We start from the raw sequence: 72089 nt of genomic DNA on the forward strand, positions 1-72089 counted from the left end.
CACATTTTTTTAGTTGTGTACGCTCTTTCTATAAAACCATATAGTTTTTTTAGTTTATTGTCTGTCCTTGCCCGTCATTATTTCGAATCTTGAGTTATATTTTAATAGATTACAATCTCAAACAATATAACAATAAAATCATTATTTCTACCAAGAAAATGGATAGTACATTAGGATGTAGAATGTCTTAATGAAGGTTATTTGACCGTTTATGCGATTTTGGCTAGTTTACATGATTAAAGTTATTTATATAACAGTCTTTCTAAAATTCTCCTTTTAATTCATCGTTCACTTTGTGTAATACCACTTAAAAACACTACTCCATGACTACCGGTTACGGAATAACTATTCCACCATCAGGTCAAATAAAGACTAAATTGAAATGGTTGCGGTCTCCTATTTATGTAAAACATAAATTGTCACAAAGTGAACGATGAGTGATAAGGAGAGTATTATATTACCAAACCAAAAAGATTTTTTTCTTTCATTTATTATATTTATTTGACAGTCACCCAGAAGGAGGATTTTTCTGCCAGTGTCAAATCTTATTTTTATTTATAAACAAAATAATAATAATAACAATTAATAAATTTTTCATGGTTTAAATGCGTTTAGCTTTATCATTTTAGAAATAATGCAATTCTAGAATTAGGTTCAGAAAGAAGGGAGGATACTTGGGTGGGGAGTTTGATTCCTGCCTGTGTTAAGCTATTTATAAAATTCTCCTTCTCTGTTGTGAGCGGACATCGTAAGAACGCATGGTTTTGCATCTCCTATATCTTATTCACATTCGCAATATGGTGATGTAACGAACTTGGTTTTAATAGAAAAAATTATCTTTATCTTTTCAGGCAACGTTTTGGGCTGTACGAGACTGATTTCGAGGACCCCAATAGAACCAGAGTCCCCAAGATGTCTGCCTTGGTCTTCAAAGAAATCGTCAGGACCCACGTGCTAGATCCTCTGTACCTGCCTTTGGTGCCGGAGAAGCCCGCCGGTCCTTGGGTTGGCCTCATCCCAGTCATCGCCATTCTTGTCGTGGCCATCTTCCTCATCAGTTTCATCATCGTGTTGAAGAAGATCGGCAAAGAGCGCATCTTGAGCGCGGTGCGATCGATCAGGCCTTCCAAAGACGCTTGTTAGTGGACTGGGTTGGTAATTTTCTGACATATAAAATGTTGAAGAATAGAGATCTGAGAATATAAAATGTGAGTGGATACAGCCAGACTCTTGGATAATGGAACTTTGGAATTATGGAACAATTGTTATTCGAAATAAGTTTTTCTTCATCTTCAAATCCTGGTCTTCATGATTGAGGATGGTGGATTCTTTGACATTAGTGGTGTTCCATTCAAGAACTCGAACTATTCTATGCTATCTATCTCTGTCAACTCTCCTAAGATATTTTACCATGAAAATATCTCCCTGTCTTGTGTTTGACAGTCAAAAAGTAGTGTTCTTCTTCTGTGGTCTCAATCCTGTGGATTGGTCTGCATCTTGTCCTTACAAATGGCACTTCCTTCGCCACTCCAGTCTATTTTGCGAAACCGTCTTCAGGGAAGGAGCTCCTTCTGAAAGTAATATACCATATATAAGTGAAACCATCCTCATTGTTGACTTTTAACAAAGCTTCAGTTGACTCTAAATTTTCTCAGTTTTATCGAGTGATAGTTCTAGCCAAACCGATTCCAGTAAGACGAGAGTCTTTCGTATTTACTCGTATTTTCTGGCGTAAGAATACACATCTGTATGGATTTTTTGTGATATAAAAGAGGAAGTACATTTTAGTCATATTGTATTGTTAAGATCAAATCGATACTCTTAAGGTTTACTAGAATTTTTTAATAATTATTTTAACACTAAGTTAGTTGACCTCTCCCAAGAATAACAAGTTTCCCTTCTGAAAACGAATGAATAATAAAATGTATTATCAAAGGTTAACTGATAAACAATTTATCATGAATGGATAGATGTTGAAAGACCCTGAATTCACCCGGAAATCGACATTGAATATTTTATTTAGAGAGCAATGCATTGAATTAAATTATCATTATTATGACAAGAAATGTTTTCATATCTTATAAAAAATATTTCTGGTTTTGATTATCATTTTTTATACAAAATGTCAATAGGTCACAAAAAATCAATTATATTAAAATTCATCATTTATAGATCAAACATATATTACGAACTTGATTTACAGATAAGTTATAATAATTGTTCGACAGTCACTGTGTAGTTATATCTATCCGTTTTGTAGTTTAGTGAATTTCACTTGATTAAACTATTTCACTACCGTTTTTTTTAAATCTAACGTAACACGTGTTTTGATGCATTATGTTTCATCATCGAATGCATCGAAACATGTGTAAAGATAGATTTTAAAGAAAGAATGTCATTTATCAAGTAACATAATAAGTGACTACAAAAATGCTGAATTTCTACATTCATGTGATTTCTACAATAATATATATTTTTTTTTTATTTTGAACAAATAATATAGGATTTTAAGTTGACTCTTTACTTACAAATCCAAAAAAAATCCGCAGAAATCAGACACCTTTTCATAAAATTTAAAAACAAAAATTATAGGTTTAAAATTGTATTACGCTAAAAGAAATCTGATTGACAGTCTCTTTAAAAAAACATTTTTACGTTTAATTTTTTTTTAAATACATATCATTGGTAAGCAAGGAATTGATGAAAAATTAATTTAAATGATTTTATAACGTTGTGAAGACCCTGGATATTTCTAAGGATTTTTTAAACAGTGTTGAGTACGCCAGTCAACATTTTTATGCATTTTTAGTTACCTGACCGACACGTTCAAAATGCCATTAAATGTTATATTACTAAATAAGATAACAACTAGATAGATTTATGTACAGTGCTATTTTTGTGCTGTAGGTATTTAAATGGAAATCAAAATTATATATATATATATATATATATATATATATATATATATATATATATATATATATATATATATATATATATATATATATATATATATATATATATATATATATATATATATATATATATATATATATATATATATATATATATATATATATATATATATATATATATATATATACATATATATATATATATATATATATATATATATATATATATATATTTATATATATATATATATATATATATATATATATATATATATATATATATATATATATATATATATATATATATATATATATATATATATATATATATATGTTTGTGTGTGTGTGTGTGTGTATAAATATACATACGCACCTACATATCTTAAGCTTTATTTAAATATGTTTGATTTAATCTATCAATTTGTATTGTTTTTCTTTAACTGTAAATGTATTAATTCATACAAATGATACGCATGTACGTTAACAGTATTATGTTTTACACATTGAAATGATTTTTGAATTGGGATATTTCAAAATGAAAAATTCCGCAATTAACTTTTGATAAAAATTGTCAAAAATATCAAAATTAAGCAACAAAAAAAGGATAATTTTATAAAATAAAAAAAATTGTGTTACATGTCGCTTTTTGAAATTAAAAAAGAAATATTTTTTTTATATAGAGCATAAGAAGTGAATAAATGTTTCCATACTTTTTTATCATGGTATTCATAGGTACAGTATTATTTAAAAGTAATGTTTTTACTATGAAATAGGTACATCATAAATGTAACATTTTACAAATTTATGTACATATTGCTTCTCAAAGAAGTGTTTTATATTGAAATAATTAAAATTAAGTACACTTAGTATATTTTCTTTACATTACATTGTATATTACTATTCTGAATTCTATTTTAATTGCTTTAAACTAAAGTATTACTTTTATTATATACTGTTTTTAAACATAATTCTTATTTTTACATTTTGGAAAAAATCCCTTACATTCTCTGTCCTAAAAATTATTTATTAAATGTTTGTAAACGAGTGCTTACTGTAAGAATTTAGTATGTTGTTTTAAAATCAATTTATCTTACCTAAATTATAATTTAGAATAATCAAATTTAATTTTATACTTTTACATCGACGAAGAAATGAATAAATAAATGATTTTTTAATTAATCAATTCTGTTTTCATTTAATTTTACGTATATTTATGTAAATATTACTCTTAGGCAATGTATATAATGTATATACAAACATCTGCTACATCTCATTAAGAGTGAGCAGAGAGAAGAGAACACCACACCACTTGTTTGACTACATTTAAGTATTTGAAATACGTGATCATGCGATGATTTCCTTGGTATTCCTCCGCTTCTAATTCTAACTACATTCGCCTCATATATATTTTACCGTTCTTTCCTCAACATTTCGTTCCACGTGGTCAAACCATTTCAACATAATTTCTCAAGTGTATCGATAATGCTTATATAAGCCTTGAATTCTTTCTTTATTTTACCATCGGACATCTCGCTCACTCCTTTAAAGGACGCATAAATCAAAAATACTTGATTTTTCAGGAGAACGTTTTGAAAGTTTAAAAATATAATACAATGTATTAAAAATAAATATCAAGCCACTTATTGAACTTTTTACTGTGCAATGATCTCTTTAGGTAAAACCTGAAGGTTTTTTTCTCCATTCGAAAAATATTGAGTATATTTTAAAAAATTATTAAAACATACCTTTTCTTCAAAATGCAAAAACAAGTCTTTCTGTCATGTAGCGGGTAAATATTATGTTTAAAATATGCCGCTTTTTCTGGGATATAGTACATTTTCTGGGCATTCCAAAAACATTCACAACTGAAAATTGGCGATTTTTGATTTATGACGTTCTACATCTTTTTCTAAACGAATTTTTTCTCCACCTGTTTTGAACAAAAATATTCTTTAAAAAGGAATCAAACACCTACTTATCGTACGTAAGAGTTAAGAGAAACCTGTAGACAAACATTTTGAGTGTGTCCATATACGGATTATCTCCAATTATAGGAGTGTGTCCATATACTTACTATTCATACTATTTTTATGAGTTCTCAACAAAGATGAACAAGAGTAATGAAGTAAATGCCTAGACTTCCTTATTACTCTTCATCTAAGATGTCAAAAATAAAATGAAAAACCCGTGGACTGTTTAAAAAATAACTTTTTAATCTAACCGCAAGCACTATGGAGTTTTTATATAATTAAATACTCTATATATCAAAGAATCAAACCAAATCGTTATCTCCGTTGTATTAGAGGCTTTTCAACAAAATAGTCGGAAAATCGCTACAAAAGCAACGCATCACGAACGAGCTTACAATATTTGTCCAAAGATGTCACTGTAATAAACTTCCTATGTTGACAATGATTATTAACTGTTAGAACGTATTATATGATATCTGAAGATGTCACGAAATAAAGCTGATAACACGAATCTACTGAATACGACGAATGTACTTTATGGATATTATTAAAGAAAACACTTGTTTTTTTCACCACTTGAGTTTTTTTAAACTGAACAGTTTACATTTAGACCTGAAGATGGAAGTTTAGCTTCCGAAACTGGTGGTCATAAAAAAACTCTAGTGGTAAAAAAAAACAAACCTTTTCTTTAATAATATCATCATGTCGTACCGCAAAGTAAATGCCAAAACAATCAATAAAATACTTTATTTATTTATTTATTGCAAAACATATTACATGCATAAGTCATATATACATATAATATTTTCGATGAGTAATTTCTATTTCTCATTTTGGGACATGGGAATCAGGTTAACAAGACTGGAACACAAATAATAAAGTAACAAAATATATTTTTTTGAAATAACCAAAACTAATACTAACACATGGCAAAGTATAAAAACAATAAACAGGTATAATAAATAAGCAGAAGAAGCATATTTAAAATAAATAAATGAGAAAAACATAAGGTAAAAAGCATATTTAAAATAAACAAAGGAGAAAATATAAAAAACGAGAAAATATAACGAATGAGAAAATATAAAGAACATAAGGTAAAAACAAAATAAGAAAATATAACTAATCACTACATTTATATCTTTCCATAAAGTACCTTCTCAGATGATTTATTTTGGATCTCCGAATTGGTTTTATTTTATATATGTCAGGCAGCTGGTTAATTTGGGTATTGGTAATATATTATAGATACTGGAAGCAGCTTATACAACATTATAACATAAAATTCAATGTTCCTTTGACCAAAAGAGGTATGTTTTAGATTTTGTTATATATGTTTACGTACATAAAGGGCAATTTCCCAGTAGCAAAATTGCAACGAATGTGAGAGTAAACAATTAATATTTTCATTATTTTAAATGCAAACAAATCTGTTATAAAATCTTTTTGTATTTGCCGAAGAATACGAAAAATGGTTGAGCCAATAGATAAATTTAAAAGCGCTATTCGACCCTATTTGCATTTAAGAGCTTTTAATGACCCCCATACATGGATGATAAATCATTATTGTTGATTATTCCTCAATGTTCTGATGATTATTTATTCTTTTTTTTGGCACTTGATTTATCGGTCTCTTAAAATTTCCAATGCCAAAAGTTACCTAGTTGTGAATAGTAAAATCAGTTATAGCAAATAAAAGCTTAATAGCGAAGCTAAACTGGCAGTACACAATAGATTTGTAGGCTAGTCAAGTTATCGCTATACAAAGTGTTACATTAAACATTATATTGGTGTACCCATGATAATGACAACCACACTACTCTTTTTTCACACTAAATTTTTATCATAAGAGGATACTCACAAATATAGAGATCAGTACGCGGCCAGTGTTTTAGGCCAATAATTTAATTGCTTATAAATATTACCTGGGTTTAAAGAAAAATAACTTGTAGCCTATCTATTATCCTGCCATAAGCGCTGCAGACATCCATATTCTTCTCCGTCTACTTATATTGAGATGTAAAAATGTAAAAATAACTTCTTTGTGGAGAAACCCAGATTTGTGAAAAAGTATTTGGATACATTTAAAATGTTGTATAAGTAGTATTATTTTCATTATCCTGATGAAGAGATGGAGCATTGAAAAACCTTGAAAGGGTCCTACTATGTTAGTATATTTTGGGGGTGTTCACGAAAATGATAATAACGAGCATATCATTAGTTAAAAGCCATTACCCGAATTTCGGAATTCACTTATCGTATCATAAGAACTCTCATCAGTTTGAATTGACATCATTATATATATATATATATTTATATATATATATATATATATATATATATATATATATATATATATATATATATATATATATATATATATATATATATATATATATATATATATATATATATATATATATATGTATATATATATATATATATATATATAAATATATATATATATATATATATATATATATATATATATATATATATATATATATATATATATATATATATATATATATATATATATATATATATATATATATATATATATATTTATTATATATATATATATATATACATACATATATATATATATATATATATATATATATATATATATATATATATATATATATATATATATATATATATATATATATATATATATATATATATATATATATATATATATATATATATATATATATATATATATATATATATATAAACATATATTGATATTGAGAGTCATTGTCGTTGTCAAGCTAGCGGTTCACAACGGCGTACTGGTACCGACACTAATGTATGAAAGCGGAACATGGAACTAGCAAAGGAAGGACGAAAGCAGAGTGAACGCTGTTGACATGTGCTCCCTCAGACGAATATGAAGAAAATCATTGTAATTTAACACGAAGATATAAGAAAGGAATGTAAGGCTGAACAAGGGATAATTGGAAAGATTAGGAAGAGTTCTTCACGGTGGTATAAACATGTGGAGCGAATGGATAACGAGAGAATGGTTAGTAAAATACATGTGGCAAATGTGAGCGATAAAACAGAACGAGGACGACCGAAAAAGACTTGGCACGATCAGAGCAATCAGAACCTAAAATCTGGTGGTGTCAAAAGTCAGCGTAATCGAAGGGCATGTATGACTAGATGTATGGATGTGAAAGAGGCGAGGAGTGTGTGTCAGTACAGAAGGGTGTGGTGTTCCATCCTTTCTGCCTACCCCTGCGGGGAAACGGCGTGATGGTAGTAGTAGTAGTATAAATATACAGAATTTTAAAATGTTATTTGCATGATGTTTATTTTATTTTATCAGTGGAAATTCCATACTGATTAGGGTGTTATTAATTGCACTATAAAAACACAGTTAAAAAAGATCTACCTAGAACTTGATTGTGTCCGTTCACATAAAGAGTAGGTAAGGATACACGGTGCCGTGCAACTAGTGATATTTTCAGCATTTTATGACATTACCATATTCCACGTTAGCGAATGTTTTTAACAAAAATGTTCAGTGATGAAGCATGTGAAATTATTTCATGAAATAGGTCTCTTTATGCTTACGTAACTTTTATCATAAAGAGCAAATAAATAAATGATTTTCATGACATGGTAACATTAAACATAACGAGTAAACGAATAATTTCACTCGTGAATTACTTGAAATTAAAGTAATTTTCAACACAAAGAATAAATCCACTACAAGTAGAGTCATGATAATCAGTGTTGCATAAGCCACAGCTTGATTTGAGAGTCACTTGGACGTTAAATATATGTTTTTAAATGTCTTACACCGAAGCCAAGCCCCTTATGTCAGGAAATAGAGAGATACAAAAAAACCTTTTCGGGGACGCGACAATTACTCTTTGAAAAAACAGTGCCTTTAAAGTAAATATACGATTGCAAATGTCAGTTATAAGCAGTGGATAAGTTTTTTTTTTATTTTTTGTTAAAAAAATATGTACTTTGTTGGGGTTATTAATTAGATTTTTTAATCATTTTATTACAGATATTTTAATTAGAAAAAGATGGTTATTACAGTACGATTATAATTTTAAACAAAATGGAAAATAACTATATTATATTAAAAGCATTGATAACTTTGTGGTATGGTAATAAAACACTCTCCTTATCCATCGTTTACTTTGTGTAATAAAATTGGTATTACACAAAGTGAACAATGGATGATAAGGAGAGGAAAATTATTATTTTAATTAAATTACATAAATAACACATTTTTTTAATAAAATATTCATAAATCTCGAAAAATTTAAAACTGATTTTAAAATAGCGTCATGCACCGTATTAAACCACGAGTCTTGACACACCGCTTATAATAATAAAAGCAAAAAAAATCTCACAATTATAATTATAAATAGGTATGCTTATTTTTTTAAATAATACAAATGGACAATATTATGTGGTTAAAAGGATTGTGGTTTGTTATAGTTTGTAAAAAAAATATTGGTATGCCTATAATAAGGAAATACATTGCAGGTGTAGGTATATTTATGGTTTGAGATTTCTTGAGTCCATGTTGTAAATAAGCCTAAGGTGAGGTAGGGTGTCTCGGTGATTCAGGGAACTAAAATTGGCCTATAAATAATCGATCATTTAAACGGTGACGTTTTGACCGTTTTTTTACCGATTTTTTTAGTATTTAAAAATAATACTTTATTTTGGTATCAAAATCTATTATTTCTCTACAACATTTTGAGTGTATCAAAACACTTGTTCACAAAGTCGGGTTGCTAATGGAAGTAAAATCAGCCCGTGAATAATTGATTATTTCAATAATATTTTATGGTGGTTTTGACTATCTTTTTTAAAAACTCTCAAGTGATAGTCGACGTCAGAGGGACCTCATATGGCACATAAAGAAGAATTATGGATAATTGTCAAAGCACTACAATAGATAACATCCACATTTGAATGATTCCTTTATCACAAATATTCTGGCAAGCGCTGTGGTGTAGTTGGGTAGACTGGCGTCGCGGGTTCGATTCCCGCCAATTGCGAAAGGAATTCAAGAAAGATTTATTTTCAATTGGTCTGAGTGTTTTTTATGTATTTTTCACATTTACCTTCTCTATCCTTACTATCCTACCTGCAAACAAGCATCTAAAATAGACGTTTTGCGGGTTATTCCTTTGTAAAAAAAATATTTACAAAAAAAAACTATTCATAATTCTATTTTCAGACTCTAATGGATGTAAATTAGGGTTCAAGTTAGAGAAAAATTGAAGTCCATATCATTACAAAAAAACAACTGAATTTGTATTATTATCAAGTCACTTTGAAGGTTTTGAGTTCAGTTTCAGAAGTATCAAGCCCTGGAGAGTGGGTTTTTGAAAATTACAAGACAATGTGTATAAAATTTTCAGGATATCTTTTTCGAGTGACCAACTTTTTTCTGCCAACCCTGTTTTAGACACATGATGATAAATTATAGTGCCGATTTGGTTTTTATTGCTTAACGTCAAAAAGCTCTTAAAATACAGCTTCCAATTGAGTAGTCCACTTATAAACCACGTTATGTTTAAAAAATTAAGTTTTTTGCCAATGGCGGCAACCGGTAGAATATCAAATCTTCTACCGATTTGAGCTAGAATGTGAACTGTCATCAGCATACCGATATTTGTAAGAGTATTGATTTTTCTATTCCATTTTATTCTTAACTTAATGAGTTTTGGCAGATTATGTCAAATATGGACGTAAATTTTAAATTTTCTACCGATTGGCGCCATTGGCTAGGAAACCTTTTTTTTAACATAACGTGGTTTGCAAGTTGGCTACTCAATTGCTCTAATAAATTGGCTATTATTTTTAGTAAATTTAATGTGTGTAAAGTGATCACTATGCGGGTTATTCCTCAAAAAAAACTTATTTATAAGTTAAATGTATGGGTCTCGTTCGAAATAGTCCCCTCCCCAACGCACACACTTATCCCAATAGTGTATCTACTTTTGTTACAGTCCTGGAACGCTCCGTTTGTGATGTACTTCAGCTCCTTCGTCGCATTTGTCTTCATCTCGGAAATCGTCTCAAATTTTCTTCCTCTTTTGAGTTTGAGGAACAAAAATGAGTCAAAACTGACAAAACTTTACTTCCCAAACTCAAGTTTTTTGAGTTTGTGAAGTAAGAATAATAAGAAGGAGCGAGATTAGGTGAGTAGAGTGGGTTGGGAAGAACAGTGATCGCGTGTTTGGCCATAAACTCACTTGTTCCGAAACCTGTTAAAACAACTTGTCAAACAACCCAAAACTTTACGATTTTCTGATTTTACGACATCCGGTGGAAAAGTCATCCACAATTTATCATGCTGCGAAATCTACATTTATTTTTATATATTATATTATGTTAAGCTTATGTAAAGGAAAAAAATATATTATTGAATACTCTTTCATAGGGTTATTTACATATATGCGGAAGTATCAATAAATTCTATTAATGACTAATTCCATTCCATTATCTTTTTATTCCTTGATATATATAACACAGAGTCAATGTTATTCAATGAATTTGAATTAAACATAGGACATTAACTTTAATTAAGATAAAGAAAATAAATATTTGTTTTGCGTTTCCTGTAAATTAAGTACCAATTCAATGTCTGCAAATATTATATCGCAGGCTGTTTCTTTAAACAATAAAATAAAGGATTTTGAGATAAAGTGACAATTTTAAAGAAATGTCAAGGTCAAACACATGTAAGAAAAGAGTTAACGGGGTCAGAATCATCATCCTTGTTATAACTGTGGTTTATGCAAAACTTTATGCTTTAATTATGCGGCATTAAATTGATTTTTAGCTAATATATCCTTAAATAATTAAAAAATTAAAATTAAATATATTATGATTTTAAACGATATTTGCATTCGTGTCAGTGAACTTTTTTTAAATAAAAATTCTTATAGCTTCAATATGTGAAAATATGTCTAGTAAATATACTCAACCAAAAAAATATATAAATATTTATATATATATATATATATATATATATATATATATATATATATATATATATATATATATATATATATATATATATATATAAATATATATATATTTATATATATATATATATATGTATATATATATATATATATATATATATATATATATATATATATATATATATATATATATATATATATATATATATATATATATATATATATATATATATATATATATATATATATATATATATATATATATATATATATATATATATAAACATACATACGTGTATGTGTGTGTATGGGTGTTTTACTTTTATACCCGATCTTTGGAGAGAATATTTATAAGACAGGATGAATAAGAAAAATAAATAAAATAATGAACTAATAACAAACTCTCATATGGTAATACCAAACATCTCACCTTAAGGGCTTAACCTCTTAAATATGCAAAGTCAGAACGCAACAGGTTGGGCTAGAAGCCACACGTGTTGGCCGCGCACGATTTTTTTTTTAAATAAAATATTTTAATTTTTTTATCTGCCTACCTTTCGAAAACTCTTTTTTTCAAAACCATATATTCATTCGAAAGAAAAACTTATTTTTCAACACAAAATCGGTGTATTAAGCAAAAATGCAATTACTTAAAATGTTGCGTGGGTTATTGGGAAAATTAAGTTGCGGGCTATTGATTACCCCGCCAATGACCAATAAACCGACAACATACCCATACACACATAAGTGACCTTGAATGTTATACGTAGGTATGCTAAATGATCACTTAAACCAGCCTATGACGGTCGCTAGCCCCGTAAGCCCAGACTACCATATTCTTCTTTATCATTGTTGATATGTCAAAAAATAAAAATAAAATAACTCCTAATTGGAGACAATCCAGATTTGCGAACAAGTATTAAGACATATTCAAAATGTTGTAGACATAAAGCGCGATGTAAAATACTAGGCGAAATAACTATCTCCATAGGAAAAGTAATTAATAAAATCACTCAGATTACATTATTCCCAGATTTTTCGTTATAAAATATGTCATTTTAAGGAAACTTTATGTTTTAGCAAAAACTTGGTAATTTTTCTCACAAGGTACTTTCGTAATTATAGTTCCTACTTTCACTTTCTCTTCAGAACTCTCGATAGATCGCTAAAGAAATACATTTTACTGAGAACTAGCTGTTTCTGCCTGTAAAATTATTGATGCATTGTTTATCGACAAGTACTCATCTAAGATTGCTAATAACTAAGCAACAAGACAAACATTTATTTTCTTTTTGTTATTTTTATTTTTAAAGATTAATATTTTAAACATTTTCTAGAAATCTTTGAGTTAAAACCATGATAAACGATTTACCCACAACGAAGGTTTGATAGTCCCAAGAATTCACAGTAAATATGGGAGTAGAACACTTGAATATATCGTTCTATCTATCTATCATTTTATTTTCAAATCTTTAATTTTATGGCCTTTTTAAGTATTCTCAAATTGATATTTATTTATCCCTTCATAAAATTTGAGGTAGTATTTCACGAAAATAAATTTATAATTGAAATGTAACTTAGTTTAAAAATCACAATAAATAATTTATTACAACTGTATAATATCTACCGGTTTCGAAGCTAACCGCTTCTTTATTCAGACTGATTAATATTAAAACACTGTCTACTCAACATAATTATAAAATATTTTGGCCGTTAGGCAAAAGAGCTTGGATAGATCTCAAGTGGTTTCATTTTTTGTATTGATTAAAAGTCACAGTCAAAAGGGATCAGGGATGTTGAGTGATTGGAAACATATTTAATAATGGACTTTTAGAGAAATCGTTTACATCGTATAAGAATGGTAACATAAGGTTTAGACAAGCATTATCGATAAAACTAAGAAAGGTGTGTTAATATGGTTTGGGCACGTAATTATTATCACATATGAATAATGGGGGAAAAATATGTAAGATTTGTCCCGCATTACTTTAAATTCTAGACACATTGCACACATAATTTTCGATACTTACGAAACGTAAATTTTGACAAGTTATTTTTAGTATTTCTCAGTGAAGATTTGGTCACACTCGAAATTGTGAATACGTTGTTATGTTACATGAATTTAAATTATGCCTTGCATTACACATAACAATGTGTAATGTAGGTACATACATATATTGGCATCATCTTCTATCATGCATGTGTGTAAATTTAAATATATCGATATAATTTATCAAGGACATGGAGTTATAACCAAGATTAAACTAGTACAAAAAACGTACATAAATAAAATAAATCAAAATCTTTTTTGCGAGTACTGTAGGTACATGATATATCCATGATACGTACATACAATTAGGAGTATGATTAAAAAACTGTTACACTATTTTGCTGATGTCAATTTTATGACAGGGTTTGGCATATTGTGCGAAAATATATAAAATAAACTGTACAACAGTAAATAATACTATCAAAAATTTTAATGACACCAACACAGCTTTAATGGAACCTTAAATCAATAACTATGCCTTAGGCTTAGAACTTCGCCATTTAAAAAAAACCGTAAGACGCAAAATATATTCGTGTATGTAGACAACTTATCGAAAAGGTATGTGTATACATATATTAATACTGTATATACAGGGGTGTGCCTTCCATATAGGCAAAAAAGCAGTAACTATTCAAACTTACCCGCGTGATGTATAAAAACACAACCAATACCTATCCTACCTAATTAAGTAATACCAGCTTACCTTACTTCCTACCTCTACTTCCTACCATAGTAAGTAGTACCTAACTTATCTTACTACCTACCTATGTACTTACTGCCTACCTTTGTAAGTAGTACATAGCTTACCTTACTACCTACCTCTAATACCTACAAAAATTAATTATCTGTGCATGCCACTGTGTATATGTAGGTATACATCATATGTTACTTCCATGACTATAGTGTTCCTTGAGAAATTATTAAATACAATATTATTTTCTAGCTGTACCTTATTCAATTAAAAGCATTGCTGTGGCAAGTCTGATCAAAGTAAAAAGAAAAAGTTAACAGTTTTAATCAGTCCAAGTAACTAATAATTTTTGATCAATACATTATACATAAATCGTTTCAAATTTGAAAATAAAACACTCTTATAATTGACTCGCACTTAAGTTTATTAATGTTAATACGGCTAGTTTCGAAAACTATAGATGTTCTCATCAACGGATGAAAATACAAACTCTGTACTTTCCCGTGTTGATAAAAACATCTGTAGTTCTCGAAAGAAGTCATGTTTACATTAATAAACTCAAAGGTGGTCTTATGTATTTTATGTTTATATTCAAATCATAATGTTTTTTCACGAAATTAATTCTAATTTAATAAATAATACAATATAAATCTTGTGGTTTGGTCATCATTGGTGTAAGACAGCGGTCGGGGAACTTTTTTAAACATAGCCCCAAAATATTTTTGCGTAAGTCGATATTACCCCCTCGCCCAATTTTGAAAAATCAATGTACATTTAAAATGAAACTTATTTATTGAATGAATTTACATGAAAAATTTAAAAAAAAGTAACTTGAATATAGTTAGTATGTAATAGACAAACAAAATATAATTCTCAAATTGGATCAAACGTAAATTCAGGTTTTCAGGTTTCCTTTTCAGTTTTTGGAGAAATGATATTGCTTCATGTTTGATACAATTTGATTCATGTTGGACTTTTTGATGTAAGAGCGATTTAAATAGTCTTCAGCGTTTGATCGATTTCTGAATTGTTTAAATTTGTAAAAATACTAACACGTTTACGATATAGCAAACTAGAAGGATTTCCTTATCACCCCAAAAATTCATTTTTACCCCATTTGGGGTAATTTACCCCGTGACTGGTGTAAGTGGACCCCATTTTAAAAATGTTTTCCAATGTATCTACCAATTGATTGTACAATATATTATATAATTCCGTTATTTTTTGCTGTTAGAAGTTTGGGGAAAAAATATAGACAAAATACCTTTATGAGTTTTACGGTTGTGTAACATAAAATTAGATCAAATTTTATTATTGGATAATGATAGTGTATTAAATGGTGTTTGAATAAAATACGGAATGCGGTTGTCAATCTCATTAGAATTTAAATTGTTTATATCATACTTTAAAAGTGATTATTTATATATTAAGAGTAAATATTAGAATGTCGTAATGCGACATATTATTGCATATTTATTTATTTATTGGTTTGGCGTTTAATTTGTAGAACTCCATTTTAATTTATGTTTTAATTATAAATCAAACACAGATTTTTCGAGTCTACTAAGTTGTATTTTATTAACAACTTAAATTATTGCTACACGTTTTAAAACTGCCACTTAGAATTGTATAGCTACATAAGGACCGTAGTCCATTTGATCTTCACATTCGTTTGATAATGCCCTAACAAGGCGAAACAATTGTCACAATATAATTTTTGTGTGTTTTTGTTAATAAAACACAACTTAGTAGACTCAAAAAATCTGTGTTTGATTTATAATTAATGCATATTTATTTCTCTAAGACGCATTTTTGCACATTGCAACCTCTCCTGTGCCCTTGTAAACCTAAAAAAAACTTTTCAAACTGTTTTTTTTATGTATATTTATTTTCGATATGTTGCAGAACAAGGCGGACAAGATAGACTCCTAAAATTTTAAGATGGAGACATTAGGAGAATAAAAGAATCCCTGTGGGGGTAAAAACTAGCTGCAAGCAACAACCCACCGAAAAAAATGGAAGGATACAGAAGAGGCCTATATCCAGCAATGCAGGACAAAGGGCTTATGAAAAAGAAGATCTCTTGGGCTACTCTGTGTGAACTGGCATCACAATTCACTACTGCTACGTACATAAGACTTAATTTTTTTTTATAATTTACAAGGATAGTGTAGTATATTAATTAATCTAGTATTCATTTCTTTAATTTTACTATTTTTCGATATCCTTATCATTTTAAACGCAATATCTTAATGCGTGCTTTGTATAACCTTTATTTTTTTTTATAAATGATAAGTTTAGTTTGTAAGCCTAATTTAATTTTAAGGATAGCTTAAACTTCCTTTTTTATATCAACTGAATCCGATCAAATGGTTTCCAGAGGTCAGGAACGTATAAGGTATGTGTGTATTATCTGTATTTTAGGTATGTGCAAGCAATACAATTTCAACCATATGGCAAAATTTTATTGCAAAATAAAATATTTAATCGACATGCAAAGTCAATTTGAATAATTAATTGTCTACACAGCAGTTTTAATTACTCAAAATAAACTCCAAAACAAATATAAAATTTGGGCAATAAACGAAAAACAAGGAACAGTTGTTAGCAATCTAAAAAAGTAAAAATCATTTTGGCAAAACGTAAGTATACCGGTTTCCGGACGTACCCATCTCTTCGTCAGGATAACTAGTACACTAGCATGCAAAAAGTACTACTCGTCAGTTCCATAGCTCTATTCAAACACTTACGACTGCGCAATGTTTAATCACATGCGTTTTTGGTCGACCTAAAGAGCGAAATGCACTGGAGACCGAAGACTAAAATACACTGGTTGAGTGGCTTTATACTAATATAACTAAGATAACAAAATGTTAGTATTATTAGTATACAACCACTCACTATCAACTGCATCTCACCACCAACCGTTAGTTATATTAATACTAACAGGTTCATGGTGAGTTTAATTTCTTGGTGAATGGTTATATACTAATATTACTAACTGATCGGTTGTTTTTCGGAGTTATTGGTGAATGGTGACATTCTAATATTACTAACATATTGGTGGTGAGATGGAGTTGATAGTGAAAGGTTATATCGTTCACTCCTTTCAAGAACGTCAAAAATCAAAAAACTTGATTTTTTAGGAGAACCTTTAAAGTTTAAAAATATTATACAATGTATTACAAAAATATAGATAGATATAGATCTTTTAAGGTAAAACCTGAAGGTTTTTTCTCCATTTGAAAAATATTTACAATAGTATAAGTATTTCAAAAAATAATTACACAATATCTTTTCTTCAAAATGCAAATACAACACTTTCTGCCCTGTAGCGAGTAAATATTAAGTTAGACATATCGCTCACTCCTTTCAAGAACGACATAAATCAAAAATCGTAAATTTTCAGTTGTGCATGTTTTCGGAATGCCCAGAAAATGTACTATATCCCAGCAAAAGGGGCATATTTTTAACGTTATATTTACAGGGTAGAAAGTATTGTTTTTGCATTTTGATGAAAAGGTATTGATTTATTATTTTTTTGAATATACTAAATATTTTTCAAACGGAGAAAAAACCTTCAGGTTTTACCTAAAAAGATCTGTTGCGCAGTAAAAAGTTCAATTAGTGGCTTGATGTTTATTTTTATTACAATGTATTATATTTTTAAACTTTAAAAACGTTCTCCTGAAAAATCAAGTTTTTTGATTTATGACTTTCTTGAAAGGAGTGAGCGATATGCCTCTTTTGCTGGGATATAGTACATTTTCTGGCATTCCGAAAACATGCACAACTGAAAAATTACGATTTTTATTTATGACGTTCTTGAAAGGAGTGAGCGATATGTCCTATTATAAATCAAAGCTTGGTGGTGAATGAGAGTTGATGATGAATGGTTTTATACTAATATTATTAACATTTTACAAAAAGTAACGATCACGAAATTTATTCCTTAAATATTAAAAGTACCATTTTTTTCATCTAAATTATCTTTGTTTATTTGCCACTCAATCACTTCAAAGGGTTTTTAAATATTAATCGCAATACTTAAGTGTTTATATCTTAAGGTCACATAGAATAATTATGACGCAAAAAGTTTGTTAAAATTTATGTTCCCTAGAAGCGATTAAAAATTCGGTACATACTCAAAATTGGTTTATTGATAACACGTGTTTGCAAAATAGTTGTGTAATGTGCTATATACCTCGTGATACGTCATTATTGGCATTATAAAACGTGTATGAAATTAGTTTCATATTATTATTATTATTATTATCATTGTCCTTATTATAAGCCTTGAGAAGAAGAAAATGTAACTTAGTTTAAAAATCACAATAAATAATTTATTACAACTGTATAATATCTACCGGTTTCGAAGCTAACCGCTTCTTTATCAAGACTGATTAATATTAAAACACTGTCTACTCAACATAATTATAAAATATTTTGGCCGTTAGGCAAAAGAGCTTGGGTAGATCTCAAGTGGCTTTATTTTTTGTATTGATTAGCAGTCACAGTCAAAAGGGATCAGGGATGTTGAGTGATTGGAAACGTATTTGATAATGGACTTTTAGAGAAATCGTTTATCTGTGTATAAGAATGGTAACGTAAGGTTTAGACAAGCATTATCGATAAAACTAAGAAAGGGGAGATAAAATGGTTTGGGCATGTAATTATTATACACATATGAATAATGCGGGAAATAATGTGTTATATACCTCGTGATACGTCATTATTGGCATTATAAAACATGTGTAAAATTAGTTTCATATTATTATTATTATCATTATCATTGTCTTTATTATAAACCTTGAGAAGTGTGCAAGCCTTTAGGTTCATATGAAGTATTCATTTTATGAAATACACAGGAAAAAATTAGACACATGAAAATTATTTGACAGTATGCGAGAACATGGAAACGTTCATACCTACATATACATATATATAAATTTATATGTTCAAAAATATTTCCGCCTTCGTAGTTTAATGGTCAGCACGCTCGGCTACTGTTCTGGAGGTCCCGGGTTCGATTCCCAGGGTGGGTCAAATAAATAAAAGTCATTTTTTCACTGTAATATTTATTCAGTATTACTCTGGACTGGTACCTGAAGCGAAGGGCTGATCACCTTTCCTTCATGTGTAAACGATCAAGATAATACTGCGTTTATATGAGGCAGTGCCCTATGCACCATAAGGGTTTTATTATAATTTATTATTAAAATGTGTACACATACGTATGTACACATATACGAGTACACAAAAAATCAAGAGAACCGTATTTAAAAATGCCACTTGTGAACTTAAAATAAAAAAACTAGCTGCACCATATCACGCGTCTGGTTAGATGCCAAAGAAAGAAAAGAGATTAAATTTATAATATGCATAATATAAATCATATTTAGTTTTGCGTGTGTTGCTGTTATGTCCAACAGACGGAGCTGCCATAGCGGTTTTATTTATTTTTACCTGCCACTGCTTAAAATTACTGTCGCAGGTATGAAATAAGAACACGACCGCATTCGAATGCATTTAATATTTCCAAGAAACCAAAACTTACTTATTTACAGGAAACTTACATTTTTGTTTACACAGTTGGTGCTAGGGAAATTTTGTTTTTAAAACGTTCCATTTATGTTACAAAACTTTATTTTATTATTTTTTATTATTTGGGTTAACAACAGCAACATATGTAAAACAAAACCTTTAAAAGATATACATTAAACAAGCCAATTATATTATTTTTGACATCTCATCAAAGATGAAGAAGAATATGGAAGTCTGGGTATTTACGGGGCTGACAACCGTCATAAGCTGGTTTAAGTGATCACTTTACACACGTGTAACATTCACCAATTCTACCCATTATTGACAACCACACTACTCAAATTCTTGGAAGTTCTATATATATGAACTAATTTAGAAACCTTGTTCTTGAATCAATAGAACTTCACTAGAGACATCTATTGGTGAGATGTAAAGAAGCTTTTTACTAAGCAGAAACTCTTATATTAGTATGTGAGGTCCGAATCCTGGATTATAATCACACACATGAGAAACGCCTGAAAAAACCATTTTCATTTTTATTATTTAAGCTTATAATTTGACCAGATAATTTATGTACAACATTTTGAGTGTGTCCAAATATTATTACTATAAGTAGTATTTGGACACACTCAAAATGTTATAAGTCAATTATAGTTAATCACAGAAACATAAAGATTAATACAAAATATTTAGTTTAGATCTAGCAAATGAATTAAGGTGTGTGTGTGCGATGTTGATTATAGTAGGGACATACATACAATGCTGAGAAGCTTAGTTTTTAAAGATCCTGAGAGGACAATATGCTAGTTTAAGTATGTTGCGACTTAATTAGGGAGTCGCAATCAAAATACTTCAACTGTATCTCGCGAATAAACTGCGAAAACTCAATAAGTAAAAAATAAATTGAAATGTGTTGACATGAGTTATTATTTCATTATGACTGAATCGTGGTTTGAAATTCAGGAAAAAATAACCTTAAACTAGAACGTATGAATGATAATATATCATTTCAACATTCTGATAATTTCCAACATATCAGAACATATTAAATAATTTACAAATGCCCTTAACATTAACCCAGTAGCTGAAGGTCCCAGAAGGGTCCAGATCCGCAGTGGATTGCTATGTTTATTTGATAACAGTAGATTTCCGATTTTCCGGGATGGATGACAAAAAAATCCCGCATAATCGATTGCTCAATTATTCCGAAAACACGAAGAAGAAAAAATTAACAAATAAATATTTAAACCTGCGCAATATGCGCATATATGCATACTTAACATAATTGCTTGGTAAAACTAACGTTAGTAGAGACAAGTAACCTAAAAGTAGAGACAAGTAACCTAAAAATGGATATTTTGATACCACAAAGTATTGTTTGGATTAGAGGTAGGTAAGATTCGATCATTTAGAAGATCCGCATCAATGAATCCGTACTCTAATACCAAAACAATGGATCTTTCGTCGGATAAATCGCAACGATAAGACCGCAGTATTTTTATCAGAAATGTGGAGGTTCTCACCAAAAAGTTACATTTTCAATATTGCAAAAAAAACCTTTAAATGCAAATCTGTTTTGTTTACTGTATTCTTTCGAAATCTTAATTAAAGTTGCGATAAAACGGGACCAAAACTGTGTTAAACCAATATGAAATCATTAAATCGCACCAAAACGTAACAATTTTACAAGCTAGAATTCTTGATTAGGTACTTAAAATCAATCATAATGGAAATGTAACGTTTTGGTGAGTATTATGTATATAATATAAATATATAAAACCCTTATCCGCACCCAAATGGTGGATAGGGCACTGTCATATAAACGCAGTGTTATCTTGATCGTTTATACATGAAGGAAAGGTGATCAGCCTTCCGCTTCAGGTACCAGTCCATGGTTATTTTGAATAAATATTACAGTGAAAAATCACTAATATTTATTTTACCCCCCTTGGGAATCGAACCCGGACCTCCAGAACGGTAGCGGAGCGTGCTGACCATTACACTACGGAGGCGAACATATTATGATGACTTAGAAAAAAAGCTTTTCAAAGTATTTTACAAATATTTTAACATCACATAAATGAGATACTTTATTTTTTTTACTGCGGACAGTAAATATGCTCGCCCCTCAGCACGTATTTCGATATAAGAAGTAGTATTGTAAAATGTGTATTTTTTATAAAATATTTTTTCAATGACTCAAGAGTCTCGGTTAGTCCGCTTCCCAGTTAACCCGATACCGGAATATCGAGAGTGTACTGTAATTATCATTTCCTCTTCGAAAAAAAATATTCGAAAGATAAGGGTTTAATTATGATGTCAATTATCTCAAATAGAGGGTTTTTGATTTATGTGATTGTTTTTATTATTTTATTTTATAATGAACGTTAAGTATGGTCATAAAAATTAAGTACTATTAAAATTGACCCTTCGAGTTGCCCTTACGCTATCGAAAACTTGTTTATAAAAAATAATATTTCCAATAATTTTTGGTTGAATTTATTTTAAATGTAAAAATTATTTCGGATATCGGAGGCGATGCCAGTCTTACCACAAAGGTCCACTTGTCACAGGCGCCCAGGCACTTGCTCAAAGGGGAGGGGACTTAATATGCTCTTATTAATTTACAAACTACCCAAGATTGACAAAATGCCATTAAATTTGGCATGATCAAGTATTTTAAAATACTTAGTGATCAGGTCAAAAGTAATGAGTAATGAGTATGAGGAGATGTAGGAATGCGGGAGAGGCGAAGATTGTTACAAAGACACATTATTCTATTCTCTCTGCCTACCCCTGAAAGCGGCGTGGTAGTTAGTTAGTAGTTTATTTAGTTATTTGCTTTTTCTACGCGACAAAAAGGCTTATATTTTACAATCTGAACTTTGCTTTCGTGCTCATAAATTTCATCGACAATACTTCCTTAAAAATTCAGTATTTAAACTCCTCGACTCTGCAAAACACCCCAGTTTGGTACGACCTTGCTACAGATTTGCATTACGTACACACACATATTATCTAACGTGTATTGAATGGAGCGTTGTGTACAATTTTCCGTTCTTTGACAAAAAGAGTTTGCCGTTTTTCTTCTTACATTTTAGTATCACATCGGCCTCTCTAGAGTCCGCAAGTGTTTCACGCCATTGTCTTCAACATCAACCGTAGTCAGTTTTACTACTTTGTTTTTAATTAAACCGTGAAACTGAAGTGCGGTTGCGATGATATTTCCGTTGACTTTGCTTCTGATTCTGGGGTGAGTCACATATTTGAATTTTTTTAATCTATGATATCGAAGACATTCACAGAGAACATTAAAAATTTACAAATAAATACATACAACAAATTCATATGTGGACTTATTTTTCTTTATAACTGTCTATAGCCTGCAAAGGATAAAACTATAAAAACAAATAACATACAGGTGTGAATTTTATTTTATGTTTTAATTTTTAAATGAAACACAGATTTTTTGAGTGTACTAAGTTGTATTTTATTTAAAAAAAAAACATAAAAATTAATATTGTTACAACTGTTTCGCCTTGTTATGGAATTTTTAAACGAATGTTTGAAAATGCCATAACTAGGCGAAACAATTGTCACAATATTAATTTTCATTTATTTTTTTAACGAAATACCACTTAGTAGACTCAAAAAATCGATTTAAAAATTAATACATAAATTAAAATGGAGTTCTACAATTTAAACGCCAACTCAATAAATAAAATAAGTATTATTTTTGACTAATCAGTTTCGATGTGTTCGTTGGTTTATGTTGGTTTATATATCTTTCAAGCATTAGTTTTTTTTTAATACCAAATTATCAAATATATCAGAAGCTAAAAATACGCAAAACGCAACCAAATTTGTCCATTGATTAGAGCGATCAACTTCAAATGATAAAATTTAATTTAATAACAATTTCAATTAAAAAATCATACAAAGAACATAAATAAATATATGGACTAGTTTTTCTTCATAACTGTCCACAACATGCAAGTTATAAAAATAAAACTAAAAAATAATATACAGATTTGATTATTGGGTAGCTATAACTTTTACGATTATTCGATTATGATGATATTCATTACTTTCTCTCAATTAATATTTCATTCAATCGAAACTTTTTTATGCCAAATATATAAATAGCTATAAATACGAAATGTGTGACCAAATGTAAGTACTGATTGACGTCATCAGCTTTAAATGATCGCTCAAAAGATCGTTCGATGTTATTTCTTACATAAATAAACAAAAATTTGTGTTGAAATGCATAAACAAACAAAAATAACAACTTAATATGTGAAAAAAATAACAAACGATTAGCAGGTAAAAATTATATCAAATTCTAGTAGAAAAGAATCATGTTTTTTAAAGCCATTCATATTACCAACCCTAAAAATGGTTATCGTCAAATCCATTTTTCAAACAAAAAATCCGAAAAAATCCCCATACGTAAAATCTTTTATAAAAACCATTCGATCTTTTAAGTTAAACTCAATTTGTTGTTATTATCTGAGTTTAATCTAATTTAATAATTGTTTTTACATTTTTTTGTGTAAACGAATGTGTGTTGTGTTATTTAATTTGCTTTAAATCAAATATAAGTAAAAAAAAACAGCCTTTGGAAATATATAATATGCTTTCTTTTATTTAAATTTTACAGTTGGATCACATTATAATCTAGTAATATCGATAAAATCAACAACAGTGATCTCTAAAATCAAAATATATTTTGCATACAGGCATGCCTTAAATGACTTGTATATTAAGTAGAATTTTTTTATACTATTAAACTTTTTCAAATTTCTTTAGCTATTATTAAAATCATATTTTTATTTATCTGACGAAAGTATATCATAACTCATGAGTTAAATATACGTATGGTGGGGTAATTACCACAGCTCGGTATCGCTTAAAAAAAGCTTTGTAGAGAATTTGAAATATATTATTGTGAACGGTTTGATCAATCAGGTTTTTGTTTTTCTTTTAAATTAAAACAATATTAAACCATACATACTCTTGATGATTTTAATGACATATATATATATATATAAATATATATATAAATATATATTATATATATATATATATATATATATATATATATATATATATATATATATATATATATATATATATATATATATATATATATATATATATATATATATATATATATACATATATATATATATATATATATATATACATATTTATATATATATATATATATATATATATATATATATATATATATATATATACATATATATATATATATATATATATATATATATATATATATATATATATATATATATATATATATATATATATATATATATATATATATATATATATATATATATATATATATATATATATATATATATATATATATATATAAATATATATATTTATATATATTTATAAATATATTGATTTCTAAGTTAAGTTTTCTATTATAACCACATTATTCATTTGAGTTTTACTTGGTAAACACCACTATTGTACAGCGGTAAGTAAAACTTAAATTAAAAATGGATTTTAATATAATATGACTGCTGAATCAATAAATGAAAAATAATTTCATTCATTGATTCGGATAGATATTGTCAAATATGGCATTTACCAAGTAAAACTAAAATGAAATATTTAAGTTTTCTAGTTGTAGTAATTACGACACAATATTAACATTAGAACGCACATATGTTTCGTTCATTTACTGAGAATAATTTCCACTCCCCCAAGCAAGGAACTATGTATACGTTTATATATATATATATATATATATATATATATATATATATATATATATATATATATATATATATATATATATATATATATATATATATATATATATGTATATATATATATATATATATATATATATTTATATAATATTTAAAAAATACAATACAGTCTGAGAATAACAAATATTCATTACGAGTATTTAAAATTAGCAGGTAAATAATTCTTTAAATTACAAAAAAGGATTTTCCTAATATATCAATCAGAAAAACACACCTAAAAATATTTTTAAAAAGCTGCATTTTAAATATTCCAACCAAAAAATGTTTTAGTACAATAAACGCATTATTTTACATATTTTAATCAAGAACATACATAGATTAATTAGTGAAATACATTATTTTAATCATGGTAACCAAGAACACACATCTGGGTATGCTAAATATGCTTTTATTTTGAATATTAATAAATACACTCTATTATAAATATTTAAATAAAAAAAAATAGCTTAATTGAATAAGTATGCCTTATTTAAATTATGGTGACCAAGAAAGAACACACCTCTATGTTTAATAAAAATGCACTATTTGATATATAATATAATGTATTAACCAAGAACAAACTTCAATGATAATAAAAAAAATGTTCTTCGTAATATGTCACCTAAGAAAACAAGGCTACGTATAATAAAAATGCATCAATTAACATATCGCTCACTCCTTTCAAGAACGTCATAAATCAAAAATCGTTAATTTTCATTTGTGCATGTTTTCGGAATGCTCAGAAAATGTACTTTATCCCAGTGAAAGAGGCATATTTTAACTTAATATTTACCCGCTACACGGCAGAAAGTGTTGTATTTGAATTTTTCAAGAAAATGTATTCTATAATTTTTTTTTAATAAGCTAGTTATTTTTCAAATGTAGAAAAAACCTTGAGGTTTAACCTAAACAACCTAAAAAGCTTACCTAAAAGTTAACCCAAAAAGATCTGTTGCACAGTAAAAAGTTCAATAAGTGGCTTGATTTTTTTTTTTAAAAAATTGTATTATGTTTTTAAACTTTAAAAATGTTCTCCTGAAAAGTCAGTTTTTTATTTATTTATGACGTTCTTGAAAGGAGTGAGCGATATGTCAAACAAGTTTTAACATCTTTGATAAATAAAATGCATTATTTAAAATACATATGCATATTTACTCATTGATTTTTCCATGTCATTCCACTATAAATTAGTATGCTATGAATGAGTACGTAGGTAAACATTTTTCTTCATTAGAATTGTATCGTGATGAATTAACAATGTAAACATGGAATTGAAATAACGATATGGAATAATTAATCAATTCACGATAACGAGGCGTTGGTTGAGATCAAACTCGCACAAACTACCCTTCATAAATGTCAAGGCTTTGTGACAATATAAGTGTGTTAACTTTATAGTAATAACAATCGAAGGTTAACAAATAATACCCAACATATCGCCCACTCCTTTCAACAACGTCATATATCGAAAATCATCAATTTTCAGTTGTGCATGTTTTCGGAATGCCCTGAAAATGTACTATATCACAGCAAAAGCGGCATATTTCTACCTTAATATTTACCCGCTACAGGGCAGAAAATGTTGTTTTTACATTTTGAAGAAAAGTATTGTTAATTTTTTTTTTAAATAAACTAAATATTTTTCAAATAGAGAGAAAACATTCAGGTTTTACCTAAAAAGATCTGTTGCACAGTAAACAGTTCAATAAGTGGCTTGATATTTATTTGAAATACATTGTATTATATTTTCAAACATTGAAAATGATCTCCGGAAAAATCAAGTTTTTTTTTAAATATGACTTTTTTGAAAGGAGTGAGCAATATGTTATTTTCATTTTATTTAATTAATTAAAAATATATTATTATAATTAAGTATCTGCATATCAGTAAAAAAATATCTTTAGCGTAAAGGTTAGCGCGTTTGGCTAGCGTGCGTGAAGACCCGAATTCCATCACGGGGTTGGAGGGTAGGTCCTAAATAATTAATAATAAATTTATTCACCATCATATTTATTTATTATCACCCTGGACTATCACCTGAGTTGCCAGGCACTTTGCCTCCTTATAATTTACTAGCAAGATAACACTTATGCAATCCGAACCAGTGCCCTATGCACTATTGAATAAATAAAATATTTTATTTCGAGAAATAAAAATACTTTGTGTTCTGATCCACTCACATTTTTATTAACCAACTAGTTTCGGCAACAACCTGTTGCCCTCTTCAGGGTTTCATTTATTACTAATAAATGAAACCCTGAAGAGGGCAACAGGTTGTTGCCGAAACTAGTTCGTTAATAAAAATGTGAGTGGATCAGAACACAAAGTATTTTTATTTCTCGAAATAATATATCAATATGATCCACAAAGTTAATGCTTTCAATATTCAAAACAAAATAAAATATTAGTTAAAAGATAATTTAATCTATGTTGAAAGTTACAAATCATCCTTAAATAAATATCCTCTGAAAATGACTATTTTTAAAAAAATGTACCGAGTGTCTTAAATCCAATATTGTCCAAGTTATTTAAGTCATTGGCATTGGTTCGATTTCAATTGTAATATTAAAAAAATATATCTCAAAAGTATAAAAATAATCCTTTTTATTACATGTCCAGTATATAAATTGAATGATCAGATATAAAGGCATGTTTTTTGTAATAAATATATTTTTATCCATTCAATTTAACATTACCGATAATTAGCGATAAATCTTTTTTCATAGTCGACATTTTTTGAAAGGTAAATAAATAAACAAAATATGTAAAACGTTTTCTTGAAAAATATATTGTGACAAAAAATATGCTGCTGATAAATGTATGATGTTTACTTTAAAAGTTATTTATTTACCTTTCGAAAAATGTCGAATATAGAAAGGAAATAAATATAATTAAAACAAATTCTGATAATCAAATTTTGTTATGTATAATTGGGTTTGATTTTATATAAGAATGGAATTCTTGGCAGGATTTTTTAAAATTTATCTTAACAACATCGTTTTAAGTACTCCGACTTGTACAAAATTGTGTTTTTTTTCTGTCATCCACAACTTATTCATCTGTGCAATCAAGCTAGGATTTGTTCAGCAAAGTTATATGAAACGGCTATACTACAAACTGCCGTCGATTTTTTATCTTTTTTTTTATGAAAACGGGACATTTTGATGTCCCTAAACTTTACTTGGGGACAACAGGATTATAGGCTATCTAAAAACGGGACGGTCCTATTCAAAACGGGACGTATGGTCACTTTAATCATACGTCATTTTGCCGCACTGAGAGATCAAATTTTGACTGCACTCAGTCTACTTTCATCTTCCTTATACCAACTCCTTACTTCACTTCCAAACATTTCCATGTAAGCAGATTCCGTCGTTATATAGTGCGTGAATTTTTCTAAGATGACGCGTTCAGAAAATAAGTACAGTATGGGCGATTATTCACTACCCGGAATTCGACCGTCTGGCAGTCCGATTTGGAAAAATGAAAACGACTATGACAGTTTAGCGTGGTCGAATTTACGCGCAACATGTTCACGCACCGATCAAGAGCTCTGATCCGAAGAAAGATGAACAAAAGCACAAGCCAATCCAAGCCAATCATCGTTTTAAAACGCCAACTGACGTGGCGGACGGTAAAATTCCGTGTAGTGGACAAACGCCCTATTCCTAATTCACACACTTTAAAGTACATCCATTTTTAAGTGTATGTGAAAGAAATCACTTGTTTTGTGCGAAGCTAAGCAACAACCATGTGCGTGAATAATTAATACATAAAAGTCATCAAAACCCACACAAAATTTATGAGGTAAGGTAATAAATTCTTTAGCCGCTTGAATTAATTATAGAGTAGTGAGTAAATTAGTATACCGTATCATTAATATGAACAGTCATTGAACTTGCGTCCTTTAAAAATCAACTTATCTTAAAGATTTCAAAGGTAGTTAATTAAGTCCAAAAGAAGTTTTTGAGGTATCTCTACATGAGAGAGTACGGCTATTATCCTTGGCTCTACCCGACTCAGTTTCTCCAGGGTACGCTTGGCTACAATAGTTTAGAGACTAGAAGGAATGTGTATTTGATTACGCATTTTTATCGATTGTTGCGCGGTATGATCGATAATCCTGAAATTATCCGGAGCATTGGTCCGTATGTTCCCGATAGTTACCTAAGACAGCGTCGGCATAGATTGTTTCACATTCCTATACACAGGACCAACCTGCCGATGGTTATGCCTGTAGGAAGAGCTACCGCTATGTTGAACAATATTGGATATTGATCTGTTCCATGTGTTCGAAGGAGTTTTCCGAAGCGGGATTCTTCTACACCTTTAAGACTTCTTGCTTACTTTTACTTTTAATATATACGCCTTGAATATTGTTTGTTTGTATATATTATTTTTTAATTGAATAAATAGAATTGAATTAACCTCTGTGATACAGATATTTGAACATAACAATGTTTTTAGATTATTGGTTTTTTAAAAAGTAGACTCTTATGCGATCCATTAGACGTGCGCCAATGATAGATATTCTAATTATGATACATGTATAATGAATGTGAACAAAATAATTCTGAATAGCCATTTTGGCTGCTTTAACCTACAAAAATACTATAAATTTGAAGCGTTTGCGTACATAAGTATATGAAAAAGTACAAATGTTTTTCATTCTAAAAAATCAAAAATATACTTGAATTTTAATTTCTTCAAAAAATATTTTTGGGCACTCTTTGGTAAAGCATTTAATACGAGTTGTTTTTCAATAACAATTGGAAAATATTTATAATATAACCTAATACTCTGATATTTATAATTACTTATTCAGTATTATCCGGGACTGGTATCTGAAGCGGAGGGCTGATCACCTTTCCTTGATATGTTACGATGAAGATAACACTGCGTTTATATGACGCATTGCCCTATGCACCATTGGAGTGTGGATAACGGTTTAAAAAATAAAATAAAAAATGGAAATCGGGAAGTTATCATTTTTTAGCTCTTATCTTTTCATTTTAATTTTAAACAGTTTAATTGGTGAAGATAGACTAAACAGGATGTTTTGTTTAATTTATATTTGAAGGACTAACTTTGTGATTTTCCATTTTATAATTAAAATGTAACTACTACCTTTGTTTCAACACTAACTTTGTTTTAAATTCACAATATTTATATTTTTGTGGTTTTAAAACGTAATTATATTTTAATTATAGGATATTTGGTATTGACATTATACTTATTTATTGATTCGGCATTTACTTTGCGGAATGACATGATTATTTTATTAAAATTAAACAATTGAATAATCCACTTTATCGAGTTTTATTTTACAACATTTTGAGTGTGTCCAAATACTTGTTCACAAAATCTGGATTATCTCCAATTACAGGAGTTATTTTCATATTATTTTTTGACATCTCATCAAAGATGAAGAAGAATATGGAAGTCTATTAAAACTAATTAGTTTTAATTTGTACCAGAAGATGAAAACAACTGTCGTTTTCGAAACTAGTCGTAAATAAAATAAAACTCGATAAAGTGAATTATTCAATTGTTTAATTTTAATAAAATTACTTTATACTTCGTCCTTTTTTCAAATACCTGATCTATTATTTCAATAATTTTATGGAAAACTTTCATAAACAACGTTCTTGATAATAAGCTCAAGGTAGTGAGAAATAGTGTTAAATAGTATTAGAAATATTTAAATCAGTAGTAATAATTATTACTAAACAGATTAGATTTGTTCGAAAGAAGTAGGTGTATCGATTATCATTCGATTATTTTTTCGCGTCGCGTGATTAGTGCGTAATTGCAAATATCCATAAAATTGTATTCAACTAACGCATCTACTTCATTATGCTAGGAATATTTAATGACACCAGTCTGTAATCACCCTAATGAGGTTTTTACTATAATTAAACTAATTAAATTCAGTTGTAAACATAAGTGATGACAATAAAGTTTTATAAAAAGGTTTTTTCATTTTGTATATTAATTAAAAGCTTTGTTAACTTTTTGGTATGGTAATATACTGTCATTATTATTCATCGTTCACTTTGTAAATATAATAGCACTACTTTAAAACCAATAAAACTTAAAAACACTACTTCGTGAGAAATAAAGCAGATGGAAGTCTGTACATCCCAGGGCTTAGGGACTTGACATTTTTCTAGATTGACTGATCATTTTGTACACTTGTGTTACGTTCACCATTCTGCCCATTATTTAACATCCAAATTGCAATTTTTTTTTAAGTTCTAAATATATATATGTATATATATATATATATATATATATATATATATATATATATATATATATATATATATATATATATATATATATATATATTATATATATATATATATATATATATATATATATATATATATATATATATATATATATATATATATATATATATATATATATATATATATATATATATATATATATATATATATATATATATATATATATATATATATATATATATTTATATATATATATATATAGTTATATATTTTAATATATGATTCCCAGGAGAAGTCAAGTAAATATAAGTGATTTTTTGATTTTTATATTCATTCAATATTACCCTGGACTGGTACCTGAAACGGAGGGCTTACCACATTAACGTTCTTGTGTGCTGATCTAAAGATAACACTGTGTTTACATAATGCAGTGCCTTATGCACCTTCGGATTTGTATGGAAGTTGAATTGTGAATTGATATATGCTATGGTATAGAAATTCTTTCTCATGCGATAAATTATTTAATAGATTAGGAAGTATGGCTAATACTAGTGCAATCAGTTAAAAAAATAATTATGTATGGGTTACTTCGATTAGCTTTATAGTATTTAATCAAATAGATTTTTTAAAACAGTATTTAATTTTTTAAAAATGTTTAAAGCAACTTTTTCAAATTTGTAGGTACTTAAATTTTCATACTAGGGTCATGAATCGGTTTAATTTAAAATAATTTTAAATCCTAGAGGATTTCGTCTAGAATTACCCAGAAAATCTCAAATCATGGTAGCTAGAAATAACCACAAATTACAAAGAGCAATTTAATGAACAGTTTTTTTTTATCTTAGCAATTATGTCTTTTATTATTTTTCGTGGCAGTTTTTACATGAAAACTACAATCTAATTCGTTTGTATACGTTCCCAACTCTTGAATGCAAAACGAATGAAAAAGTAATGATTTAGATTACGCCAAATAAGTTCGCTGTTCATCAATTAAAGTAATTTGGGAATTAATCTCTGTTCACATATTAACATACTAATCACAACAAAAAGGAAAAGGCATATCAATTTAATTTAGTAACGTCTATGTAAAATAAAACTTGTTTAAAAAACAGTGAATTGCGAACTGATGACAACATGAGCGAACATTCGTAGTAGAATTGCCAACTGGTTGTTATTTACAACATTTTGAGTGTGTCCAAATACTTGTTCACAAATCTCCAATTATAGGAGTTATTTTCACATTATTTAAATTATTCTTATAAATGAATTTCTGCTCAATAAAAAGCTTCTTTTCATCTCATCAATAGATGTCTCTAGTGAAGTTCTGGTGATTCTAAAACAACGATTCGAAAGTATTCACATATATCGAACTTCTAAGAATTTGAGTAGTGTGGTTGTCAATATTGCGTAGAATTGGTAAATGTTACACGCGTGTAAAGTGATCACTTAAACCAGTCTATGACGGTCTTCAGCCCCGTAAATGTCCACGCTTTTGTATTCTTCTTCATCTTTGATGAGATGTCAAAAAATAATATGGTTGAGTTCATGTTTCTATGGTCCGTACCCTATTTCATAGTAAAACAACAATATGTTCAAATAGTTTTGTTATTTATTCTATGCAATTGTGATTTATACGTCCGCCTCCATAGTTCCCCTGAGGCTACTGTGCTGGAAGTCACAGGTTCGATTTTCAGGGTCATCAAAATAATAATATAAGTATTTTTTACTTCAATATTTATTTACTGGTACCAGGACTGATCACCCTGCCTTCATATAGGAAATGATCAAATTAATAATACGGTGCAATAATACGATGCAGTGCCCTATGCACCATTGGATGCGGATAAGGGTCATTAGTGAATTGTACGATATGTGATAAAAAAAAATATCATTGAAAAATTGATTCGGCAGACACTTTGTGGTAATCTATTCATTGCCAACTTAAATTTTACGTAATGAATACCACTTATTCTCAGAAATAATAATAACACTTTACGCACGTGAAAAATTCACCATTCTTCCTATGATTGTCAAACAATGAATGTGAATGTTTCATGTGTGTAAAGTTATCAACTTAACCAGCCTATGACAGATCATAAGCCCTGTATATTCTCACACTAGCATATTCTACTTCATCTTTGTTAAGATGTAAAAAAAAATCATGGGTAAAGTTACAAAGTGTATATTATTTATATCTTAATATGAGATGAAATTAGAGTAGTGTGGTTGACAACGTGATCACTAAAACCAACCTTTGAGGGTTTGTAATCCTTATAAATACCCAGCCTTCTATACTCTCCTTCATCTTCGTAGAGATATCGACATTAGTAGGTACTTTAAATTAAACCAAAGTCATTAAAAAAATGATTTACATAAATTGTTATCTAACTCACTGTAGTAAAAAAAAACAGGATGCTTATAAGTTATCGACCGCCTATAAGAACAAACAAAAAGAAAAGATTAGATTCGGGTGTAATCAAGCAGAAAACCTCAACAGGTATGAATATCCTTCTTGAATCGTTTACAAAAAGTGTTTTGTTTAAAATGTACTTGCAAGGAACAAAAAATTAATACAAAAGACTTCTGATTGATCAGATGAGAATCTGTCATGCATAGCGAATAGAGGTACATACTTAATACCACAATTATAAAGTAATAACATCAATTTGGAGTATTTTAGAAAATTGAGATGCTTCGTCCTGTAAATGCGTTATGCAACTGTATTGTTAAAGACGTTTTATAAGGTCGATATACAATGATTAAGGAAACACATGTGTTTATACACTTGAGTTTTATCAAAGACTTCTACCTTCGGAAGGTAAACTTCCATCGTCAGGTCTGAATGATAACTAAAATTAAAAATTATAAATTGTTCTATAAATAAGGAGAAAGGTAGGGGGGAAGGGGGTTAGTCAAGGGGCAGAATATAAAAACAAGTGTTTCCTTAATCATTATAACATGTCTTACCACAAAGTTAATGCCGAAACAATAAACTAAGGTTGAAATACAATATTGTAATTAAAATAACTAAAATAATTCGATCATTTATTTGACTAATTACGGTATATATTTGATATTATTATTTTTATTTGGGATTTTATTAAAAGCTACTAAGCCAAGCCATTCACATAAAAGAGTTACACAAATTAATTACTTTAACTATTCCAATTTAAAAAATGTATATTTATATATATTTATTTATTAAGATTTTTTACTTCTAACTGGACGTTATATTCTATTTTTTTAAAGGTATTGAAAATATGTCTGTGACGCACCGCACCGCGCAGGCTTGCCAACTTGAAGACTAACGGACTTAGTCTTCAAGTGGAGGTATACACAATGACAGTTTATGAAGTACTGAGTACCAATATAAATGTATGTTTGAAACTTCCAACTTTTATAAAATGCAATATAACGTCCAATTAGTAAGACGTCGAATTTGAAGTGAAAAACCTGTGTGTAGTTGTTCCATCACAAAAACTTTCAGTATCACGATGGAAATGAAAAACACACACATAACTTTTTCAACATGGCTTAATTACAACAACAAAAAATCCCCTTGTTATAACCAGTTACCAAAGCATTAAATAAGCTCGATTTGCATATTTTTTTGGTAAACTAGGGGTGCCAAACCTAGTCAGATAATATGAAGATAGAAAGAACTAAAAAAAAACTAACTAACTAACCATCACGCCGCTTCCTCGCAGGGGTAGGCAGAGAGAATAGAGCGCCACACCACTCTGTCCTTGCAAACATTCTTCGCCTCTTCCACGTTCATGCATCTCCTCATACATACCCGCCGATTGTTACGACTCCTAACCTGACTATATATATACATATATATATATATATATATATATATATATATATATATATATATATATATATATATATATATATATATATATATATATATATATATATATATATATATATATATATATATATATATATATATATATATATATATATATATATATATATATATATATATATATATATATATATATATATATATATATATATATATATATATATATATATATATATATATATATATATATATATATATATATATATATATATATATATATATATATATATATATATATATATATATATATATATATATATATATATATATATATATATATATATATATATATATATATATATATATATATATATATATATATATATATATATATATATATATATATATATATATATATATATATATATATATATATTTATATATATATATACATATATATATATATATATATATATATATATATATATATATATATATATATATATATATATATATATATATATATATATATATATATATATATATATATATATACTATATATACATATATAAATATACAATTTATTTTTTTATATCTAATATGAGAAAATTAAACAGTGCATATTTTATTCGTTGGTCATTATTTAAGAATGCCTATTTCAATGGTACTAATAAAATTGATATGTGACGAATTGAAGCATTCTTGTACTGTATTAAAACTATTTATTGTATTTTTATTATTATATAATTAAAATAATATAGTATAATAACTACTCTTAAATTTCGTTTTCAAAAAAAATGTATATCTCAATTTCGCAGTTTTTTTTACAATATCAATGTGGATTGTATGTTAATATCACCCGTATGCAAATTTCACCCGTTATTCAAAAATATGTTAATTTTATTTAAAATGCTCATAGAAGTGTTAATTCCATCAATACATATATTTTTTATCGGTACTTTCTCACAATATTATGATTAAATAACGCTACATTTGTATTACATTCATAAAATTTAAGATACAGATTGGCTCAAAATTGATCACCCTACCGGAAAATGTTATAATATTTATATAAATGATGCCATATTTGACATTTGTGAACTTGACAGCTGCAGTATACTTAAGTCAGCCAAATGCTAAGTCGTAAGCACCGGAATAGTAAGACTTTCAACTTCTTCTTCTTCGTCTCAGTTGAGATACATATCGACGTTAGTGTACTGGAGAATATGGTAATTTTACCTGGATAAGAGAAGGATAGAACTTTTTTGTGTAGAGTTTCCGTTTCTAGATCAAATATCAACATGATTTCAGAATAAGTATATACATACATATATCGCTCACTCTTTTCAAGAAAGTCATATATCAAAAATCGTCCATTTTCAGTTGTGCATGTTTTTGGAACGCCCAGAAAATGTACTATATCCCAGCAAAAGCAGCATATTTTTAACTTTATATTTACCCGCTACAGGGCAGAAAGTGTTGTTTTTGCATTTTGAAGAAAAGGTATTGTTTAATCATTTTTTTTAATATCCTAAATATTTTTCAAATGGAGAAAAAACTTTCAGGTTTTACCTAAAAAGATCTGTTGCACAGTAAAAAGTTCAATAAGTGGCTTGATATTTTTTTTAATACATTTTATTCTTAAACTTTAAAAACGATCACCTGAAAAATCAAGTTTTTTGATAAATGACGTTGTTGATAGGAGTGAGCGATATGGCATGGTACATTAATTATTCTTCTGCCTGGCTCCATCCCAACTTATCATCTTTGTAGACTTTTGGGATCAGCTTTTCAGACTTCCTCTAGATGTTTTTTTGAGGAAGATCCATGGCGATCGCCTGGTTTACAATTTGTTCATACCATCTCAATTACCTTTCCTCTACCTTACTATTGATATCAGTTACACCCAGGCTTCCACGAATGAACTCTTTATTTTGTATGGTACTCCAACTGGGTACATTATTTATATGTTAATATTAATCAAATTTACAACATTTTGAGTGTGTCCAAATTTTTGTTCACAAATCTGGATTATTTCCAATTATAGGAGTTAATTTTCTTTTTTTTTAACATCTCATTAAAGATGTAGAAGAATATGGAAGTCTGGGTATTTACGGGGCTGACGACCGTCATAGGCTGGTTTAAGTGATCACTTTACAAACGTGTAACATTCACCAATTCTACCCATTATTAATAGATGTCTCTAGTGAAGTTCTAGTGATTCAAGAACGTTTCGGAATTGGTTCATATATATAGAACTTCCAAGAATATGAGTAGTGTGGTTGCCAATAATAGGTAGAATTGGTGAATGTTACACGTGTGTAAAGTAATCACTCAAACCAGAATATGACGGTCGTCAGCCCCGTAAATGCCCAAACTTCCATATTCTTCTTCATCTTAAATGAGATGTTTAAAAAACTATATTAATCATATTTCATAACAATTATTAATTTTGACGAAAATTTTACATTTTTTCAGAGTGTCAACTGGTGCAGTCCATAAATCAAGGAAATTCCCAAAAGATTTCAAAATCGGCACTGCAACTGCTGCATACCAAGTAGAAGGAGCATGGAACGTCAGCGGTATGTTAAATATAAAACATAACTTTAAAACCTCCAAATTGTTCGTTCCTTACAAAATATCGTAAATTAATTAGAAAAATCATTTCAGATAAAGCGGAACAGATGTGGGATCGATACACCCATTCCCAAAGTCACAAAATCATAGACGGAAGCAACGGAGACGTGGCATGTGACTCGTACCATCTCTACAAGAGAGATGTCCAGATGTTGGTCGAGCTAGGCGTGGACTATTATAGGTTCTCCATTTCCTGGAGTCGCCTTCTGCCTATAGGATATGGCAAAAACATCAGCCAAGATGGGCTGAGGTACTACAACAACTTGATAGACGAACTTATCAAGTATAACATCACTCCTATGGTGACACTCTTCCACTGGGACACTCCGCAGAGACTCATGGACATCGGCGGATGGACCAATCCAATCATAATTGACTACTTTGAAGACTACGCCAGGTTGGCCTTTGAGCATTTCGGGGACAGGGTGAAGACTTGGCTGACCTTCAACGAGCCGTACAACTTTTGCCTGCTGGGATATGGAACCAGAACTGGACTCGTGAGGCTGGCTCCAGATATCAACTTCCACGGCATAGCGGAATACCACTGCACTCACAATGTACTGAGGGCTCACGCTAACGTATACCATATGTATAAAAACTTATTCTGGCCAACACAAAAAGGTATTTTTTTAATTTTTCAAATGCAATACTAAACTATTTTAACAGAACTTTAAATATTTGGAAACCAAATACTTTCCAACAGAAATTTTTTTTAAAAGTCAAAAAAAAATCAATCAAATTAATTTCATATAATTTTTTTTATCAATTGATTTGGCGGTCAATTTGTGGTAAAATCTATCCATTTTTAATTTAAGCTTTACTTAGTATATACCACTATTTCTTAAAATCAATTATGACACATTTCGATGCATTCCGTCTCATTTTCAAACACCGTATTTGGAGTTCATTAAAAAATTTAGCATTCCTGAGAATTTCCTGCACTGCAGCCAGACTCACAAGCTTAGTTTAAAGCATCAAGCCTTTATCATTTATTATCAACATCATCTATTTTTGTTTATTTTTTTAAAGAAAAAGAACTATTTGTGATATTTTATCTACAAAAATACTTCAATTTTATACTATTTCTTTGAGCCTAAGCAGCTCATTATTAGAAATAGGCATCAAATTGTTTGCAAAAACAGATTGGCTCACCAACGCCTCAGCGTTCTATTCTCTTCGCCTACCGACGAAGCGAAATGATGGTTGATTAGTTATTATTTGTTCTGAAAAAAAATATGCAAAAAACACGAGTTGTTTTATAGGACTTTTTTAATTTTGAGATAATTCTACATTTACTTCCGTGAAGGATTGACGCTAAGACATAGAAATATATTGATTCTGTAATATTTCCTATATTAATCCATTTGTACAGATAATATTATAACAATTTACTTTAATTGGTGTCAACATTTATCATAAATATAGAATTATAATTTGGCATTGATAGAAATTCCGCAGTAGCAGACCCATAAGACACTATCCACGGAACAATTATTACTGAAATTGCGATCGGTTACATCACATAGTATAATATTATATAAGTTAATTTAAAATCATTGCAAGTTAGCGAGCCGCAACACGCCTACTGATACCTTGAAAATGTAGTTTTATGAGCGTATAAATAATCAAACGAACGGATATACTCGTATTAATAATGTTAATGACAATTCAATACAACGTAAGGCTGTGATGAAGGTATATTTGTAACTTATTGAACAACAAGTACATGTTTTTATCAGCTAGGTCAAATTGAGAGCATTCGCAAGGATTTGCCAGTTGATGCTGCCCGTTTATTGATAAGTGCATAGGTAGTGTCTAGAGTTGTTTATTGCGACAGTATATACGTATACACACATATATACTATTTCTATGTATATTATTTATACATATATATATATATATATATATATATATATATATATATATATATATATATATATATATATATATATATATATATATATATATATATATATATATATATATATATATATTGGATGCAGTCAAAATGCCATCTCTCAGACGGATATACGGCAAGGAAGACCGACGAAAACTTGTTCAGGATCAAGTATTTTATTGTATTGAATATGTCAGATAAGGAGTATATGAATGTGGAAAAGGCTTAGATTGTTGGCAAAGACATATAATTAATACTTATTTTTTTTTTTACAAAAATGTAAATAATATTGGTATATAACCACTCAGCGATTTTTATATCAACCGGTTTCGAGACGTGCCCGTCTCTTCGTCAGGATAATCACTACCACAGCATGCATACAAAAACACCCTAACAATGTCACACAAAGTAGTAATTAATAATGAAATAGAATTCAACTTAGTTAAGTTTATAATCACTTTAAATATTTTATTACAACTAAATTATAACGTCTACCGGTTTCAAAGACTTGGAACCGGTAGACGTTATAATTAAGGTACAATAAAATATTTATAGTGATTTTTAAAAATAAAGTATTATTTTAATCAAATAATGCAAAATCACCAAGTTAGTGCTTCAAATATTTTTTTTTTAAATGTTTCAGGAAAAATTGGAATGGCTTCTTTGATTCTTTGGGCGGAACCAGAGTCACAGAGGGCTGAAGACATCGCCATATTCGACAGGGCTATGGAGTTTACGGTACTTTTTTGCTTTTTTTGTATGCATTTATTTACAACATTTTGAGTGTGTCCAAATACTTGTTCACAAAATCTGGATTATCTCCAATTACAGGAGTTATTTTCATATTATTTTTTGACATCTCATCAAAGATGAAGAAGAATATGGAAGTCTGGGCATTTACGGGGCTGACGGCCGTCATCGGCTGGACGTCATCCTGTAATTGGAGATAATCCAGATTTTGTGAACAAGTATTTGGACATACTCAAAATGTTGTAAATAAATTATCTGGTCAAATTATAAGCTTAAATAATAAAAATGAAAATGGTATTTTCTGGCGTTTCTCATGTGTGTGATTATAATCCAGGATTTGGACCTCACATACTAATATAAGAGTTTCTGCTTGATAAAAAGCTTCTTTACATCTCACCAATAGATGTCTCTAGTGAAGTTCTAGTGATTCAAGAACAAGGTTTCTAAATTGGTTCATATATAAAGAACTTCCAAGAATTTGAGTAGTGTGGTTGTCAATAATGGGTAGAATTGGTGAATGTTACACGTGTGTAAAGTGATCACTTAAACCAGCCGATAACGGTCGTCAGCCCCGTAAATGCCCAGACTTCCATATACTTCTTCATCTTTGATGAGATGTTAAAAAATAATATGCATTTATTTAAATCACAATTTATACATATTTAGAAAAAAAAAATAACACACTTTTTATTGTTTTTTGGTATATCTATTAATCAATAAAATAGCTTATTTGTTGACATCTTAAAAGAGATGAAGAAAGATATTAAATACAAATCTGGATTATCTCCAATTACAGGAGTTATTTTTCACATTATTTTTTGATATCACATCAAAGATGAAGAAGAATATGGAAGTCTGGGCATTTACAGACTTAAGACCGCTATAAGCTAGCTTAAGTGATCACTTTGCACACTTTCTAAAGTGATCACTTTACAAAGCTTTCCTCATCTCACCATAGATGTCTCTAGTGACTCTCGTACACTGGGTTTCGAGTTTGATCAATACAAAGAATAAAATAACAATTACATATGTAGTTTTTCCCACATTAATTTAATTTGACCAGCGGCTTTCAGACTGGTCTGATGATGTCGGTTACGGCGAAACCCGGTCGCTGGTCAAATAAAATTCATGTGGGAAAAACCAAATAGTTGTTATATTATTATATAAAATACAAAACTTTGGTCAATATCGATATAAATAGAAGTTTCAAGAATTTTATTAGTGTGGTTGTCAATCATGGGTCGAATTTGGTGAATGTTACACGTATGTAAAGTGATTACGTAAACAAGCTTATGACGGTCGTAAGCCCTGTAAATGCCCAGACCTCCATATTCTTGATAATCTATGTTGAGATGTCAAAATAACTCCTAATTGCAGATAATCCAGATTTATGGACACACTAAAAATGTTATAAATAAATTAGCTGTTAGCTCAAACTACATACTCGTCTCAAACACATGTTTTAATGCGTTACAAGTTGTGGTTTGACATTTGCATCTCATGTCAATTCGTATATCGTCTGGCGTGTTGCTCTGTTCTGTGTAGCTGTACGTATTATACACTTCGGTAAATATTGACAGCCTCTGACGTCAAAAACACACCAGAAAGTATTGACTGATCTAGAAACAGAGTCCAAAATTCATATGAATCGAAAGATAATTTTTAAAAAATTATAATGTCCTGATATGATCAAGTATTTCAAATACTTGAAAGTGGTCAGGACAGGAGACGGAATAATCGGAAAGCATCTTTAAGGGCGTTTGTCGACTACACGGAATTTTACCGTCCGGCACGTCAATTGGCGTTTTAAAACGATGATTGGCTTGGATTGGCTTGTGCTTTTGTCCATTTTTCTTCGGATCGGAGGTCTTGATCGGTGCGTGAACACGTTGCGCGTGAATTCGATCACGCTAAACTGTCGTAGTCGCTTTCATTTTTCAATACCGGACTGCCGGACGGTAAAATTCCGAGTAGTGGACAAGCGCCCTTAGGAGTTGCATGAATTAGGAAAAGGCAAAAATTTCGCCTAGCAGATTTATGTAGCGTTAAGGAGGGATATTCGATAGCCCGCAACTTCATATATTTTCTCTAAACCCAGGTAATATTTAACATAGGTAATGATGGAGTTTTTTTACTTAAGGGACAGAACTCATTTGCCAGCCAACCATCGAAGAGGTAACACATCTTTCCACGCCCGATTTCGTTTATGAATGTATTTGGGATATTTTTTTTATTATTTAGATTAAATATAGAAAGAAAATGTTTAAATTTATTTAACTCCTTACCTTTCAATTAGGTATGTCTTTTTTCAAAATGATATAAGTAATTATTTCTAAGAAGAAATAATTATTTTCAAAAACGTGGTGTTTTATGAAAAAAAAACAATTACGTAAAATATTGCCTATATTTAGGGAAAATTAAGTTGTGGCTTATCAAATACTGGATCTTAAAACACCATTTTAAGTTATTAAAAGGTAAGGAGTTTAAAAAAATTAAAGTACGCGTCTGGCTCCTCGCACTGCGGTCGCTCACTAATTTGCACGTTTGCGAGTACTCCCTTGAGAATACTCTCTGTCTACTCCTGGAGGAAAGCGGTGTGATGGTTAGTTATCTAGTTACACAACATTTATTCACAACAATTTAAACAATCTAATGCCAAAATATAACATAGTAAAAGTAAGAAAACACAATATTTTTAACAGTCCAAATCTTTCCCCACAAATCTGGGTTTTGTACATATAAGAGTTATATTTTTTAAATATTTTTAAATTAATTGTATTCATTTTACGCCATTTTATAACACCGTTGTCTCTCGAAACAAATCCCGGCGTAAAACGAAATATACCTGTACTTAGCAATATTAATTAACTTAAGAATGTTTAAAGTAACATTTGTTTTTATACCATTTGAGTTTTATCAAAGACTACTAGTTTTGGAAGCTAAACTTCCGTCTGAATAATAACTAAAATATAAAATATAATATTGTCATATAAATAAGGAGAGGGGAAAGTTAGGGGGAGGGGGTTAGTCAAGGGGCGGAGTTTGAAAACAAAGGAAAAATGGAAAGCAAAGGTGAAGAATTTTGGAACAATATATTATCGAATAAATTATTATTAGAATTTAGTTTTTTTTGGATTTCTAAATTTTCTAAATAATTCATAATTTGGCCTTTATGGGGAACAAGGTGAAATAATTTTAATTTATGAGAGTGGAATGAGTGATTTGTATCTATTATGTGATTTGTAATCTAGTTAATGCCGAAACAATAAATAAAATTTACTTGGGCAATATTTTTTTTAATAGTTGATTTTTCATCCACAGGCCGGATGGTTCCTCAACCCAATTCACGGTCCAGAAGGAGACTATCCCAAGATAATGAAAGATGAAATAGAGAGGAAAAGCAAGCTGCAAGGATTCAAGCACTCCCGGATGCCGGCCTTCACGCCTAAGGAAGTAGAGTGGCTCAAAGGGACATCCGACTTCATAGGAGTCAACTATTACACCTCCATCGTGTACCGCAACGATGACAAGATGGCGGACAGATCGATACCATCGCACGAGAATGATCTGGGACATGCTTATTATCAGCCAGATGAGTGGGAGACTGGAATTACTTCTTGGATGAAGGTACATATATGTAGAATTACATATATAAATACAGGGTGGTATTGCGGTTTATTCTCTCTGCATACTCCTGCGGGGAAGTGGCGTGATGGTTAGTTAGACCATCATATTGACGGCCCCTATGCCAAGTACTCAATCTGCAAATCTGTTACTTTACAAGAGAGAGCTTAGAAGATTTTTAATTTTTTTTTATTAATTAACGGTTTTATCTAAAATTCTAAGCTAGTATTATACATTAAAAACACGATAAAATAATGTATTAAATCTTTAAAATTTTACGCTTTATCAAAATTAAGTAGTAAGTGTTTTAGGAGTTCAGTTCGTTTTGAAAATTCGATGTAGATAGCATCTTATAAGCCTGAAAACTAGGCGTAATTTATTTTTATTTTTTTGTTTATTTATATTTGTAGATAACGGTCTGTTAATAACGTACACTAAATATCTCAAAATTAACAAAAATATAGTTAGAGCACTTTGCGTAGGGCACGCTTGGCTTCCGTACTGAAGATCCCGGGTTCGATTACCAGGGGGGGGTCAAATAAATAGTATTTTTTTACTATTTATTTGACCTGTACTATACTGGACTGATACCTAAAATGGAGGGCTGATACTCTTTTTTTCGTGTGTTAACAATCAAGAGAACACTGTGTTTATATGATGCGGAATTAAAAGTACCTACTTTTATATCAACAATCGTTTTTAAAGTTTAAACATATAATGAAATCTATTAAAAATAAATATCAAGACACTTTTGGAACTTTTTACTGTGCAACAGATCTTTTTAGGTAAAATCTGAATGTTTTTTCTCGATTTGAAAAATATTTAGTAGGTACATTTTAAAAAATAATTAAACAATATCTTTTCTTCGAAATGCAAAAACGACACTTTCTGTCCTGTAGCGGGTAAATATTAAGTTAAAAATATGTCGCTTTTGCTGGGATATAGTACATTTTCTGGGCATTCCGAAAACTTGAAAGATGTTTCATATCGAGTCAAGACACCTACGATATATTTCCATCTAATAAACAAAGCGTACGAACAAAGTTAGATGAATATGAAATACCTTCGCTAATTACAAAACCAACTATTAAATTTGAACGAACGAAAAAAGTGCAAGAAATATGAGAGTAATTCCAAATTTCTACAAATTTCTAATAGGTTGATATTAAATTGATTTTAAGTAAATAGGATACAGAGCGACAATAAACTAGTAGATAAACTATAGTTTTTCCTCTATAAAGGTGGATATATATATGTACTAGGGGGTGAGTTTCCTCTTAAACTCTTTTTATACTTACTTTTCGTCACAAGGTCAAATGTGAAAACCGACGATTTTTGATATATGACGTTGTTGAAAATAGTGAGCTACATGTCCTTATAGCTGTTTTCTAATTTTTCAACTTTTTAGATTCGGCCTCACGGTATGCGCGACATGTTGAACTGGATAAGGAAGAAGTACGGGAACACGGAGATATTCATCACGGAGACTGGTTACTCGAGCAAAAAAGGACTTGTCGACGAGGCAAGAGTCCAGTACATCAACGACCATATGGACGCAGTCCTGGACGCCTTGGACGATGGCGTCAACGTCACTTGCATCACTGTCTGGAGTCTGATGGACAACTTCGAATGGAATGCTGGATACCAGTAAGTGATTTTTTTTTCTTAAGTAAGCTCATATTTTATTCAGTATGCAAACTTATATTTACACTGAATTTAACATACAACATTTTGAGTGTGACTAAATACTGGATTATCTCCAACTCTAGGAGTTATTTTTCATATTATTTTTTGAAATTTGCTGGCATTTCTCATGTGTGTGATTATAATCCAGGATTCGGACCTTACATACTAATATACGAGTTTCTGCTCAATAAAACGTTTATTTTCATCTCATCAAAAGATGTCTCTAGTGAAGTTCTAGTGATTCAAGAATGTTTCTAAATTGGTTCATATACGAGTATATAGAACTTCCAAGAATTTGAGTAGTATGGTTGTCAATAATGGGTAGAATTAGTGAGTGTTACACGTGTGTAAAGTGATCACTTAAACCAGTCTATGACGGTCGACAGCCTCGTAAATGCCCAGACTTCAATATTCTTCTTCATATATGATGAGATGTCAAAAAATAATATTAATTTAACATCATATGTATTGACATCCTCTTACAATAAGCATAACGTTTCGTTTTTAATTCATTTAAACTATTTTCATTCTTTATACGTCATTTATGTTAAACCCTTATACGAAATGCAATTTGGTAATTCTGTTTTTTTTTATACAGTCTTGTTGTATTCTTATTTCTAGTTACATCCTTATGACAATTTGTATTTAAAACTATCTTATTCATAAAATATGTGGGCATTCTTTTTTTTTTTAATTTACATTTAAAAACAAGCATATTAAATATCAGTCTCTTTTTTAAATTTATCAAATTTAGTTTTTCACGCGTATTTTTTTTTATCTAGTATATTTTTTCTTTTTCACTATTCTTTTGAAGAATTTCTAATTTATGCATTAAAATTTTCTTCGTTGGGTAAACATAATACTGTGTAGCAGTAATCTATGTGTGGAATAATTATTGTTTCATATATGAGTACTGCAATTTTTTAATCTAACTTTTCCTTAATCTACTGAGAAAAAATATTCACTGAATTTATTTTTTTATATGTCTTAAATTTGCATTCAAAGTTAATTTTGAATCTAATATTATACCCAATTATTCGTATTCTTTACAGAGGTTTTATTATCACAAATGCCAAATACTAACTTATTTACATTAAATCTTATCGAAGTATTACATATTATATATTTTACTATTATAGTTATAATTTAACCGTTTATTCCCCTTAAACCCTTGTCCGCAACCCAATGGTGCATAGGGCACTGCATCATATAAACGCAGTGTTATCTTGATCGTTAACACATGAAGGAAAGGTGATCAGCCCTCCGCTTCAGGTACCAGTCCAGGGTAATATTGAATAAATATTAGTGTGAAAAAATCTCTAATATTTATTTGACCCCCCTGGGAATCGAACCCCTGACCTCCAGAACGGTAGCCGAGCGTGCTGACCATTATAACACTACGGAGGTGGACATTTTATTGAACAATTTTTTTTTTACAGGGATTCTTTTGGCCTATTTGAAGTAGACTTCAACAGTCCTCAGAAGACGAGACGTCCGAGGATGTCAGCGCTCGTGCTCAAGAAGATTACAGAAACTAGAGTCCTGGATAAGGACTACAGACCGGAAATGAGGGAACCAACCATGGCTAAGGAAGAATATCCAACAAATATGATACTGCTCATCCTGACCATCGTGTTCCTCGTCATTATTTCTCTCACCCTAGCTGTTAAATATGTCACCTATAAGAAAAAATACCGACTTCTTAAAAAAACTCCCACGATGAATGGAATCCATTAAAGATTTCACTGTAAACATATTATTTAAATGTAATATCTGTTGATCATGAACCTTTGGTTACGATTATTTTGTCTTTGGCATTTACATATGAGCCATTGTAAGTCAACCAGTTTTAACTTTGATCAAACTTTCAATGGAGAAGGACATTATTCGCATAAAGTAGTGTTCTTATGGATATGGTACGTACTTCCAAATGTTTTTTTTTGTAAATGAACAAAACCCTTTTTATATGTGATACAAAATTTATTGGGTCTACTCGTAATTTAATAAAGGTGTAAAATTAAAATAAAAATTTTAATTGTTGTAATGTGCATATTTTGCTATTTGACTAATAAGTTGATCGACCACTGCTATAATGCAAAAACCCAGATAAACCAGGTTATCTACACAAGTAATAAATATATCCTTTAGTTTCAATCCTGGGGATCGGTTAGAGGCAAACCGCTGCATATCTTCATCCACTCCGTTCGGTCTTAAGCGATCCTCTTCAGCCCTGTATGGAAATTGCAACCAGTCGTGGCAAATTTGGTACAGATCCTCCCAGCGAAGATGCCCTCTGCCAATCGACCTCTTGGTAATTCCCTCCAGTATACTGTTCAGAAGACCTTCGTATATGGTTTTCGATAGAGGTTATTCTCAAAACTATGCTCATTTCAACCAAAAGAAGTTGTTAATTTGTATCTAATAAAAAAGGTTCAGCTGTCGCAGAATTAAGCTCTTGGTCATATAATTTTAACCTAAGGAGGAATCTTACGGATAACTTACCTTTTTACTACCACCGCAACGATCTCAAAACATATATTTTTGTAAGAGACATAATCCGTATTTTTGTGTAATTTAAGTGATCCTGACAATTGTCAATATTAATTATACATATATTTAAGCAAGCGCCATAAATATATGAATACTGACATGTTTTTTTTTTTTTACAATATGGTTAGAACTCTCTCTTACCTCAATAATCCAAATAACTGTATTGACAAATTCCTGTTTCTTCTTCTTCTTCGTTTTGCCCAGAGGTGAACATCGTAATCTCCTACAATGTCTGGGATGCGATGCAGATTTCAACACCATGCATTTCCAATTTCCGGTACAGAAGGACGGCGTTTTAAGGAGATCCTGCAAGTACTCTACTTAATTCCTCGTAGTTAATGTATTTTTACTTACTTTCTCTCGACTGTTGCTGAAACCACTAGCTTCTCGAGACTTTTCATTCCAAATAATCATCAGGAGATGATCTTAAATTCAATAAAATATTATCAAATCTGGAAAGGATCTTTGTTGTGGATGTTGTGGAGAACCTTTAAAATTATGTTAACGAATCTGAATCAAAACTTCAAACAAAATTTCAATACTGGGAGAACCAACATATTGTTATCGAAATACAGATGAATATATCCTATGTCGCAAAAAAATCATTTTCGTTTCATATGTCGCTCACTCCTTTCAAGAACGTCATAAATCAAAAAACTTGATTTTTCAAGACAACGTTTTTAAAGTTATAAAATTTAATAAAATGTGTTAAAAATAAATATCAAGCCACTTATTGAACTTTTTACTGTGCAACAGATCTTTTTGGGTAAAACCTGAAGGTTTTTTTCTCCATTTGAAAAATATTTAGTTTATTTAAAATAATAATTAAACAATACCTTTTCTTCAAAATGCAAAAACAACACCTTCTGCCCTATAGCGGGTAAATATTTTGTTAAAAATATGCCTCTTTTGCTGGGATGTAGTACATTTTCTTGGCATTCCGAAAACATGCACAACTGAAAATTGACGATTTTTGATTTATTACGTTCTTGAAATGGGTGAGCGATGTGTATTATGTACCTTATTTTATGTTTTTTACGCTAATAGTTTTGTTTTGCAAATACTTTTCTTAACTTAAGTTGTTATTAAAACAATATATATTATCTAAATAAAATACTTCATTTCTTGACGTTATACTTGTTAAGTGTTGCTAAGAAAAAAATAAATCGGTGTTCTGAATTGAATAAGGGAGAGGAAAAACTATTTATTTAAATCGCTGTTTTAAAACATCAAAATGCTTTATGATATGTTATCAAATTGAAATAATTAAATTGGCGTTTTTGTTAATAAGGAAAATTAAAATATTATTTTAACTATTTGAATATGATAATTATTGGAACTAATATTAAGATTTTTTTACGAATGTATGATAAATATTTTTAGAATTAAAGTTTAGTTTTAAAAAAGCAATAAAATACATAATTATAAAAACCAAAAGTTTTGATTTCATTTATTATTACCATTTTCTAAGTACATTTATAAAAAAAAATACTTTTTACTTTTGTCAGAAAATTTAAAATAAAACACATTTTTTTATCGAAATTGAAAAGCATGTTTGTAAGCATCTCCTAGTATAGGGTCCGCCATCTAAAGTTTTTTTTTTCAACTAGTGCTTATTTCGTGAATGGTAACACTTAGCTCATGTCTGATTTGACAGATAATTAGTTTTATCCTTCCGCTGAGCGAATATGGTTGTGTATACGCTTGAACAACGCTGGGAAATATTGCGACATTACTTTGAAAATCATGGTAATGTTGCAGAATGTGTGCGAAAATTGCGTACGGTTTTTGGAAGAAGAGAAGCACCGTCAGCTCCGTATGTTCGTTATCTTGTGAAAAAAGTGAAAGAAACTGGCATCCTCATCGATAAACCAAAGCGTGAAAAGCCAAAAACAGTGCGTACACCCGAGAATATCGATGTTGTGGCAGAAAGTGTGCGTGAAGCGCCATCAACATCAATTCACCGTCGTTCTCAACAATTGAACATTTCGGAGACATCATTGAGACGAATTTTGCATAAAGACCTTGGTATGACGCCATACAAAGTCCAATTGGTTCAGGAGTTGAAGCCAACTGACCATCCAATGCGTTTTCGCTTCGCTGAGTGGGCCTGCGATCGACTTACAGAAGATGCCGATTTTGCCAAAAAAATCATCTTTTCGGATGAAGCTCATTTTGATCTTGGCGGGTATGTAAACAAGCAAAATTGTCGTATTTGGGGCACAGAAAACCCGCACGCATACATTGAAAAGCCGGTACACCCAAAACGAGTCACTGTTTGGTGCGGATTTTGGTCCAGAGGCATAATTGGGCCATTTTTCTTTAAAAATGAGCAAGGAGTGGCCGTTACAGTCAATGGCGATCGTTATCGGGCCATGTTGAACGGATTTTTGTTCACAAAAATTGAAGAGGAGGATATTGGCAACATTTGGTTTCAACAGGACGGCGCTACGTGCCACACAGCCGAAGCTACGAAGTTTTTTTTTATAGCATTTTCAAAAAAAAAAAGTTATTTGGCGGACCCTTTATTTAAAATAATTCGGGAAGATTCTCATAAACATTTCATGAAGGTTTTTGATAATAAATAATAACTTACTCAACTTCACAAAAGATAAGACCAATCTGACGATGTCGGTTACGACGAAACCCGATTGCAAGCCAAATAAAATTCATGTGGGAAAAATTACAAAGTTGCTATTTTTTTCTTTTATTAAGTGGAAAAGATTATATCCATCAAGTGGCTTCCACCAGTGTTGATAAACATTTGAGCCCATTTGTATACTGCATCTGTTTATTTTACAAATCGCTCACTCCTTTCAAGAACGTCATAAATCAAAATACTTGATTTTTCAGGATAACGTTTTTGAAGTTTAAGAATATAATACAATGTGTTAAAAATAAATATCAAGCCACTTACTGAACTTTTTACTGTGCAACAGATCTTTTTAGGTAAAATCTGAAGTTTTTTTTCCATTAGAAAAATATTTACTTTTTTGAAAAAAATAATTAAACAATGCCTTTTCTTCAAAATGCAAAAACAACACTTTCTGCCCTGTAGCGGTTAAATATTAAGTTATAAATATGCCGCTTTTGCTGGGATGTAGTACATTTTCTGGACAATCCGAAAACATGCACAACTGAAAATTGACGATTTTTGATTTATGACGTTCTTGAAAGGAGTGAGCGAAATGTCAAATATAATTGACATACGATGCCATTTTTTTAAATTATAACATTTTCCAATACGATGATTAATTTTGCGCCACCCTGTATTATTATTATATTATATTATGGATATAAGTAGTATCTAATTAAACCAATGATTTTATACTCGATCGCATTTAAGATTTCACGAGTCGATAATTAGATCACGGTTTTGATCAAATCACTTTATAGACACGACTTATAATTTACAATAAGGATATTAATAAACGTTTATAGATCATGTATAAACAAACTAACTCAGTTCTTAGTATATGTTTAAATAAAAACTCTATATCGTTAATAGATAGATAGATTGCTGAAATGGGAAAAATCACCAATGGATATAGCCTATGGGCGTTTATCCACTACACGGAATTACACGGAATTTACCATCCAGCACGTCAGTTAGCGTTTTAAAACGATGATTAGCTTGGATTGGCTTTTCATCTTTCTTCGAATCGGAGCTCTTGATCGGTGCGTGAACATGTTGCGCGTAAATTCGATCACGCTAAACTGTCGTAGTCGCTTTCATTTTTCAAAACCTGACTGCCTTACGGTAAAATTCCGGGTAGTGGACAAGCGCCCTATGAGCGTTTGTGCACTACACGGAATTTTACCATCCGGCAGTCCGTTTTTTTAAATAAAAGCCACTACGACAGTTTAGCTCGATTGCATTTATGCGTTGATCACGCACTGGTCAAGCGCACCGATCCGAAGAAAGATGAAGCACAAGCCATCCATGCCATTCGTCCGTTTTATCATGCTAACCGGACTGCCGGACGTTAAAATACCTGTAGTGTACAAGCGCCCTATCTTTTGCATATATGAGAATGGAAGTTATATTATTTTTGACATTTTAACAAAGATGAAGAAGAATATGGAAGTATGGGCATTTACAGGGCTTACGACCGTCATAGGCTGGTTTGAGCGATCGCTTAAAATAACTCCTAACTAGAGAAAATCATGATTTGTTAACAAGCATTTGGACACACTCAAAATGTTGTAATGGAAGTTATCCTTAACGAGGTATCATCAGTCGGGTCTCTGGTTAGTGTCATGGACATATTTTCAGTCAAAAAATTAACGTTTCGACCCTACTCTATGACAACTTGAATCCTAAAACCTGAATAACAAAACGACGTCTTTAATTACTCAATAAATTAAAGATGACTTAATCCACAGGTTCCCAAACTTTTTTAGTCTGGCACCCCACTATCAAAATTTCTCGAATAAAATAAAATCGCCAGAGGGAAGGAATAAAAATATATATCTTACTTCTTAGCACTTCTATCTGTCTCTTTGGGATTCTAATGCCCTGGAAGTCTTCTAGAACGTCTACAAGGGCCGCCCGTTAACGACCACTTTGAGAAATACTGATTTACTCAGATGCAAAGGCGATCCGTTTTTATCGCGGGTTAAACCGAGATTATGGGATAATATAATGTAGGTATGTGTTTTGAAAACTTTAAAAAAGGGTTTCATTGTTTTTTTTACGATATGTTAAACATAAAACTAAGCTTGTGTTGCACGAATATTCTTGTTAGTTACGAGTTCTCGTGATATTTTAAGTAATAAAACCGCGAGCAAAAAACGTAGTACGCAAAATAGCAGTTTTAAAATGAATTTTGCATGCGTCACTCTTTGTGCCTTTTTCCTATTGAACAGGTAAGAACGTTTCATTACTAGTTTAATTAAAATGACCTATTAAAAACCCGTCTTGGAGTATCGATTGTCGGTATTTATAATGTTAACAATATTAATAATTTTTGGGTAATATATCCAAAAAACACAAGGTTACGGATTGAATGCTACTTTTTTTTTAAATATTTTCAATGATGTAAATTGTGACGCGTTTCGTCTTATCAAGACATTATCAAACTATTTATATATTGAGTTGTTTAATTTTGGATAAATCACTCAATAAAAAAATGGCATTCTACCAACTGACTGCAGTAACAATAAATATTAATATGTAACACTTGATTATTGACCCTACGGATGAGATGTCAATTTTAAAAGTATCACATGCATCGTTCTACACTCTTTTTTTATGACAGAAGATGTCCGAGCATCTCAGGGCTTACAGACTAGCATTTGGCTGGCTTAAGCAATCACTTTATAAACTTATGTAACGTCCACCATTCTGCCCATTATTGAACATTCATATTGCACTAATTCGTGAAACCTGTTTATAATATTATATATGCAATGGTCTTTGATCCTTACGCATACCGTTTAAGTTTTATCTATATTTTTTGCATTTTTTTTTCATATTATTTTTTGACATCTCATCAAAGATGAATAAGAATATAAAGGCTGAGCATTTACAGGGCTGACGACGTCATAGGCTGGTTTGAGTGTTCACTTTACACACGTGTAACATTCACCAATTCTACCCATTATTGACAACCACACTACTCAAATTCTTGGAAGTTCTATATATATGAACCAATTTTAAAACATTGTTCTTGAATCACTAGAACTTCACTAGAGACAACTTTTGGTGAGATGAAAGGAAGCTTTTTATTGAGCAGAAACTCTTTTATTAGTATGCGAGGTCCGAATCCTGGATTATAATCACATACATGAGAAACGCCATAAAATATCATTTTTATTTTTATTATTTTAGCTTATATTTTGACCAGTCAATTTATTTACAACATTTTGAGTGTGTACTTGTTCACAAATCTAGATTATCTCCAATTATTTTTATTTTATTTTATTATTTTAGCTTATATTTTGACCAGTCAATTTATTAACAACATTTTGAGTGTGTACAAATATACTTGTTCACAAATCTAGATTATCTCCAATTATTGTTATTTTATTTTATTATCTTAGCTTATATTTTGACCACTCAATTTATTTACAACATTTTGAGTGTGTACTTGTTCACAAATCTAGATTATCTCCAATTATTATTATTTTATATTATTATTTTAGCTAATATTTTGACCAGTCAATTTATTTACAACATTTTGAGTGTGTACTTGTTCACAAATCTAGATTATCTCCAATTATTATTATTTTATTTTATTATTTGAGCTTATATTTTGACCAGTCAATTTATTTACAACATTTTGAGTGTGTACTTTTTCACAAATCTAGATTATCTCCAATTATTGTTATTTTGTTTTATTATTTTAGCTTATATTTTGACTAGTCAATTTATTTACAACATTTTGAGTGTGTACTTTTTCACAAATCTAGATTATCTCCAATTATTGTTATTTTATTTTATTATTTTAGCTTATATTTTGACCAGTCAATTTATTTACAACATTTTGAGTGTGTACAAATATAGTTGTTCACAAATCTAGATTATCTCTAATTATTATTATTTTATGTATTTAATATGGATATTCAATAATGGGTAGAATGGTGAACGTTACACAAGTGTATAAAGTGATCGCTTAAGCCAGACACATGCCAGGGATACTCAGCCTTGTATTTTCTTTCATATAAAGAGGAACGGTAGATGTTTCATATTAAGTTCAGACGCTTATAAACTTTAAATGTTCAAAGCGTTTTGAGTGTGTCTTAATTCTTGTTAGCAAATCAAGGATTCAATACATCAAAGTTATTTTTACATTTTTACAACTCAACATAGATGAAGAAGAATAATATGGAAGTCTGGGTTATAAACCTATAAAAGCTGGTTTCTTTGCACACGTGTAACATTCATCATTCTACTCATGATTGACAACCACACTATTTACATTTTTGGAATCCCTATATAAGTATATCATAAATCTTAAGACGTTTCATATTTGAGTTTGCAACAACATCTATGGTTGATTCGAGAAACCTTTTATTTAGTAGAGCCCCTTTTATTTGGATCTCGCTTACATTTAAATAAAAGAGTCTCAGCTTAATAAAAGCTGTTTCAAGCCAACCATAGATGGCCCTCGTGAACTTTTCATCTATGTTGATATGTCAAAACATAAAATGTTGCCTGTTAACTTTATCATTGTTTTCCCGGATATTTAAAAAATGTATTATGATGTAAAATAATGGTTTTTCGATTTTAATTACTTGAAAATAAACTACCTTTTTGTTGATTTTCGATACATAGAATTCATTTTAGCCATGCAGTTTCGCAAAGACAAAAAGTCAGAAGGTTTTCTGACGTCCTTAAATTCGGAGTTACTACGTTTGCATATCAAATAGAAGGAGGATGGAATTGTAGTGGTGAGTCGTTTATTTATATATTTATACCTGTAGATGGAATCATCTGTAGCTTACGAAACTTCTTCAAACCCTTATCTGCACCCCAATGGTGCATAGGGCACTGCATCATATTAAAGCAGTGTTATCTTGATCGTTAACACATTAAGGAAAGGTGATCAGCCCTCCGCTTTAGGTAGCGGTCCAGGGTAATATTAAATAAATATTAGAGTGAAAAAATCAATTATATATATATTTGAACTCTGGGAATCTAATCGTTACAAAACAAAATACCCAAATGGAAAAAAACAAGAACATTATTTATAATTTGACTTTATTTTTCATTGGTCTTTTCTCATGATTCCTCTATTACATCTTTCAGATAAATCAGAAAGTGCCTGGGACGACTTCACACATCATCACAACCATAAAATCGTCGACACAAGTAACGCAGATGTGTCTTGTGATTCCTACCACCTTTACAAGACTGATGTCCAGATGCTTGTTGAGTTGGGAGTGGACTTTTACAGGTTTTCCTTATCCTGGAATCGCTTGCTTCCAAATGGCTACGGAAGAAACATCAGCCACAATGGACTAAAATATTACAACGATTTGATCGACGAATTGATTCACCATGGAATTTCTCCTGCCATAACTCTATTTCACTGGGATTTGCCGCAAATTTTAAAAAGCGTCGGTGGATGGACTAATTCTTTGATCATTGACTTCTTCGTCGACCTAGCTACCGTTGCTTTTGATAACTTTGGCGATCGTGTTGAACATTGGCTCACGTTTGACGATCCTTATAACATGTGTCTGTACGAATACGGCATGAAGTCTAATGACGTTATTGACTTAGCACCAAGTATTAAGTTCCACGGCATTGCAGAGTATGCGTGCGTTCATAATGTGCTAAAGGCCCACGCTCTTGCGTATAGATTGTATAACAACACTTATAAAACTTCACAAAATGGTAAATATCCTAGGTGTCTAAACTTGATATGGAACATCTATCGTTCTTTTTATATGAAAGAAGCTAGAAGTCTGATCATCTCAGACCTGGCTGGCTTGAGCGATCACTTTATATATTTTTGCAACATCCAACATTCTGCAAAAGGAGGTTAGGGGTGTATCTACGACTTCCCGTACCAGGAGTTTTATTATTTACCTATTTGAGACCCTGTAACTACCATATGTGGGTTTATTGCAAGAAAACATAAATTATACTTGACTTCAGACTCCTTCCACGTTATAAACTTAAATCCTATTAGTCTGATCCCCAATAAATCCTTTGAGATCCCAAAGTTGACTTGGAATGTTAATTTTAAAGTAAACTTTACTAACCTCTGTATTAGGGGTTAATTTTGATTGTAACTTCACTGCTGTAAAACATGGCCAGTTTCAAAGGAATCAGTTTCATCCTCAAGGATAATTCATACTTATAATAAGAGGAAATAAAATAATGGATAGCAGAACTTTTTTTGTTGATCAATAATTGAAAACATTTTTGAAAACGAAATGTTAGATAATTAATTTGATAGGGTAGGTATATAATATTAGTTGCTTTAGGAAAAATAAATATTTGATTCGTTTGTTAACTGGATACTTTTCGATATAAATTAGTTTAATGAAGATATTTAGTGATTTTATAATTATATTTGTACGCGAATATTTACGTGTGTTATGCATTTTTTACGATATTTGTTATTTTTAGGAAAAATTGGCTTATCTGTAATAATGAATTGGATTACTCCGGAAGAAAATTTCAACGATTCTGATATCAATGAACATTCTGATCTTGGTATGCAATTTACTGTACGTTATCATTATGTTTTAAATGTGTCTCCTTATAACGTTGTTACTAGAATTGAATCAATACCTTCCTTCCAACAGTCTGGCTGGATTTTGAATCCAATATTCTCACCTGATGGCGACTATCCTCCCGTGGTAAGGAGGAAAGTTGACAAGATAAGCAAAAAGCATGGTTTTCTCTTCTCGAGACTTCCAGTTTTTACTCCTGATGAAAGGAACAGTTTAAAAGGATCTGCGGACTTCCTGGATATAAACTATTATACGTCTTTTCTCTACCGGAATGAAGACATCTCCAATGTGAAAGACACTTTTCACCATTTTGGCGATTTAGGATATAAATTGTACCAAAACGAAAGTGACTTCTCTGGAGTGAAGGTAATTATGAATGTCTGCCATAAAATTACACGAAAGACTTCAATTAAAAAAAAACTAAGGATGAATATTTGTATGTCCTCCTGGGCCTCAACAATTGTTTTATACAGATAAATCAAGCACAAATAATAATAAGAATGCATATCCTACCGGAATGCTTAATTATTATTATTTTAATTTTATGTACAATATATAGCCTTAAATAATTATATAATCAAATAAATTCACAAATTGATTGAACACCGACTTCGAAACGATAAAGTATTTATACGAGTACGTTGACAAACCTGTCATTTTCGTATATAAAATGAATCGGTTCTTACATTGTTTTTCTTTTTTTCTACTACGACTTTAAAAGAGTCAAAACCATTTTTTTAATGGAAAACTGTGCAAAATCGAAGATCGATTCAAATAAGGGAAGGGGGTCAAAATCACGATCATTTTTGGACGATATGTCGGTACCCTATACTTTTATACGAGGGTCATTCATAAAAAAATGTTAGCATATTTTTTTTAATGAAGCTTTCTTGTTTTCATTAGCATTATACATCAATTTAAAGTTTAAAACTTATTGTATTTTTCTACACAATCGCCATTTCTGTCTAAACACTTTTGCAGACTATGCTCCAACTTTTGTATACAAACCCAAGTCATAAAATTCTGCTGCCATTCCAATTCACAAAATTTTAATTGTAAATTTAGGGTATCGAAAGGTGTATGCGCGGTGGGTACCACAAATACTATAATACTAGTACTACTCAAACAAGTTTCATTTTTTATTATGATTTTAGTATTTTCCGGAAGGTCTTCGAAAAGTAATCCAGTGGGTGAACCAATCTTATGGACAAATCGAATTATCTATCACAGCTCCAAAAGTCTACAGTCCTCTGGGTTTAAATGATAAGACTCGTATGAACTTAATGAAAAGACACCTTTCGTCCGTATATGATGCATTGATGGAGGGACACAATATCAAATCAGTTGCTGTTCAAAGTTTAATGGATGGATTCGAGTGGCTGAAAGGGTATACGTAAGTATTCTCAAGTTTTCTCAGTAGTATCAAGAGGATAAGGATCAGATGACGTAGGTGAAGGAGCTCAGGGTGAAGGACATAACTGACTTGCACTGCACTGCTGAATGCCTCTTCCATAATTTTTCATTTTCTTCACTCGGTTGCTGCTTGCTCAAAAGTTTGGAAAGAAAGAATAACATAACTGACAAATGGATAGTAATCAAAATATAGTAAACCCTCCTATAAAGTTGAGCTAGGTACCGCGTTATCGAAAGGAATGTTATAAGGGGTTAATGTTTTAAATTGTATTTTTACATTTTAACCATCAAAAATGACTAAAATGGGTCATTAAAAAATCAACATACAATTCAAAAACATTTACCCCCTATAACGTTCTCTCCGATTACGCGGTACTTATTTGAACGTTATAGGGGGGTTTACTGTATTACAATAATCTTCATCTCGTTCACTTTAGTGTTAAAAAATTAAAGAAAATTGCATTTATACATAATTATAGTTTTCTTTAATATTCCAATATGTACATATATTATGGGTTTCATCATATATAATACATATATGTACAAATATTATGTGTGATGGGCATAATGGTGAACTTTACACAAGAGTATAATTGTATAAACCCTGGGATTCTCAAACTTCCATCTTTTGTCGTCTTAAAACGATAGATATTTTATCTCATGCTGGGACACCTATAAAGTAGGAGAAATAAATTTTTATCTTTATTTTTTTAGCATTTCACAAAATATATGAATATAATTACACATGCAAAAATATTATACTATGTATGTTAAAACAAGACATTATCGCACAAAGGCGTGGCCTGTGTGGGTATAGATTTTATTTTAGGTTATAATAAAGGGTATTAGAAAGAAGAGAAAAAATAGTTAATAAATAAAAAATAGAAATATTTTTTTTTTATGTTTTCCGCAGATACTTTGTGGCACATTTTAAACACTTTATAAAATGAAATAACTTTGTTATAACCAATTTTTTTATTAATACAATTTAACCTACCGGTTTCAACAAGAACCTTGTCATCATCAGGGTTTATATTAATTAAAAAACATTATTGTCATTGGAAAAAGGAGCAGAGGTAGACCGAGAAAAACTTGGCACGATCAGGTATGCCAAATACTTGAAAGCGGTCAGGTTAGGAGTCGAAACAATCGGCGGGTGTGTATGAGGAGATGCATGAACGTGGAAGAGGCGAGGAATGTTTGCAAAGACTGAGTGGTGTGGCGTTCTATTTTCTCTGCCTACCCCTGCTGATGCTGATGCTGAGCTAGTTTTTTTTCAAAAATATTAAAATACTCTCACCAAAAGCTTCCACACACTCCGTAAAAATCCTGAATTTAAGATTTTTACTGAGTGTGTGGTTTTTTGTTGAGAGTATTTTAATGTTTTTGACATAATTTGATCCCTGAAGATGACAAAGTTCTTGTTGTAGGTTAAATTGTATCAATAAAAAAGTGGTTATAACAAAGTTATTTCATTTTATAAAGAATATATTTTACTGATTTTGAATGTATTTTTTTTCTAGAGAAAGAAGCGGTCTATACCAGGTGGACTTTTCTTCCCCAAATAAGACCAGGGAATCCAGACTATCGGGTCGAGTGTACAGGGAGATCATCAGGACAAGGCTGGTGGATCCTGAATTCTTGACGCTGGTTCCCGAGTCTCCCGTCAGCAGCCGACAGGAGAGCGGCTCCTTGTTCATCCCGGCTATGGTCATGATAATCGTGGTGGTACTGATTCTGGCGATTGGTTTATTGGGGAAGTGGATTTGGCCAGAACCGAGGAAGACCATGTACAATGTTCACCTATTCAGACCAATTACTTGATTAAAATTGTCGTTAAAAAAATATACCAGTATTATTATATTTTTATTATTTTTATTTGGCAGTCACCCAGTGAGAGGATCTTTTTCCCAGTGTCAAGTCTTATTCTTATTTCTTCTTCTAAATCTAATCCGCACCCAATGGTGCATAGGGCACTGCATCGTATTGACGCAGTATTATCTTGATCGTTACTTACATGAAAGCAAGGTGATCACTCTTGCGGTTCACGGACCGGTCCAGGGTTATATTAAATAAATATTAGAGTATAAAATCACTAAGATTAATTTTCTCTCCCCCTTGGGAATCGAACCCAGGACTTCATGCACGGTAGCTAAATACGCTTACCGTTACACCTGTCTACTTCCATGGTGTAATGGTAAGCGTATATTTTTATTCACAAACAAAATGATAATTAAAAATAATAATAACAATTAATAAAAAAAACCACGGTTGAAATGCGTTTAGCTTTATTATTTATTAACAAAAAACATGTAAGATTCACCATTCCACTCACGATTGACAACCACACTACTTTTGTATTTCTCAAACTAACCATAGATGGATCCATCGAACTAACACATTAAGCGTCATGACATTTATGTTATGTGTATTAGTTTTAAAAAATTGAGTAGTGTGGTTGTCAATCATGGGTAGAATGGTGAATGTTACAAGTGTGTAAAGTGATGCGGAATGCAATTAAACACGTGATATGATTTTAAGAAATAGTGGTATTTACTAAGTAAAACTTAAATTTAAAATCAAACTTCTTCACAAATCTTGATTATCTCCAATTATGGGAGTTATTTTTTTATATTTTTTTTGACATCTCAACATAGATGAAGAAGAATATGGAAGTCTGGAGTGTGGTTGTCAATCATGGCCAAAATTAGAAACTAAAATTTAAAATTAAAACCTTTAGTTAGCTTATTATGAAATATGAGGTTTATACGATAACTAGTATGTTTTATTGGTACATTATATAAATGCAACGCCGTTTTGTACGTACGTATATGTATTCATAACTTGTTTTGTCATATAAGAACTCTAGATAGATTAAATGGCAATGAAAAACCGTTTTCAAATATTAGCTCAGCATATCGCGAGCAAAGTAAGCCTCTACAGTATGGTCACAAGCTAATTAATCGAAACTAATCAGACAATAAAATAATTTCATTTATTGATTCGGCAGTCGCTTTGTGGTAAAATCCAATTATGTTTGATTTAAGTTTTACTTAGTAAATACCACTACGGGTATTTCTTAAAATCTACTGTGACACGTTTTTCGATGCATTCCGCATAATTTTCAAACACAGTATGTGAAGTTAATTCTTAATTTTAGTGTTGGGGACGTTGAAGGTTGAAAACGGGGTAGGAGCTGTTATTTTTTTTATTTATTTTATTTTCATTATTATTTATTATATATTGTTTGTTATAGTGGGAACAAACACAATAGGGGGGAGGCTTTAGTCACTGTCATATTGATAATTATGGGTTTATTATTTTATAAATTATTGTTTTATTGTTTTATCATCAGTCGAAATGCGATCTCTCAGAAGATTGTGCGACAAAACGAAGTATGATAGGTGTAAGAATAGTGAAATAAGGAAGGAATGCAAAGCTGAGATAAGCATTATCGATAAAATTAAGAAAGGTGTGTTGAGATGGTTTGGACATGTAGAACGAATGAGTGAGGAAAGAACGGTAAAACAAATTTATGAGGCGAATGTTAGCGGGAAAAGAAGCAGAGGAAGACCGAAGGCACGATCAGGTATGCCAAATACTTGAAAGTGGTCAGGTTAGGAGTCGTAACAATCGGCGGGTATGTATGAGGAGATGCAGCAACGTGGAAGAGGCGAAGAATGTTTGCAAGGACAGAGTGGTGTGGCGCTCTATTCTCTCTGCCTACCCCTGCGGGGAAGCGGCGTGACGGTTAGTTAGTTAGTTAGTAAATTTTGTTGTGAATTTCGATTATTTCAAAATGTTGCAGTACATGACTTTTCGTATAAATTATTTTTAGGATTTCTACGTTATTGTGGTAAAATGTTTGATCATGATCTATTAAATAATTATTTAAAATTACACCCTCAAAAAATCATGAGTTTATTTTTTAAGTCAATTAATTAACTAATGAGCAATTCCGAAAATATTACAGTTAACCCCCTATAACGTTGAGACAGGTACAGCGTTATCGGAAAGGACGTTATTGTGATTAATGCTGCTGGTTAACATTGCTGGTGTCCTAAGTTCAATTTCTAGGAGAATTAAAATATGTATATAATATATAATACGAGATTTTTTCACTTTTACTCTGGACGGGATTCTAAAGCGCAGGACTGATCACCTTGCCTGCAAATTATTGATCGAGTTAACAACGTTTATCTGCTCAGGTGTGGAATGTATTTGTTTTCTTCTGAATGAAAGATTGTTAAACAATTCTAATGGTTTCTTTCACTCAATTTAATGTAATTCAGTAAAACCATTACACTTTATTTTAATAACACTGAATAGAAGAGAATGGTCGGCCCTTTTATGACCTTGTCATAAGAACATTAATTTATATTGTTTATTGATTCGGTAACTATGTGGAATACCATTATGACTTAAAAACACTTGTATAAGACCACTTTTAAGATTATTAAAATCTTAACACGACTTATTTCTTAATTGGATAATAGAGGTAGATAGATGGCCATATTATATGCGATTGCATGTCACTGTGGCGTTTTGTTCTCTCTGCCTGCCCCTGCAGGAAATTAGCGTGATAGTTACTAACTTTTTAACTGCCAGTGATATAATCTGCCTCTGTACTGTAATGGTAACGTTCTGGAGGTCCCGGGTTCGATTCCCAGGGGAGGTCAAATAAATAAAAATAATTTTGTTCTAATACTTATTCAATATAACCACGGACTGGTAGGTGCCTGAAGCGGAGGGCTGATCACCCTCCCTTCATGTGTTGACGATCAAAATAACACTGTTTTTATATGATGCAGTGCCCTATGCACCATCGGGAGCTGATAAGGGTTTGAAGAAGTAGTTTCAAAAACTTATGTTGTTTTCATCTACAGGTGAATAGTATAACTAATGTTTAATGAAATAACAGTCATTAAGTCGTATATTATACTAGTGTTAATTTTTTCAAACTTATTTTTTAATTGCCTGTGACATAATTTGGTTATTTAGTGTTTTCCTACAGGCAGTCTGATTTAAAGTTTTCACGTTATACTGTAGAATACTATTATTATGATAATGGCAAATACTGTAATTCCTGAACATACAAAATGTCGTGTAGATATAATTCAAAGTGGATAATACGCCTTGACTTTACGAAATATCGCCTCAATGTCTTAGTTCAAGTTGTGGAGGAATACAACGATCACTATTTTACACATTATGCTTTAGATTTTATAATATGGCTAATTTAATATCTGTGTTTTGTTTGTTCGCGCTAATAGGAAAGTATGTACTAGTTTTTTTTTCTTTTAAAAATGTATATTATAGATATAATACATGCCATAACGCTCACTCCTTCCAACAACGTCATATATCAAAAAACTTTATAAAAAAAAATTCAGGATGTCGTTTTTAAAGTGTTAAAATATAATTAAATTTATTAAAAACAAATATCAAACCACTTATTGAACTTTTTACTGTGCAACAGATCTTTTTGGGTAAAACCTGCATGTTTTTCTCAATTTGAAAAATATTTGGTTTATTAAAAAAAATAATTAAACAATACATTTTCTTCAAAATGCAAAAACAAAACTTTTAAAATAAAATTAGAAATAAATTAAGATTAAAAATAAATATTGAGTTGAAAATATGCCACTTTTGCTGGGATATGTTTTCTGGGCATTACGAAAACATGCACAACTGTCAATTGACGATTTTTTTATATATGACGTTGTTGAAAGGAGTGAGCGATATGTACATTAGAGGACTCTTTGCTATAAAACAATATCTTCTAAGAGGCCAAGATCAGAAAAGCGATCGCGGTCATGTTTGAAATAAAAGGGTAAATAGCTATTGTATTACGTAAATTAGAAAATAACAATGTTACATATGAGGAATTACCGTATGAATATTCTTCTTCTGTTCAAGCTTCAACCCAATACATCGTCTTTGTAGAATGTTGGGATCAGCTGTCCTCGTCCACAAGTTGTAGGTCCTTCTATCATATACAACGTCACCTAGGTTATGCATTCGAATCATGTTATCTTTCTGTAACAATGATTTTTTGGACTTCCTCTAGATGTCTTTCGAGAAAGATCCATGGTGATCATGGTTCAGGTTCTCTACGTCCTATGTACCCATACCATCTTCATTGCCTTTTCTCTACCTTACTTTTGATGTCAGTTACACCCAGGCCTCCACGAATGCGTGAACTCTTTATTTTTTAAACTTTATAAAATGTGCCACAAAGTATCTAAAAAAAACATTCAAGAAAAGGGACTCCAGCATCTAAGCATTCGCATTTTAGTAATTTCTAGTTGCCTAGAGTAGGTGATCGTCCAGCATCCGGAGCCATAGAGAAGTGCGGGTCTGACAATTGTTTGGTAGATTTTTCCCTTAAGCTTGGCTGGCATTTTTGAGTCACAAAGGACTCCACGGATTGAAACTTCATCCACCCCACACTAATAAAAGGGATTGCCGTATGAATGATGAAGCAATTACTATACTGTAAATTAATATTATGAATAAGGAGAAGAAACGAGGAAGGTATTTATGGGGAAAATGAAAATGATTAGAGAAAGGAATTTCATCACATACAGTTGAGGATTGAGTGTATGTTTAGGGATTGTATATAATTATAAAACTGTAAACCGTAAAAAAGCGTAAAGACAAGGATCAGTTAAGAAGTTTGTTTTGAAAATATAAAGAGGAATGAGTGCTATCACAAACAATTAGAGATTTCAAACATACCATGTATGAGAAAATAACACTTGAAGTATGGGGAATTGACGAATAAATTATGCATGTAAAATAAAAAGTTTGTTATCATGGACAGTTAAGATCAATAATAGATTTGAACTTTGAAACATTTTAATGACGAATAAGAAAATTAGTAGTATAACTAAATATTTCTTTTTTTATGCACTTTTTCATACAATATTATCGAAATGACTTTTCCAAATGCCACATTAGAGAATATAGCAATTAGATTTCGATGTTAAGAGTCATATTTATAAAAATTGCCTTTTTTTCAGTTGTATGATTGCATATGCCTATGGAAGGCAAACATTTCCAAAAAACTTTCAATTTGGAGTTTCCACATCGGCATATCAGATAGAGGGCGCTTGGAAATCATCAGGTTTTTATGATATTTTGTACCCTAAAGATAAATATGAGTATTATTTATTATTATTTTTTAATTGAGTGTCCATAAATTAAATATCTTTTAGACATTAAACGAGTGTTCATAAATTATATAGACATTAAAAGAGTTTCAATAAATTGAATGTCTAATACACATTAAACGAGAATCAATAAATTAAGTATTTTATAGACATTAATCGAGTGTCCATGAATTGATTATATTATAGACATTAAACGTGTTTCAATCAATTGAATATATTGTAGGCATTAGTTGTTTTTACACCACTTGAGTTTTTTAATGACTACTAGTTTCGGAAGCTAAACTTCTAATTTCAAATATAAATTATAATCAAAATATTTTGATTAATATATAATTTTAGATAAAGGAGAAAGCATATGGGATAGCTATACGCATCAGAAACCATCTCCCATATCAGACGGAAGTACGGGAGATGTTGCTTGTGACTCGTATACCTTGTACAAGAGAGATATAGAGATGCTGGAAGAACTGGGGGTCGACTTCTACCGCTTCTCAATATCCTGGCCTCGCTTGCTCCCGTCTGGCTTCAGCGACAAGATCAGTCGGGATGGCCTTAAGTACTACCACCGCCTTCTCGACGAACTGCTGGCACGCAACATCACCCCACACGTCACTCTGTACCATTGGGACCTTCCTCAAAAGCTGCAAGAACTCGGCGGGTGGAGCAACCCTCTGATAGTCAACTATTTCGCGGACTTTGCACGAGTGGTCTTTGAAAATTTTGGAGGCAAAGTCAAAACTTGGATCACTTTCAATGGACCTACGTTGATTTGTACTAACGGCTATGGAACTGATACTGAGTATGCTCCATCGGTGAGCTTTCCAGGTGTGATGGAATACTTGTGTGGACACAATGTTCTGCTCGCTCATTCAGCAGCGTATAATTTGTACAAAAACGAATTTAAATCGAAGCAAAAAGGTACGTGTTTTTTTTAATGTAAACTATGTACATACAAACTAACCGACATCACATTGCTTCTCAAAAGAACGCAACACCAGTCTTTGAAAACAATCTACATTCATGGATCTCTTCATACATATCTGCAAATTATTCTGACTCCCGACTTGGCCACTTTCAAGTATTTCAAATACTTGATCGTGCCATTTTCATGTTTCCCTCGGTTTTTCTCTGCCTCTACATGTGCCTCACACATCGCTCACTCCTTTCAAGAACGTCATAAATCAAAAATCGTTAATTTTCAGTTGTTTAATATTTACCCGCAACAGGGCAGAAAATGTCGTTTTTGCATTTTGAAGAAAAGGTATTGTTTAATTATATTTTAAAATATACAAAATATTTTTCAAATGGAGAAAAAACCTTCAGGTTTTACCTAAAAAGATCTGTTGCACAATAAAAAGTTCAATAAGTGGCTTGATATTTATTTTTAATATGTTGTATTATATTTTTAAACTTTAAAAACGTTCTCCTGAAAAATCAAGTTTTTTGATTTATGACGTTCTTGAAAGGAGTGAGCGATATGTTTTACTGTTATTTATTCACTCATTCGATTTACATGCCCAAACCATCTCAATACAACTTTTTTTTTATCTGTGCATTTATTTACCTACCATAAATTTCGTATAGCAAAATTCATAAATGAAAGTTTTTTTTTTAGTTTTACTTGGTATATATGACTATTTCGTCTTAAAATCCATCGTGACACTTGTTTCAATGCATTCCGAATAATTTTCAAACACCTAAACTACGGTAATACGGTGTTTGAAAATGATGCGGAATGCATCGAAACACGTGTCACAATAGATTTTAAGAAATAGTGGTATTTACTAAGTAAATTTTAAATAAAAATGGATTGATTTTATTACAACGTGACTGCTGAATCAATTAATGAAAATATTCATGTTATTTTAGGACGAATTGGTATCGCATTGTATTCTCCGTGGGTTGAACCTTATTCTAACTCGACAAGAGATCAAGAAATAGCTGAAAAGGGAATGCAATTTGTCGTAAGTTTATCATGATACTCATATTTTAATCAAATTATGTCTGTCATCGAAATTGTCCTTTAGTGTGGTAAATTCCTAAGCGTGAAGCAGCCACATTAACTTTGTTATCAGCCACAGGCGCCTAGCGAGTATTCCGCCCCCGGGAAAATGTAAGACGTACGTGCCTGTCGCGTACACCGCACCCACATTCGTTAAATAGCAACAAAGTTTTCTTTGAACCCGGGTAACATGACGTATTATTTTTTAAATATCATTTTCGTATTGAAAAAATAGGTTTTTCTTTGAAATAAATACATATTTGGTTTTGTAAAGAATAGAGTTATCGAAAGGTGAGTAGTTAAAAAAATTAGAAAAATATTTTTTCAATATATTTTCTGCTGAACGAAAAAAATCTATTATTTTTTGATATCTCATCAAAGATGAAGAAGAATATGGAAGTCTGGGTATTTACGGGGCTTGCGAGCGTCATAGGCTGGTTTGAGTGATCACTTTACACACGTGTAACATTCACCAATTCTACCCATTATTGACAACCACACTACTGAAATTCTTGGAAGTTCTATATATATGAACCAATTTAGAAACCTTGTTCATGAATCACTAGAACTTCACTAGAGACATCTATTGGTGAGATGTAAAGAAGCTTTTTATTAAGCAGAAACTCTTATATTAGTATGTGAGATCCGAATCCTGGATTATAATCACACACATGAGAAACGCCAGAAAATACCATTTTCATTTTTATTATTAAGCTTATAATTTGACCAGATAATTTATTTACAACATTTTGAGTGTGTCCAAATACTTGTTCACAAAATCTGGATTATCTCCAATTACAGGAGTTATTTTCATATTATTTTTTGATATCTCATCAAAGATGAAGAAGAATATGGAAGTTCCATATTCCATATTCTTCTTCATCTTTGATGAGATATCAAAAAATAATATGAAAATAACTCCTGTAATTGGAGATAATCCAGATTTTGTGAACAAGTATTTGGACACACTCAAAATGTTGTAAAGAAAAAAATCTAATAAGCATTTTTAAAAAAACGGGCGTGGAGAGACGTGTGACCTCTCCGCCCGCTTATTGAATTGTGTATTTGCGAGTGAGGTATTAGTCATATTATTTAAGCAGTCCGGCATTTATATTTTAAGAATGGATAAAAAAGTAGTTGGTATCTTAAGTTATCAAAAGATTCTTCTACGTATGCCCTGTCAGGTCCTTTCAATATCACTCTGGCAAAGGATTCGCGATCCTACGCCGTCCGGAACAATTCCATCTCTCATCTCATCCCGGTCCAGTCGCTAATGTTGCGAAGCCAGGATATCTGTTTTCAGCCAGCCCTTCTTTCTTTCATCCTGATGATTTGAAGAAGGTGTTATTTCTCTGCAGGAAATACCGAGATATGAAATCTTCCAAGACCAAGATATAAAATCTTCCAAACCTTGATATTCGACAAAAGTTCTTTGTATGATCCAGCTCTTCTTAGAACTTCTTTATTTGTGACCCTATACGTCCAGGAAATACGAAGCATTCTGCGGCAAAGGCATATCTCAAACGTTTTTATCCTATTCATCGTATTCACCTTAAGGGTCCAGGTCTCAGAGCCATACAGCAATACGAATTTTTAATTATCGAAATTTTGTTTTACTCAAGTCAATGAATAAAACGTATCCATATATTTTAACTTAGATGGTTCGCGCATCCCATACTTTAAAAAACTGGGGACTATCCTGAGACTATGAAAGTGACTGCGACCAACCAGAGTGCCCAAAAGGGCTACAGCGTTTTGCGTCTACCTCAGTTTACTCCCAGAACAACTGGTGCTGCTAAGGGTTTTTGCAGACTTCCTCGACCTTAACTGTTTAATGCTAATTTTGTTTTGTTGAAGCCAATGACAATTAAAACGTATTTCAACGTTTCTATGTATTTCAGCTCGGGTGGTTTGCGAATCCTATATTTTCGAAAACTGGAGACTATCCTGAGACTATGAAAGCGGCTGTGACGAACCGGAGTGCCGAACAGGGCTTCGCTGTTTCGCGTCTGCCTCAGTTTACTCCAGAACAACTGGTGCTGCTGAGAGGCTCGGCAGACTTCCTAGGCCTCAACTATTACACATCTCTGGTGTTCAAGGAGTTCCCGGGACAAAAGCCATACTATCCAGAAACTTCGATCGCAGACGACTTGGGTTTCCAAGCTATGCAACTGGATTCCTGGGAGAAATCCGCTTCAGAATGGCTAAGGGTGAGAAATTCCTATTAAACACAATTCCTATTGAGCACGATTAATTCTATTCAGACTAAGCTTCATTTGACATATTTTTCAGATATTCCGCTTCCAATACAGTAATTTTTATTTATTTTATTAAAGCCCTAACCATTTCAGGCCCAGGTACCAAGAGTTCCAAAGTAACATATGTTTGTTCAATTGAAATATTCATATACTTAAATCACGTCGGTTAGTAAAATAAAATAAAAATATGCTAAAATTCACGCTATATTTATCATTTTTTTTATTTAAAAAACAGACGTTTTCTAGAGTACCTGCTCTCATTAAAATAAATATTATAAGTTACTTTTTTTTTTAAATATTTTATGATAAGTGATTATTTTTATTTTATTTTATTTATTTACGGTTCACAAACAATGAAAAACATATTAGGTACAATAAACGAAATACAGTGCGATACAAATAGTTTTGATGTTTTTCATCAATTAGATGGGAACACAACAAGCTTACAGAAACAATAAAGGTGCAGGTTAAACACATATATAAAGAATAGAAATTTGGTTGTAAAAAAAGGGTAATAACAATTAAAAGTAAGAAAAATAAAAATAAAAATTAGAAGACATGACAAGAATTTGAAATTGATTTCACCAATCCGGTAATAGTCCTCTTGTATTTCTCCGTGCCATCATTAAATATGTCGATGGTCACATTATCAGTATTTTCTAAATTATTATACGATTATAACTACTAACTAACTAACCATCACGCCGCTTTCTCGCAGGGGTATACAGAGAGAATAAAATGTCTCACGAATATGTCTTTACAAACATTCTTCGCCTCTTCCACATACATGTACATACATCTCCCTTATACATACCCGCCGATTATTCCAATTCTCGACCTTTCTACGCAGTATTTGAAATAAGTTGAGCTAAAGGTTTGGTATTTTTTTGATGCTGC

At 30.5% G+C, this 72089-nt stretch overlaps 4 protein-coding genes across 4 annotated transcripts in view; all 4 read left to right on the forward strand.

The window, feature by feature from the left end:
• LOC148313885 (myrosinase 1-like) overlaps positions 1-1882 on the forward strand; it is a 31115-nt gene extending 29233 nt beyond the window's left edge. The window contains exon 7 of the mRNA XM_088271738.1: positions 852-1882. Coding sequence (XP_088127864.1) covers positions 852-1143 — 292 coding nt within the window. The 3' untranslated portion in view covers positions 1144-1882. The remainder of the gene's footprint in view (positions 1-851) is intronic.
• A 21337-nt stretch (positions 1883-23219) lies between these two features.
• Positions 23220-49246, forward strand: LOC148313886 (myrosinase 1-like). The gene is made up of 7 exons (XM_088268998.1): positions 23220-23397; positions 38487-38590; positions 38679-39266; positions 41186-41280; positions 44614-44919; positions 46325-46563; positions 48042-49246. The coding sequence occupies exons 1-7, from the start codon at positions 23363-23365 to the stop codon at positions 48337-48339; spliced, it is 1665 nt and encodes a 554-aa protein (XP_088125124.1). The 5' UTR covers positions 23220-23362; the 3' UTR covers positions 48340-49246.
• A 4728-nt stretch (positions 49247-53974) lies between these two features.
• LOC148313887 (myrosinase 1-like) lies at positions 53975-61581 on the forward strand. Its single transcript, XM_088277773.1, has 7 exons — positions 53975-54021; positions 56444-56547; positions 56906-57496; positions 58238-58338; positions 58417-58710; positions 59499-59737; positions 61281-61581. The coding sequence occupies exons 1-7, from the start codon at positions 53975-53977 to the stop codon at positions 61579-61581; spliced, it is 1677 nt and encodes a 558-aa protein (XP_088133899.1).
• A 3282-nt stretch (positions 61582-64863) lies between these two features.
• Positions 64864-72089, forward strand: part of LOC148313888 (myrosinase 1-like) — a 9544-nt gene continuing 2318 nt past the window's right edge. The window contains exons 1-5 of the mRNA XM_088269122.1: positions 64864-65034; positions 66783-66886; positions 67272-67850; positions 68802-68896; positions 70836-71144. Of these exons, the coding sequence (XP_088125248.1) occupies positions 64988-65034; positions 66783-66886; positions 67272-67850; positions 68802-68896; positions 70836-71144 (1134 nt within the window). The 5' untranslated portion in view covers positions 64864-64987. The remainder of the gene's footprint in view (positions 65035-66782; positions 66887-67271; positions 67851-68801; positions 68897-70835; positions 71145-72089) is intronic.

Source organism: Brachycentrus maculatus, unplaced genomic scaffold (genome assembly GCF_059751285.1).
Source record: "Brachycentrus maculatus isolate JH-2025_06_01 unplaced genomic scaffold, ASM5975128v1 h1tg000004l, whole genome shotgun sequence".
Taxonomy (NCBI): domain Eukaryota; kingdom Metazoa; phylum Arthropoda; class Insecta; order Trichoptera; family Brachycentridae; genus Brachycentrus; species Brachycentrus maculatus.

Bases quoted from the DNA above. Each gene is read 5' to 3' on its own strand.
- LOC148313886 (XM_088268998.1), top strand. From the start codon at position 23,363: ATGATATTTCCGTTGACTTTGCTTCTGATTCTGGG. The intron at 23,398-38,486 runs GTGAGTCACATA...ACATTTTTTCAG, and splicing joins ACTTTGCTTCTGATTCTGGG to AGTGTCAACTGGTGCAGTCC. The intron at 46,564-48,041 runs GTAAGTGATTTT...TTTTTTTTACAG, and splicing joins GAATGGAATGCTGGATACCA to GGATTCTTTTGGCCTATTTG.
- LOC148313887 (XM_088277773.1), top strand. From the start codon at position 53,975: ATGAATTTTGCATGCGTCACTCTTTGTGCCTTTTTCCTATTGAACAG. The intron at 56,548-56,905 runs GTGAGTCGTTTA...TACATCTTTCAG, and splicing joins AGGAGGATGGAATTGTAGTG to ATAAATCAGAAAGTGCCTGG. The intron at 59,738-61,280 runs GTAAGTATTCTC...TTTTTTTTCTAG, and splicing joins GAGTGGCTGAAAGGGTATAC to AGAAAGAAGCGGTCTATACC.